The sequence below is a fragment of the Callorhinchus milii genome, unplaced genomic scaffold (genome assembly GCF_018977255.1).
Source record: "Callorhinchus milii isolate IMCB2004 unplaced genomic scaffold, IMCB_Cmil_1.0 Scaffold14, whole genome shotgun sequence".
Lineage (NCBI taxonomy): Eukaryota > Metazoa > Chordata > Chondrichthyes > Chimaeriformes > Callorhinchidae > Callorhinchus > Callorhinchus milii.
Genome location: NW_024704755.1, coordinates 17304127 through 17372637, shown reverse-complemented (window position 1 = coordinate 17372637; position 68511 = coordinate 17304127). Strand labels below are relative to the sequence as shown.

At 47.0% G+C, this 68511-nt stretch overlaps 1 protein-coding gene across 1 annotated transcript; it reads right to left on the bottom strand.

Moving 5' to 3' along the window:
• Positions 1–33893: 33893 nt before the first annotated feature.
• LOC103186678 (transmembrane protein 64-like) lies at positions 33894–58187 on the bottom strand. The gene is made up of 3 exons (XM_042340430.1): positions 57660–58187; positions 37738–37893; positions 33894–35356 (listed from the first exon to the last, which is right to left on the bottom strand). Exons 1-3 carry the CDS (start codon positions 58185–58187, stop codon positions 35186–35188), a joined length of 855 nt encoding a protein of 284 aa, XP_042196364.1. The 3' UTR covers positions 33894–35185.
• Positions 58188–68511: the final 10324 nt, after the last annotated feature.

The window sequence follows — 68511 nt, the reverse complement described above, 5'->3', positions numbered from 1 at the left end:
ACAGAGAGAGACACAGAAGAGACACAGAGAGACACAGAGAGAGACACAGAGAGAGACACAGAGAGAGACACAGAGAGAGACACAGAGAGAGACACAGAGAGAGACACAGAGAGAGACACAGAGAGAGACACAGAGAGAGACACAGAGAGAGACACAGAGAGAGACACAGAGAGAGACACAGAGAGAGACACAGAGAGAGACACAGAGAGAGACACAGAGAGAGACACAGAGAGAGACACAGAGAGAGACACAGAGAGAGACACAGAGAGAGACACAGAGAGAGACACAGAGACACAGAGAGAGACACAGAGAGAGACACAGAGAGACACAGAGAGACACACAGAGAGAGACACAGAGAGAGAGAGACAGAGAGACACAGAGACACAGAGGAGACACGAGAGAGACACAGAGAGACACGGAGAGACACAGAGAGACACGAGAGAGACACAGAGAGAGACACAGAACACACAGAGACACAGAGAGACACGGAGAGTCACAGAGAGAGACACAGAGAGACACGAGAGAGACACAGAGAGAGACACAGAGACACAGAGAGACACAGAGAGAGACACAGAGAGAGACACAGAGACACAGAGACACAGAGACACAGAGACACAGAGAGAGACACAGAGAGACACAGAGTCAGTACAGAGACACGAGAGAGACACAGAGAGAGACACAGAGAGAGACACAGAGAGACACGAGAGACACAGAGAGAGACACAGAGACACAGAGAGACAGAGAGACACAGAGAGAGACACAGAGAGAGACACAGAGAGAGACACAGAGAGAGACACAGAGAGACACAGGAGAGAGACACAGAGAGAGACACAGAGAGAGACACAGAGAGAGAGACACGGAGAGAGACACAGAGACAGAGAGACACAGAGAGAGACACAGAGAGAGACACAGAGAGGACACAGAGAGACAGGAGAACACAGAGAGACACGAGAGAGACACAGAGACACAGAGAGAGACACAGAGAGAGACACAGAGAGACACAGAGACACAGAGAGACACAGAGAGACACAGAGAGAGACACAGAGAGACAGGAGACACAGAGAGAGACACAGAGACAGAGAGAGACACAGAGAGACACAGAGAGAGACACAGAGACACAGAGAGAGACAGAGAGAGAGACACAGAGAGAGACACAGAGAGAGACACAGAGAGAGAGACACAGAGACACAGAGAGACACAGAGAGAGACACAGAGAGAGACACAGAGAGAGAGACAGAGAGACACAGAGAGACACAGAGAGAGACACAGAGAGACACAGAGAGAGACACAGAGTCAGTACAGAGACACAGAGAGACACAGAGAGAGACACAGAGAGAGACACAGAGAGACAGACAGTACAGAGACACAGAGAGACACAGAGAGAGAGACGCAGAGAGAGACAGAGAGAGACAGAGAGAGACACAGAGAGACACAGAGAGAGACAGAGAGAGACACAGAGACAGAGAGACACAGAGAGAGACACAGAGAGACACGGAGAGACACAATGAGAGAGACCAGAGAGAGACACAGAAGAGACACAGAGACACAGAGAGACACAGAGAGAGAGACCAGAGAGAGATCACAGAGAGAGACAGAGAGAGAGACCAGAGACAGGAGGAGGAATAAGTTTCCCTCAAATAAATGGGATTGTTGGCCAGGACATCAGGAGAAACTCACTTCTCTTGGAAGTAAATAAATGTAGAATTCACTGAATGGCTGTGTGTATGGGACGTCACTGGGTCTAAATTGGCCGCAGCATTCACCCTCAAAACACACAGTCACTACACGTGAAATAATGTGACGTGCTCTGAGACGTTTGATGTGCTCGGCCCTGTGTCAAATGCACGGATTAGGATTATAATAAAGAGTGATTGGAAATTGAGTGGGGGCTTCAGTGGGGGCGTGAGCACCATTTCAGGCTTGATGGACACTCCTTTGCTGCAATACGGGAGTGACCCAACAAACAGGCATCTCATGGAGGACATGCAATGGTATCTCTCTGCCAGAAGGGGCAGCACAGCCTTACCCCCGGCTCTGGCCAACAGGAGGCTGGCACCAACACAGATCTCATGGGCAAGCTCTGCTCTTCACTGTTTGAGGGTCTGAGCATGCATTGAGTCATCACCTCCAACTAAGGAGATCATTGAAAGGATTCCAGGCGGGGGGGAGGGGGGGTAACAATCCCGCACACAGGGCGCTGGGAAACCGGGGAGAGTTGGGTTAGACTGGGGGAGAGATGGGAGAGTGGGTAGACTGGGGGGAAGGGCTAAACTGGGGGGAGAGAGGGGAGAGGGTTTAGAATGGGGGAGAGAAGGGAAAGTGGGGTTAGATTGGGGAGAGAAATGGGTTAGATGGGAAGAGAGGGGAGAAGTGTTAGACTGGGGGAGACAGGGGAGATTGGGGTTAGACTTGGAGGGAGAAAGGGAAGGTGGGGTTAGACTGGGGGGAATGAGGGGAGTTTGTGGTTAGATTGGGGCAGTGAGAGGAGAGAGGAGTTAGACTGTGGGAGAGCAGGGAGAGTGGGATTAGCGTGGGAGTAGAGAGGAGAGAGTGAGTTTAGACTGGGAGGAGAGAGAGTTGGGTATGGTTAGACTGGGGGAGAAAGAGGAGAGTAGGGCTAGACTGGGAGAGAGAGGAGAATGGGGTTAGACTGGGGGAGAGAGGGGAAGGTGGGGTTACACTGGGAGAGGGGGGAAAGTGGGGTTAGACTTGGGAGAGAGGGGAGAGTGGAGTTAGACTGGGGGAGAGAGTGGTTACACTGGGGCAGTGAGGAGGGAGAGAGGGAATAGACTGGGGCAGTGAGGAGGGAGAGAGGGATTAGACTGGGGCAGTGAGGAGGGAGAATGGGGTGAAACTGGGGGAGAGTGGAACTAATTTGGACAGCTATTTCAAAGAGCCGGCACGGACACAATGGGCCGAATGGCCTCCTTCGATGCTGTATAATTCTAGGATTCGATGATTGTAGTGGCCACAAGGAGATCCTGCTTACCTTGGGGGAAGGTAATCTTGTAGCTGAACTGGCTCCCAGGTGACATGTTTGGCAATGGAATGTCAGAATCGCCCCCCCCCTCTGTGACGGTCTCTAGTCCGGTTCCTGAGCCAGGAGGGGCCGCAGTATTTCAGGGCATTCACTGCTGATGACAGCACAGCCCGGCCCGGCTCATCAGCAGGACCTGGAAGGATAGACCAGGTCACTCGGGGCAGAGAGTCATCCCTCTCAGCTCCAGTTAACTCTTCAGCCAAAGCCCTAATGGTGATTTTAGCTGTGAGGCTTGCCAGACAGCACTCTCAATGGCAAGCTATGTGGTTTTAGCTGGTTAGACTCTTGCCAACCTGCGCCTAATATTCTCAGGAATTACGTAAGCAAGGTACGTCGCTCCAGGGAGAGAGCGACGTACCTTGTTCCATTCCAACAATCTATCGCTGGGATTTCTGTGTGTCGGTGGGATACAGTTTGGTTTGGATACTCTTGAGCACAGTGATAGCTTTCCGCACGTGTCAGACACCCGGCTGGGCAAAAAAACAAGAGAGAAACCTCCATGAGAAATGCTCGAGTATATGAAACAATCACTCGGTGGGATCAACATTTCCAAATGTGGCAGTTGCTCTTCACATGACAGAAACCGTCTGTGAGGGTGACGCTTGTTCTCATGGATAAAGCTCATCAAACGCTCACACAGATCTATAATAATCCAAGACAGAGTGAATGAACTCGCAATCCTGTCTATTGAGCACGATTTGACACCTACACTAAGGTTTGATCATGCAGTTGATATATTTGCAACTGGAAAGTCACGGAAGAAAGTATTTTAAAAAGGCATTTTGCGTGAATAGTTCAAAGGGACCCTCAAAATGTGATCTGCCTTATGACCCCATGATCCCTTCATCTAGTCCTGGCGAGGGCAGAGGGAAAGGGACAGTGAACATGAATTGTAAGTGGATGGAGGATGGAGCCGTTCAGAAGCAGTATCTCTGCCTCTTGATGCTGCCATACCGGCCTGTCCGCTCTTTCCGCATTCAGCCTTTCTGCACGTCCCCTCCCCCCCACCCTTTCGAACTCCATCCCACGGTCCCTTTGCCTTGCCCTTCCTTACCTCCTTCAAGGCCTGTCTCAAGACCCTCTTCTTCAACCAAGCCCTCCTAAGCCCCCCCCCCGTCCTCCTCCCCACTCCTGATCCCAAACCCCAAATCGGGTGCAAATCCTTGACTGTTCAGTGCCTTGGGAAGTCCTCCCGAAGTAAAAGATGCCATGTAGGTATAAGTTGTTTTTAATGTGGACAGTCAGTCCTGAGTGCATATCAGGCCCACAGCTAGAATCTCACAATTACGCCACACTGTAAAGCACTCTCCCCCTCGCTCTGCAACTGATCTGTGTGTCTGTGATTGTTCCAGCAACCGGTCCATGTGAGGAGGGCTCAGTGCCTCTCCCTGTGTCACACATTTCTCTGATTGTACTGATGTGGCCAGCAGGCACTCTGCAGAGCAGCGCCTGATACACAGGGAAACCCATCACCGTGATCAGCCGGGTGTCTGACACACACGGAAATGCATCACTGTGATTAGCCGGGTGTTTGACACACATAGAAACCCATCAACGTGATCAGCCGTGTGTTTGACACACATAGAAACCCATCAACGTGATCAGCCGTGTGTCTGACACACATGGAAACCCATCACCGTGACCAGCCGGGTGTCTGACACACACGGAAACCCATCACCATTGCTTAAGAGTCTCCAAACTAGACTGAGAATTCCATACATCCCACCTACAAATGAAAATTCCTTTGTCAGGAATAGAATGCCCACGCTCTCATCCTGCTCACCTAATTCCCAAGAGTATTAGGCGCAGGTTGGCAGGAGCTAAGGCTTGGGGGACCCCAGAGTGTGCGTTGGGGTAACTGCTGGCATCCTATCCAGCTAAAACTGCATAGCTTGCACTTATAGCTGTGTCTGGCAAGCTTTTCTGCTGCTTATCCAGCTAGGAACACCCTACCCATTAGTGCTTTGGCTTGCAGGGTTAATGGGAGCTGAGTGGGAAGATTGCCTACTCTTAATGACTGGTCGCAAATTTCATAGTCACTAAACATCATAGTGAACCCTGTGAAGCGCTTTGAGACATTCTCAATGCAAGATCATGATTATGATATCAGCACAGCGAGCCAGCCTGGCTGTGAGTCAGAATGGATCTACATACAATGGCACTTTGCTGGCTCAGTGACAGAGAGAAATGATTAAAATCTACAAGAGCCGAAATCCCAACACTTGAGGAGCTGTGGTCACACAGACAATCACCCCAACTGAACGAGACACCAGACTCAGCTCAGGGTCTCTTCAGCTGGAAGATTTATGGAAAGCTTTCTCAGCTTCGCTGACCTAAGGTTTCTGTGCTCAGTGGATTGTTTCCGCTGAGTTAAGTCTTTATTTAATTGCTCTACCCACGCATTACCTTACTTTAGCTTAATTGGAAAATGTCTGAGTCGGCCCATGAGATCTGAGTTCTTGGGATCTGGAATGCATTGCCTGGAAGGCTGGTGGAAGCTGATTTGATAACAACTTTCAAGAGAGAAGATAATTATTTGGGGAGGACAAGTTTACAGGGCTATGGGGGGAGAGCGGTGGGGAGAGAGTGGGGGAGTGGGGTTGATCGGGGCTATGGGGAGAGCGCGGGGGAGTGGGATTAATTTGGAAGCTCTTTCAGAGAGAGCCGGAGACGACACCATGGACCCAATGGCCTCCTTCTATGCTGTATAATTCTATGATTCTAATTACATCCTCCAAAAGGGCTAAACATCAGAGATCCTGAAGCCTTGGTGGCACCAACTTGCTCCTAATACATTCCAGGTTGAGCTGCTGCTCCTGACAGTGAACAGTGAACAGGTGAGTGTGTGGTCAGGGTCCCCTCCATGTGGAGTCCTGTAGCTCAGTGGTTAGAGCACTCGCTTTGCAAGCGAGAGACCTGAGTTCAATTCCAGTCAGGGTGAAACCTTGGGCAAGTTTCCTTACTCCACACAGAGCCTAATAATAATCCCTCCAAAACCAAAAACAATAATAAATTGGTCATTTTCAATCTACGACTGTTTGTGGGACATTGCTGTGCGCAATTGGCTGCCGCGTTCGCCCACAAATATACAGTCAATTCACTTTACAGTGTGTTCTGTGAAGCGCTTTGGGACGTCCTCCCGACGTGAAAAGCACTATATCAAATGCAAGGATTATTATTATTATTATTATTATCTAACAGATTTCCAATTGGCACCCCCACACACCCACTCACTCCTTGGTACCATGCCTGCTGATGTCTGTCTGTGAACTTCAGCACTCTGTTAGCCTTGCCCAGGCCTGTGCTCCAGCCTATCTCATCCTGAGGAAACCCTCAGGGGAGAAGCCAGGAAGTGGTGGGGCTGGGTGGAGAGATGCGGCTCTGTAGTGATCAGAGGCAGCGCTGGGTTTAAAGCAATGGTCTGGGGGTATTAGACAGATGGAATAGACAAAGACAATCCAACACTGAGTATGTGAGCAGAGGAATAGAACAAAGAGACAACTAAGATGTAATCATAATACAATAATTCATACAGTTGATACAGCACCTATAATAATGAAATGTCTCAAAACGCTCCTCAGGAAATCGCTGTCAAGTGTAGTGACTATATTTGTGAGTGAACGCAGCAGCTATTTTGTGGAAACAAAACAGCCCACAAGCAGCCATGGAGGGAGTGACCAATTTGACCTGGTGGATTGTTGACCAGGACACCAGGAGAGAGAAACTCCCTTCTCTTTGGAATAGTGCCATGAGACTGTTAACATTCACCTGAACAGGTTCTACTGTCTCTCTGTATAGAGCTGTGTGTGTGTGTGTGTGTGTGTGTGTACAGAGCTCTGTGTGTGGATGTCTGTATGTGTTTGCGTGTGCACGTGTATGTGTGTATCTCACCCTACGTTTAATCACATTAAACAGCATCTGCCACTTGTGTTTTGCTGCAGGAGCCAGTTTCTGATGACAGCAGCCGTTCCCCCCGCGCCCCCTATAGCATGAACCTTGATCTTGTGGCTGGCTCTCCGGTGTGGTGTCAAAGCTTTGCTCTCATCTAAATCTGTTACCCAGATACTCACCCGCACAAAACTCTGTACCTCCATCGTACCAGTTGTTGCCAGGCTCCCCTAGCTCCCAATTACGCTCTGGGACCTTACCCTGCGTGAGGGGCGCTATATAAATGCGAGTTGTTGTTGTTGTCCCAAACAGATCAATTTCAAGATCCTCTCACTTGCTTTCAAATCCCGTCATGCCTTCGCACCTCCCTACTTATCCTCCCCATTCCTACACTCACTGCCTCCTCTTGGCCGGCTCCGGTCTCCTGTTTGTCCCTCGTCCCCTCCGCTCTACCATCGGTGTCTGTGCCTTCAGGCACTACACCCCAAAACTCTGGAACTCTTTCTCTCAATCCCTCCGCCTTGACTCTGTCCATGGGGAGGGGGAAGGAGAAGGTTATTGTGGGGGGAGTGGGGGGGGTGTTTAAGCTCACGCTCCAATGCAAGGGCAGGGCGGAGTGTCACATTGATGGAGGGGTCCATAATCCTTGCATTTGATACAGCCCCTCATCACGTCTTCGAGACGTCTCAAAGCGCTTCACAGGATATACCGTAAAGTGAATTGACTGTATATTCTGTGGTCGAATTATTCTATTGCCATCTTTTAGATAAGACATTACACCTGTTCAGCAAATGAATGTTAAAGATCTCACAATACTATGGGAAAAGAGAAGGGAGTTTTCGCCCGGTGTCCTGGCCGACAGTCCTCAAATCAATTAGCAGGGCACCAAAATGTCTGCCTCATTTCTCTGTAAAAACTGTCTCGACATTGAACAGGAACAACTGTAAAGTGCTTTGGGCTTTTCAAGTGACCATGTGCTAAGAAACTACTTTCTCTTTCCTTAGGGGATCAGGGAATGTTTACTCAGTGTTTCGTGGGGAGGTGGAGGAAGTGGGCGGACACAGGTTGTGGGTTCAGCCTTTTCTTATTCTTCCCTCACATCTCAGACCCTAAACGTGGATCTTATTCTCAAGGTTTAATATTTGTTGTTTGTTTTCACAAAAGCTTTTGTAGCGACGTTAAATTTGGAGAGGTTTGGTATGGATAAATAATCTGTACATCTGATACAGAACCTTTCACATTGGGAGGGCGTCTCAAAATGCTTCATTGGTGATATTGTAAAGTGTTAGTGACTGTGTCACTTTTTCTCTTCAACCGTGCCTAACCCTCCCTTCCCTCCCCTCACCCTGACCATTTCCCCCCCTCCTCTCTCCCTCCCTCCCCTCACCCTGACCATTTCCCCCCTGCTTGGGTCCCGACCCAACTGTCCAGCGCCTTGGGACGTCCTTCCGACGTGAAAGGCGCTCTATAAATGCAATGTTGTTGTTGTGTGTTTATAGGTGAACGTGGCAGCCATTTTGTCTCCACAACAATGTATTTTCTGAGAGAACGAAGAAAGACTGAGTCTCTGTAGTTCAGAGTTCAGATCCCCAGACGTGACCCTCAAGCTGTACAGTGTCTGGTCAACACCTTCAATACTGCAGACAGCTCTGGTCACTGGGACATCAGGGGCCGCTCAAGCCATAGAGACAGTGCAGAGGAGAGCAACCAGGCTGATCCCGGTGTTGGAGGAATGAGCTGTGAGCAACGATCAGACAAACTCAGGCTCTTCAGTGTTGACAAGAGACCTTCAGAGGGGATGTCTCAGACAGGTACAGTGTCAAATTTTAAATAGGATTGAAAATGCAAAGAACATCAACTTGCATTTATATAATGCCTTTGTGAAGGATAATGTCTCAGAGCATTTTACAGTCACAGGATTGGATGTGGGGCAGTGGAGAGAGGGAGGTGACTATAGAGGTAGAGGTAGCGGTAGATTCTGGTGGAATTTAAAGACAAATAGACACAGGCAAGGAATCAACAACAACAAAAAATTACATTTGTAAATCGCCTTTCACGTCGGGAGGACGTCCCCAGTCAGAAATGTGGTACCGAGCTGGGGGTTAGAATCAGGAGGGGTGGAGGGCAGGGAGGGCATGGGTAGTAGGGTGGACGAAGGTTCGGTCACAGAGGAGGGTCTTGAGACATGCCTTGAAGGAGGCGAGGCGAATGAACTATGGGATGGAGTTCCAAAGAGTGGGGGCAGAGAGAGGCTGAAGTCCCGACCGCCCATGGTGGGGCGTGCTGGGTGGGGGACATGGAGGGAGCAGTCAGGTCAACGTGGAGTTATCTATCTATCCAATCTATCTCCTCAACAAAGAGATTCTCCATCTCCCTCTCTATATCTCACCTTGACCTCTTTCCCCTCCCTGAACTCTCTCACTGCTTCAAAAATCAAAATCATTGTCAGGAATAGCAGCAGGTGAGCAAAACCTCAACCGACACAGAAACTGAGGGCAGGGTCAAGGCTCAAAGTGTATGACAGCACCAAAGTTGAACAGACAGAGAGAGAAAATGAGGTGAGTGTGGGTGGGTGTGGGGGCTGCAGAACTGCAGAAGGAAGGGAAGACTGAGGAAAGTGAGGAATCTATGCTTTAGACTAGACTAGTGTTTACATCAAATTGGAGGAGCAAGAGACAGCGTTAGAGGTGAGCAATGAGTTCGAGAGTCTTGTGTTTACCAGTTTCCTCAGCGTTAAGTAAGCACCTTTGGCTGCTCGCTGTGTAATTAACAAGACTGCTCTTTCTGAACCGTGACCTGCCACATCACACTGGCCATTCAAGCTAAGTCAAGTCTAACAGCGGACAGAACACCACGGTAGGGATAACAGCTATCACAGTCACTTCATTCTTCAGTGTGTGATTAAAGGAGAAACACTCAGCTGTGTTCCTGAAGCTGTCTGGTCTGTAGCTCCGATCTCATCACTGGAGGCTCAGTGTGTGTTTTAACTTTAAAGAAAGCTCTTCTGTCCATTCTGGGTAATTAGTAAATCCCAACAGCGTTTTAAAGGTTGGAAATGCAGATTAAAGCCCTTGCTTTGCTCACCACCTGTCTCCTTTTCTGTCTCATCGTTGGCTAATAAGCTTATTAAAAAAAAGCTCTCAATTAAACCTCCATTTGTCATGCACATTTACAGAGGATTCATTGCCAATTAGACGTGGGCCAAGATGCACTTGCTTCCACAGAAGACTGTGAGCAATAATTGGACAAGGCACAAAGCGAGCTGGCAATAAGGTTTGGCAGAGCTGAGCAGGACAAGCAAAGCTTTACTTGTCTGATTTAGGAACTAGCCATCAAATGTGAGGTAGAGCCGAGATGGAGCAAGTCTCTCATCACCATTTTATGGAAAATGCCCAACTCAGTCCATCCGCTTCACACTCCTTCTGTCAAACTGATCGCAGTAAACACAGCAACAGGGAAAATACATTGCAATCCATCTGGCTGGACCCAAAGTGCAATTAAAACATAAGAAGATAGGACAGAAGTGGACCATTTAGTCCTCTCTGTCTGCTACACATTTTATTAGATCACGGCTGATCTACAACATAATCCTATTGATGTCAGTCAGCACTGTAACACTCTTTCCTCTGAGGCAGAAGGTTGTCAGTTCAAGCACGTCAGGACTATGAAAGCATATACTCCAGGTACATATTCCAATCTAATACACTCAGTCCATCCATGGTTGCACACTGCACCTTGCTAAGCCAGTACGGAACATTTGGGTCTTGTTTGACCCTCAACTACCCTTTCTACATCTGCGCCATGATCTGCTCTGCCTTCCCCCCATCACACAGAGGATACAGTTCAAGATCCTGGTCCTCACCTTCAAAGCCCTCCATGCCTTGCTCCTCCCTACCTCTCCGACCTTTTAATCCCCTACCACCCTGTTCGCTCCCTCCACTCAGCGGGCTCCGACCTGCTTCACGTCCCCTACCTTGCTCACCCCACTATTGGCAGACGGACTTTCAGCCACTCTGCACTCACCCTCTGGAACTCCATCCTGCAGTCCCTCCGTCTCGCCCCCTCCCTCATCATCTTCAAGACGCACCTCAAGACCCTCCTCTTCGACCATACTTTCGATTTTCCTGCTTTCCCCCTGCCCACCATCCTCCCTCACCCCAGCCCTCAGCTTGGGTCTGTAACTCTGTCCAGCATCTTCCCAACGTGAAAGGTGCTATACAAATGTAATTTTGTTGTTGTTGTGGTACACTGCTGGATTGTGTGTGTGTGTGTGTGCATTGCCATCCTTTGGATAAGAAGTTAAACTGAGGCCCTGTCTGAGTGTTTAGTTGGATGTCAAAGATCCCATCACACTATTCAAAAAGAGAACAAAGCTTCTTTCACTGTCCTGGCCAACAATCCAGCAAATAAAATTGGTCTCTCACTCCATGGCTGTTTATGAAACATTGCTCTATGTGCAAATTGGCTGCCAAGTTTGCCTACAAAATACACAGTCACTACACTTTACAGTAAATCCTGTGAAGCACTTTCAGATGTACTCCTGACATGAAAGACTCTGTATCATATACAAGGATCTTTATTTATTTGCTCCCCTGTCACCATACCCACCTTTTACTCCATATTTCCCGCTCCCCTTGTTACTGTCACTCTACTAGTATCTTTGAGAACTAAAATGTGGTGTCACCTAAGCTGAACCATTTTAGCTCCTTCTTTGTGCTGCTCTTTGAACTCTCACCCTTGCTATCTCTTGATTCAACTATATAGAGCCTTGGTCAGATCCCATATAGATATATTGGCTCTGCAGGGGGTATAACGCAGATTCACCAGAATGATACCCGGGCTAAAAGGATTAGATTACGAGGACAAGTTGCACAAACTTGAGTTTAGAAGGTTGAAGGGTCATCTAATTGAGGTTTTTTGAAATAATAAAGGAATTCATTTGGGTAGATACAGAGAAACTCTGTTGGGGGAATCCAGAACAATGGGGCATCATCTTAAAATTAGAGCCAGGCCATTTAGGAGTGAAATCAGGAAGCGTTTCCGGCATCTCCAGCGTGATCCAACTACTAAGCATATCTTTCCCTCCCCTCCCCTCCCTCTCAGCATTCAGAAGGGACCGTTTCCTCCGTGAGTCCCTGGTTCATTCTTCCATCACCACCAACAACTGCTCTCCTCCCCCCAGCGCCTTCCCATGCCAGCACAGGAGATGCAATACCTGCCCTCTGACCTCTTTCCACACCACTGTCCAGGGCCCCAAACACAACTTTCAAGTGAGACAGTGATTTACGTGCACTACCACCAGTGTGGTTTACTGCATTCACTGCTCACGATGTGGTCTCCTCTACATTGGGGAGACCAAATGTAGATTGTGCGACAAATTTGCCGAACACCTCAGTTCTGTCCGCAAGGTCAACCCTGAGCTTCCGGTTTCTTGCCATTTCAACTCTCCCTCCACTCACACTCCGACCTCTCCATCCACAGTCTCCTACGCTGTTCCAATGACCCACAGCACAAGCTCGAGGAACAGCACCTGATCTATCTGCTCGGGACCTTACAGCTCTCTGGCCTCAATATTGATGTCAACAATTTCAGACCATAACAGCTCACCTTCCCCCTCCCCCTCTTCTGTGACCACTACCACATCATCTGGTTCCCAGGCACACCTTTTCTCTCTCTGGTCGGCATATTTTGTTGCAATTTCCCTCCCCAACCCCTCCTTTGTTTTGCATCTTTAACACCTCTTTAACCCATCATCCCCTGTCCTCTACCCCATTTTCTTCTTTGTTTTCCTTGCCCTGTCTCCTCCCTCTCTGTTAGCCCTTAAAAGGACCCGAAACATTGACTCACTTTCCTTTTTCCATAGATGCTGCCTGACCTGCTCAGTGTTCCCAGCGACTTCTGTTTTTGTTTCAGGAGGCAGATTTTCACCCAAAGCGGAGTGGAAATCTGGAACTCTCTCCCCCAAAATGCTGTGGATGCGGGATCCATTCACATCTTTAAGACTGAGGTGGGTAGCTGACCAAGCGGTCAGGGTATTAAGGATTATAGGGCGAGGGCGCGTAATTGAACTTGAGGTACAAATGGTATATAGAATGGTGGAACAGACTCGAGGGGCTGAATGGCCTCCTCCTGTTTCTATGGACAAAGCCTGGTTTGAGGTCAGCACTTTCCACATGGTGGTTGACCTTGCAATGGACAGCTCAGGGTTGTGTTGAGCAGTGTCTCCCCCAGCCCCAGTGGGGAGTGTTGGTTTGCCACCAGACAGCCTGGCGCTGGTCTCCGTGCCCTGACATTGTTTGAGGTCAGGAGCAAAGCTTGATTGTAGACATTGGCTGTCTGACAGACCGTGCGCTGGGGAGGGCAGTGGCTACACTCACGTGACACACAGCAGCTGACAGCCGCCCAAGGTCAGGAGAAGCTCAGTCATCAAAAGGATCAACTCAGCAACAAAGTAATCTTTCTCGCCACAGAAAATAATGGTCTGGGAAGAACGATTAATAAACTGAGGCTTTTCAGCCTTGAAATCGACGTTAGAGAAGGACCTTGTCGACATATAGAAGATCCTAAACAGCATTGAGAAAGTAAAACCCAATCAATACTCTCAGCTACACTGAGACAGCGGAACAAGAGGAAAACAACTTCCTGGCATCTGTCTTGCAATTGCCCTTCACACTCCTATACAGGGCCAGGGGACTGAAGGGCAACTGCAAGACCAGATGCCAGGAAGTTTTCCTTTACCCAGAAGTAATTAGTGACTGGAACAGGGTTACCAGCAAAGGTGTTTAAGGCCAGGACACTGGGCTCATTTGAACCATAGCCCAATGTTGTGATGGGGGGACGGTGACAAGGCTGCACTCTACACTGATCATCGTTCACATACCTCGGGAGGAATCGGTGGCAGCTTTGCCAGCCTCGCTCGGTCACTCACACTCTCGCCTGCAGGTCAGAAGGTTGTGCGTTCCCAGGTCAGGACTTTGAGCTGATAGTCTAGGTTGATGCTCCAATACAGTGTTGGGCAAGGTGTCATTTTATTAATCCCATTAATGCTTGTGCAGGTGGACATTAAAGTTCACCGGACATGTATTGGAAAAGAAAAAAAGAGTTTCTCCCAATGTTCTGGCCAACAATCTAGGTATTAGACATAGACATAATAAATAGGTAACATTGATACGTACTGTTCATAGCCAATCAGTGAAAAAACAGCTCATGTTCATCCACTGATCCCAACTTGTTGTAGGTGACCTGGAGTGTGGATGGACAGTATAGAGGGAGATTCACAGTGCCTCTAACCCATGCTGTCGCTGACCAGTCACTGATATCACAGACAATGGTGAGCTCAAATTCACACGAGAAATTTGAAATTCAAGCTGGTGGGAAAGACAAGAAAGACAAATGTGTTAATCAGACGATTGGCAGATCATAGAATCATAGAATTATACAGCACAGAAGGAGGCCATTCGGCCCATCCTGTGTGACGAAGACAAGAGCTTCAAAATCAATCCCATTCCCCCGCTCTCTCCCCATAGCCCTGCAAACTTGTCCTCCCCAAATAATTATCTAACCCTGACCTGGGAGTGTGGACGCACAGTGTAGAGAGAGCTTCACTGTGTCTCTGTGTGATGGGACAATGTGTCAGCTTAGCCCTTTCTCAGACACAGGCACAGAGTGAGGGGTGGAGTTGTTGCCATGTGCTTCCCTGTCTTTGGGATGTCCTATTCAACCTGCTGTACAGACGTAAGTCTCTTCCTTTTCATTGAGGGCTGGGCCGTGCTTTGTGTCGCTGTGTGGAGCATCTCTTTAAGCCAGCCCTCATGTAGCAACAGGAGGGAGTCAGTTCTTGGCAGCACCTCATTACCAGAGCATCAAAGGTATGATTGCTGGGACGTAAGCACTCGTTATCCATCTCTGCTGACCTTTCCTCCTGGGTTCTCTTTACTGTGTGTTGCTGTGTGACAACTGGTGACAACTTTCAGGGCAGGAGGCAGAGTCATTGGACTGGGTCACCCTATGCTTACCGGGCTGGAGTCAATAGCAACAAAGCTAATGCAAAGATGAACAGGATAGCTTACAGGAGGACTTGAATATTCTTGGGAATTGGGCAGATCGATGGCAGATGAAATTCAATGTAGAGAAATGCAAAGTGTTTCACATGGGGACAAAAAATCCAGGAAGGGACTTTTATTTAAATGGAAAGAAAATAATCTGTACAGATAATGAAAAGGACCTGGGAATCCTGATTGACAATAAATTGAAGCTATCACAATAGTGCTCGGTAGCATTGACTAAGGCAAACTGGATGCTGGGCTGTATTAAAAGGGGTAATTCTGCCACATTATAAATCACTTGTGCGACGGCACTTGGAATACTGTGTGCAGTTCTGATCACTGCAATATAAAAAGGATATTGCAGTGATTGAGAGGATGCAGAGGAGGGCAACCAAAATGATTGAGGGGTTGTAGGGACTGGACTACGTGGAGCGATTAGGTAAATTGGGTATGTTCATGCAGGAGAAGAGAAGATTGAGGGGCAATATGATGACGGTCTTTAAAATTCCGAAGGGAATAGATAATGTAGACCGTGATAAGCTGTTTTTATCTTGTACTGAACAGAAGAATCAGAGGACACGGCCTGCGATTGAAGGGGATAAGTTCAGAACAAATCTGCGGAGACTTTACTACAGTGAGCGAGGAGTAAACATATGGCCTACCTAGGGAGACAGTGGAAGCAAAAAATCTTGTTTGTTTTAAGAACAAATTACAATACAATACAAAATTACATTTGTAAAGCACCTTTCACGTTGGGAGGACATCCCAAGGCTTTGAACAGTCAATGATTTGCATCCGAGCTGCAGGTTGGGATCATGGAGGGTGGAGATCAGAGAGGGTAAGGGTGGTGGAAGGCTCGCTCGAAGAGGAGGGTTTCGCAATGCGCCTTGAAGGAGGCAAGGGAGGGGTGAGGCGAAGGGCTTGTGGGATGGAGTTCCAGAGGGTGAGGAGAGAAAGGCTGAAGGCCCAACCGCCAATGGGAGGTGAGCTGGGCCGGGGTCATGGAGCAGGCCAGAGCCTGCTGAGCAGAGGGAGCGGACAGGTTGATATTGGGTCAGCAGGTAGCAGAGGTAAGGAAGGGCGAGGCCTGTGGAGGGCCTTGAAGGCGAGGACGAGGATTTTGAACTTGATCCTCTGGGGGATGGGGAGCCAGTGGAGCCGGGTGACGTGGGGGAGATGGGGTCACAGAGCATGTTGCGAAAGAGGACAGGAGTTGCAGAGTTCTGCGATCTGCAGCCTGTGGAGGGAAGCATTGGGGTGGCTGACACGCAGGGAGTTGGCTTAGTTGAGACAAGGTGTGATGAATGCGTGTATGAGGGTGTCGGTGGCCTGCGGTGTGAGACAGTGGTGGAGTCGGGAGATGTTGCGGATGGGAGAAGGCAGAGCAGGTCATGGCGCAGATGTGGGGTAGAAAGGATAGTTGAGGGTCAAACAAGACCCCAAGGTTGCGGACTGGCTCAGTGAGGGGGAGTGAGCCCCATGGATAGTGATGCTGTCAGCGCCTGAGGTGAGGAGGCGCTGACGAGAGCCAATCAGGAGCCTCGGTCTTGTTGACGTTTAACTGAAGAAAGTTATCTCTCATCCAGGACTTGATGTCTGACAGACATTCTGTCAGGACAGCAGTGGGTCCTGTAGTCAAGGGGGGAGGCAGAGAGAGAGTTGGGTGTCATCCGCATACATGTTATAGATTTCTGCTAGAAAAAATATCTTGTGATACAGTATATAATTTAGGACTTGACATGTTAAGCGACTGCCAGAATAGTGCCAGTTGGACCTTGGTCTTCTTTCGATAGCAAGTTCTTATGTTCTTATATCCCTTAATACCTTGCCGTACTCCTTACTGCTTGGTGCAGTTGAGCTGAATTGGAATTGGTTACTTTTGGACATAGTCCCAGGTCCAGATGACATGTTACTGTTTGAGCTTCTGACTCTGGAACCACTGGTTTTGTGTTGGGATCCCAGGGGCAGATCTTTACCTGTCCATTGACTGTGGGCATCATTGTAAATTAGAGCCAGGCAATTTAGGAGTGAAATCAGGAAGCATTTCTTCATGCAAAGGGTAGTGGAAATCTAGAACTCTCTCCCCCAAAAGACTGTGGCTGATGGATCATTTGAAATTGTCAAGACTGAGGTCAATAGAGTTTTGTTCATTCAGCGCAAGGCATATAATAATAATAATAATAATCCTTGCATTTGATATAGCGCTTTTTATCTCTTCTCGATGTCTCAAAGTGCTTCACAAAATAGACTGCAAAGTGAATTGACCGTATATTTGTGGGCGAAACCCGGCAGCCAATTGTGCACAGCAGCGTCCCACAAACAGTCATGGATTGAAAATGACCAATTTATTATTGTTTTGTTTTGGAGGGATTATTATTAGGTGTGTGGAGTAAGGAAACTTGCCCAAGGTTTCATCCTAACCCTAACTCTAACCACTGAGCTATAGGACTCCTCATGGAATATTGACTGAATAAGCATCTCCTGCCATGCACCCTGGGAGAGTGGAGGAATGTGTTAGAGACCATGGAAGTCAGATTCCATCTGTCTTTGATGTGGATGCAAAGATAGGTAAATGGACAAGTAAAGTATAGATCATCCATCACCTTATAGAATGGCAGAACAGGCTCATGGGGCTGAATGTCCTACTCCTGTTCCTATCTTCCTATGATTAAATATATTTCAAACTATCACAGTGAGAGGGACGGGGTGAAGTGAGGTCTCCGTGGGGCTGGGAGACAGCTGGCAAAGCTCAACAACAACAACTTGCATTTATATAGCACCCTTCACACAGGTTAGCGTCCCAGAGCTCTACAGTAACTCAAGGTGAAGGGTGAGCAGCCTGGCTGCCTCTGCATTGACTCTGGGAGTTGTGACATGTCCCCAGCTCCTGGTCAGTGCGGCCCCAGCTGGCCGGGTGAAGCTAACAGAGCGATGTGCTGTGCTGGACAACGACTTTCCATCCCCAGGTTCATATCCACCTCAGGGCGGTGGGGTCAAAGGGCACTGCAGTCAATGACTAAAGATCACAAATCAGTTTTCACCATAAATACCCTTGTTTTGGTGAAAGACAATCGGTAAAACACGTTCTCCTGAATTTCAGTAAAAAAAAGTTCTGATTTTCCTGGTTTTCTGTGACTGTGTGTGCACTGTACCATGTTCATCACAAATACCTTCCCTGTTAGGACCTGACTTGATTTCTTAAATTCTTTCCCCCAAATTATTGGTTTGCATCATTTTTTTCCGCCTGTTTTTTAACGCCATGTGTCTGCTGTCCATGTGTGAGCCTAGGTAGTGAGTGTCTGCAGGTCACTTGCCTGTAGAGGACATCACAGCCAAGCCTGACCTCTCCCCACCTGGCTGCCACACACACACATGCGCACAGCCAGCAGAGGGACCAGGAACAGGAAAGCTGGCTGGTTGTCCCTCCTGAATCTTCCTTCTCTTTTCGAATAGTGATCTATACCATTTTCATCAAAACAGGCAACCGGAACCTCGGTTTAACATCTCATCCTCTGTTGACGCAGTGCACCCCAACATTGCACTGGAGTGTCAAAGTCCTGAGATGGGGCTTGAAACCACAACCTTCTAACTCTGAGGCGAGAGTGCTACCGACTGTGCCAGCTGATGTCTCCAGCACTGGCTTAGTGTATAGAACCTTTGACACACATATGCAATGGGTAGGGTGGGGGGGGCTGCTCTTCCCTCCTTTGTGGAGGGCCATCATCTCTGTGCAGAGCTCCATGTGGACAGTATAGTGAATGATGGTGAGCTTACGCACCGGTCAGGGAGACAAGAGCCTCACCAGACCTGACGCTGGTCACAGGAGCTACAACATGTCCACATCTGCTTACAGTTTCCACACACAAAGCGCCAGAGTTTCTCCTACTGAAATCTCTCCATGTCCACTGAGCATTCGAAAATAAACCTGATATATTTTCCTAAATTAGTGTAACGTATTTCTAATACTAGCCCAACGGTGCTTATTATACTGGGGCAGGTTACTACAGTAATGGGTAATCATCTCCGTGGGGAGCAGATGGAGGGGAGATGGAATCTGACGTCCATGGTTTCTAACACATTCCTCCACTCTCCCAGGGGGCATGGCAGGAGATGCTTATTTAGTCAATAATTTAACAAGAAGGATGAAATATTTAACAGGAAGCTGGTGTAAACAGACTGGTATGTTTGCCTCTGGCACAACACTCTGCAAGGTAATCTGTACGCCCAGCCATCGCCAGAGCTCGCTGCACACTGCGGCACTGCAACCACCCAAAGAGGATATAATAATAATAATAATCCTTGCATTTGATATAACGCTTTTCACGTCTTCTAGAGGTCCCAAAGCGCTTCACAAAATATACTGTAAAGTGAATTGACTGTATATTTGTGGGCGAACGCGGCAGCCAATTGCGCACAGCAGCGTCCCACAAACAGTCGTGGATTGAAAATGACCAATTTTTTTGTTTGTTTGTTTTTTTGGACATGCCGGGAGTGTGGACGTACAGTATAGAGGGAGCTTTACTGTGTCTCTAATCCTGACCTGGGAGTGTGGACGCACAGTGTAGAAGAAGTGTCACTCTACCTCTAACCTGCTCTTTCCCCACATCCCTGTGTCTGACTCTTTTTCAGGTATTATCTGGCTCCCTCATGAAGCCAATATAGATTCTGCTTTAACCACAGGACATTCCATATCTTAACTGCTCTCCGTGTGAAAACATTTCTTCTCACCTCCCCATTAGCTGATTTACTAACTATCTAAAACTGATGCAATCCAGTCACTAAGTCACCGATCAGTTGACTCTATCAAAACCAATCATAATATTAAAAGCCTCAATCAGGTCACCCCTCAATCCTCTTTATTCCAGCAGAAAAAGTCCCAGTTCCTCCAGTCTCCACTCATAAGCCCATCTTTTATATTCTATTTATTCTAAGATCCCATTAGCTTTTTTGATAGCTTTCTCCACCAGCGCTTTGGGACGTCTTCCCGATGGGAAAGGCGCTCTATAAATGTAATTTTGTTGTTGTTGTTGTTGTCCACCTGCTCTCCGACCTTTAAGATTGATGTACATGAAGTCCCTTTGCTTTTCCACTCCTTTTAATACCTTATCACTCGACATATACTTGTTGCGTGGTAAAACTCACATTTGTCCACATTAAATTTAATTTGCCATTTCTCTGCCCAATCAACTAATTTGTCTATTTCCCTCTGAAGTTGTTAGGTTATCAAGGGATATGGGGCAAGGGCAGGTAATCAGAATTGAGCTACAGATCAGCCATGATCTTATAGGATGTCGGAACAGGTTTGAGGGGCTGAATGACCTACTCTTGTTTCTATGTCTCTTTGTTTACAATCGTCACTACATTCCCGATCACGGTGTCACCTGCAAACTTAGAGATTCCCCTTATAAGAGAACCAGATCATTTATAGAAATGGAGAAAAGTGGTGCTAGCACTGCCCCTGGGGGTCACTACTATTTATCTCTCAATTGGGAATAACAGTCATGTCTTCCTATTTTTATTTCCTATTCTTTAACCATCTCTGTGCGGGGACTCGCTCCGCCATTGGATTTCCCTGCTCTTCTCTCATACCCATTCATATAATTTTGACTCAGATGTTTATCCAATTTTATTTTTGAAGGCTGTTATGAGTATCACTGGTGAACAGCATTCATAGTAAAGTATTCCATATTGTAGCAGTCCTCTGTATTAAAATAAAATCTCTTTCCATCTTGGTTGATTTGCAAAGGTAAGCAGCAGCGGTTTACATCCACATTTCCATTGCTCATAGTAAGGGCTGTGTGTCTGAGCTGGGGCGGGCAGATGGTGGCAATGCTGTCGCACATTTCATGCTGAGCTGTGTTGCTCACCAGGAAGCTCACAGGGAGTTTTTGGTACCTATCATCCACCTGGTGAGGGCTCAAACCCATGTTTGGCAGGTGCCAAATGTTCAACTAATGGCTACATCTAGGTAAGTTTTCTTACTCCACACGCCTTTGTTTATCTCGCGGTGAGTAGGAACCCGGTTATTAATCGATTTGGGGATTGTTTTCCGGGGGTAATAATCCTTCCAAAAAAATAATAATTTGGTCACTCAATCCACGAGTGTTTGTGGGACACTGCTGATGCAATTGGTTGACACACTTTAATATACCGTAATTCACTTTACAGTATATTCTGTGAAGAGCTTTGAAGCATCTCAATGACATAATAAGGTGCTATATCAAATGTAAAGCTTATTATTATCCCTCGTGGGGGTGGGGGGAGGGGTGGGCATGGGAGTAAGTGGGGATTCCTCGGAGCTGAACTGACTTCCAGGTGACATCTTTGACAGTTGCGGTAGTCCAGTTTTAGAGCCAGGTGGGTCCGCAGTACTCCAGGGTACTGCTGATGACAGCAAAGCCTGGCTCATGGAAGGGCAGACCAGCCACTGGGTGCAAGGGATCACTCAGCTCCTGAAAGCCAAAGCCCAAACGGGTACAGGGGTCCTGCTGGACAAGCAGCAGGAAAGCTTGTCAGACAACGTTCTCAATTGCAAACAGTTTTCGCTGGTTAGACTCCAGCTGTTACCCCAACATACACTCTGGACCCCCAAGCCTTGGCTCTGCCAACCTGCGCATAATACTCTCTGGAATTAGGTAAGCAGGATGTGTCCCTCCACGGAGAGAGAGAGAGCGCATTCCATTCCAACAATCTGTCTCTGGGGTTTCCAGGTGTGGCTGGGATGCATGGAATTCTCAGTTTGATAGTAACAATACAGGGAGATGTGGAGATACAGACATACCCTCAGGGCTGAGAACCAAAGCCCTAGTGAGTGAGGTGATCCTCGCTGGGCACGTCTGTGCGATGCAGGGAGCCAGGCACAGAGACTCTGCATATCATTGAAAGACAAGACCAAGGAGATGATCTGTGTATCACGAAGATCTCACAAAACAAAGTGAAAGTGAGCAGGTGTAATTTACAGTGTAATAAAGCTTCTCATTCTCAGCAGTACGGAGAATTTAATTTGAGAAATGAAATTTTCTGCAATGAATTATGAAACTGTCACTCTCCTTCATTTGTGAAAATTGACAGTGATAAATGAATGTTGGATGGTATTGTTTGAACGGCCTTTATTCACAGCATCAGGAAAACTGACAATGAATTCACCTGCATTCAGCATTCAGCTAAATCCCAAACCACACACGATTTTCCCCACATATTCGTTGTGGGGGGGATAATTAGATTTCCTTTTATAATAAGAATAATGATAAACACGCCTCCGTTGACCCATCAGTAAGTAGGAACCTGATTGTCAGTTAATTGGAGGATCGCTTGTGTTTCCGGGGGTAATAATCCCTTCAAATAAATGAATCAATTTTAAAAATAATAATTTAGTCACTTAATCCATGACTGTTTGTGGGATGCTGTTAGTGTGCAATTGGCTGCCATGATTCACCCACAAAATAGAGTCAATTCACTTTACTTTATTCTGTTGAAGCGTTTGAGACGTCTCAACGACATTATAAAGGCGCTATATCAAATGCAAGGTATTATATTATTATAACTCTTACGTTTGATTATTGTATCACGTCAACAAATTAAAACACTTCACACAGAGATGTTGTAAAGGGTGTATTTTATAGCTGACACCAGCAGCCAGTGTGCCACAGCAATGTGCCACAAACAGCCATTCAGTGAGTGACCAGTTTTATCTGGGGGATTGTTGGCTGGGACATCAGGAGAGAGAAACTCCCTTCTCTTTTCCAATAGCATCGCAGGATCTTTTACATCCACCTGAACAGGCAGACGGGACGGGGCCTTGGTTTAATGTCTCATCTGAAGGACGGCAACTCTGACAAAGCATCACTGCCCCCAGCACTGGACTGGGGCGTCAGCCACAAATACACAGTCACTGCAGGTGACAGCAATTTCATGTGAAGTGCTGGTCAGCAATACTCCTGAATGACTGGCTTTAACAGGAACTTATTCTGTGCAAAGTGGCTTCTCATGTGACAATCAGTCACTACACTTGGCATCAACTAAATGTAAAACTCTTCTATACATCGGAGGAGGCTATAAAAATCTTTGTTAACACATTGTTGGAGTCCTGTAGCTCAGTAGTTAGAGCACTCGCCTCGCAAGCGAGAAGACCTGGGTTTGATTCCCAGACTGGGCAAAACGTTGGTAAGTTTCCTTATTTCACACGTCTCTGTTTACCCAGCAGTAAGTAGATACCCGGTAGTTAGTCGATTGGCAGATCGCTTTTTCGTGAGTAATAATCCCTTCCAATAAATAATAATAATCATTTCCACGACTGTTTGTGGGACGCTGCTGTGCGCAGTTGGCTGCCAAGTTTTGCCCAGAAAACATAGTCAATTCTCTTTACAGCGAATACAAATATTCTATGAAGTGCTTTGAGATGTTTCGAAGACATGATGAGGCGCTGTATCAAATACAATGATTATTATTATTGTTATTATTCCTGACCCCCGACTTGGCCATGTTTTCTGTACGTCGGGGTGACATTTCCCTGGGTGTGGGTTCTCTGAGCGAGGCTCACATTGCTGTGCCTATTAGTGTGAGGCTCTGGACAGCTCTATGTGGACTCTGGCTCTGCAGGATATAGGCTGAGATTGCCGTGAGGAGTTTCATCTAATACTGTGATAGACAGCACAGAGAAGACATTTACAGTCTATCAGTATAGACCACATTGAAGTCCAGACCACAAAGAACTGCAGGCTGTTTGCGGATCAACCAGGGAGAACAAGCACAATGAAATCCCCTTGTGCCGTCTTCATACTTCACACTAGTCAGAGGAGACTCCTCAGTCTTTAGGAAGCATTGCCTCGGAGATTCTGTGTGAATTTGACTGACTGACCGATCGACTGACTGACGATGATAATGAGGGGCACAAAGGCTCGAAATACCTTACGGATTTAGCCTCAGATCGTGAGATCCATTTTGCAATCTCTGCTTTTCGGAAAATTCTTCAATTCAGTCAATTAATCAAAAAAAGCATCCGGTTTCTGATAAACCCATGAGAAATTTCAAGCTTCCAGTTCCTTTCGGAGCCTCAGACCTGGGATACACAAACACACAGATACACTGAGAAATAACCTCAATCAGCACAATTTTATTATTAAGTGTATGGAGTCCTGTAGCTCAGGGGTTAGAGCACTTGCCTTGCAAGCGAGAGACCTGGGTATTGATTCCTGGCAGGGCGAAACTTTGGGCAAGTTTCCTTACTCCACACACCTGATAATAAAAAATAAAAACATAATGAATTGGTCACTTCAATCTACGACTGTTTGTGGGACGCTGCTGTGCGCAATTGGCTGCCGTATTTCGCCCACAAATATACAGTCAATTCACTTTACCGTATATTCTGTGAAGCGCTTTGAGACATCTCGAAGACGTGATAAGGTGCTGTATCAAATGCGAGGATTATTAAGGGAGGGAGCTGCAGTCAGCAATCTAAGTATTACGTTGTGGGCAGACAGCCCCTGGAAGTGTAAAATCACTTGAGATGTAAACCCAAACTGTCATTTCAAAGTAAGCCACAAAACCAAAGCACGATGAACCACAGACAGTGAACAGCTCGGGGCCATTCCACTCACTGTGTGTGTGCGTGTTCGCTCCTCTACTGGAGCTGCCCACTCAAATTCCATTACCCCACTCTTCCCAAACCCCAACTAATATTAATTTTCCCTCTGCTTTCAAAACAATTCTCTAAACCCACCTCTTTCATTGCGCCTTTAGTCACCCCCGTTTCCTACTCACCTGCTCGGGCTCCCATTCCGTCTCTATAAATAATAATAATAATAATCCTTGCATTTGATACAGAGCCTTATCATGTCTTCGAGCCATCTCAAACACTTCACAGAATATACTGTAAAGTGAATTGACTGTATATACATGAAAATGTTAATTGTTTATAAATATATATTTTATTACATATAAATTATATATAAATTAACTGTATATAAATATATATATAGGACCTGGGTTCGATTCCTGGTCAGGGTGAAACATTGGAGTAAGTTTCCTTACTCCACACGCCACATTTACCCGGCAGGAAGTAGGAACCCAGTTGTTAGTCGAATGGTGAATCACTTTTCTGGGGGCAATAATTCCCTCAAAAAAATATGATCGCTTAATTTACGATTGTTTGTGGGACATTGCTGTACGCAATTGGCTGCCGCATTTCGCCCATAAAATATACAGTCAATTCACTTTACAGTATATTCTGTGAAGCGCTTTGAGACGTCTGAAAGACCTGATAAGGCGCTATAATAAATGAAAGGATTATTATTATTATATTTTGTGGGTGAGACACAGCAGCCAATTGCGCACAGTCGTAGATTGAAGAAACCAATTTATTATTATTTTTTTGAAGGAATTATTACACCCGGAAAAGAGATCTGCCAATCGAATAACAAGCGGGTTCCTACTTATTTCTAGCTAACCAGAGGCGTGTGGAGTAAGCAAACCCACTGTTGCCCAATGTTTCACCCTGCCTGGGAATTGAACCCGGGTCCTCTTGCATTGGAAGCGAGTGCTCTAACTACTAAGCTACAGGACACCACAATGAAACACTCGCCCCAGCCCTGCAGTGGAGTCTCAGCCTGGATGATGAGCTCAAATTAGTTGGGTAATGAAGGAGTTAATAGCGCTAAAGCAATGCACCAAATGGCTCTTCTTATCACCAACTTTTCTTCTGTTTTTATGTTAATTTTCTTACTCAAGTTTCCTTACTCCACACAGAGCCTAATAATAATCCCTCCAAAAAACCAAAAACAATAATAAATTGGTCATTTTCAATCTACGACTGTTTGTGGGACATTGCTGTGCGCAATTGGCTGCCCGCGTTCGCCCACAAATATACAGTCAATTCACTTTACAGTATATTCTGTGAAGCGCTTTTGGGCCGTCCTCCCGACGTGATTGGTCATTTTCAATCTACGACTGTTTGTGGGACATTGCTGTGCGCAATTGGCTGCCGCGTTCGCCCACAAATATACAGTCAATTCACTTTACAGTATATTCTGTGAAGCGCTTTTGGGCCGTCCTCCCGACGTGAAAAGCGCTATATCAAATGCAAGGATTATTATTATTATTATTAATTCCAAGCCAAGTATTATAAAAGCGTTCAGGATGCCTGTGCCCAGCTCTCCAGCCGCTGCGCAAGGCGCTGGAAGCTAATTGGAAATTCTCTCAGATTTCAGAATGATTAAAAGGAAAAGTTGCTATGGGAACGCACCACTGTACATGTTTAGAGCTCAGTGAGATGATCAGCCTCGAATCAAAACTGTCTGCTCTTTGCGAATGTAAGCGCGATCTCGGTGTGTGGGCCGGTGGGGGGGGGGGGGGGGAGAGCAATCCAGCCGGAGTGAGAAACATTGTCACTTGGTCTGAAACTTCAATGAGCCGGTCTGGACGGTTTCTCTGTCACTGGGAACTTTGCGCAGCTCCATCCACATTGCTGTGATTCAAGACATTTAGCACAGGTGAAGGTCCCATTTTCGAGGCCAAAAGTCTTGTGAATGAGAAACATGACTCGAGGGATCGTGGGAGACCCAGACTCATGACAACTAATGGCGAAGATACGCTTTAGCATCTCAAGTGGGGGCAACAACATTAGAAACTCTTAGTAACAATGGGCAGATAGTATCAGTGGGAGATAGTAACAGTGCAGATAGTAACAATGGAAGATAATAACAATGAGAGATAGTAACAATTAGAGACAGTAACAATGGGAGATAGTAATAATGGGATATAGTAACAATGGGAGATAGTAACAATAGGATATAGTAACAATGGGAGATAGTAACAATGAATGCTAGTAACAATGCTACAATGAGTGATAGTAACAACGTAACAATGAGAGACAGTAACAATGAGTGATAGTAACAATGAGAGATAGTAACGATGGGAGACAGTAACATTACTGTGTGGTGCAGGGCTCTGGCTCAGGGGTTGGTGCTGCATTTATATAATAATAATAATAATAATAATCCTTGCGTTTGATGTAGTGTTTTTCACGTCTTCTCGAAGTCTCAAAGCGCTTCACAGAATAGACTTTAAAGTGAATTGACCGTTTATTTGTGGGCGAAATTGCATTTGGATGAAGAATAAGGGCTGAAGCCAAACTAAACAGGAGCGGTGACTGTCCGTGCGATGGATTCCCATCTACACAAGGTGCTCTCATTGAGACCGGGAGCTGTTATCCAATGGCACCGGGGTAGCCGTGTGAGGGACTTGCACTGTCCATAGAAACAACAACAAACAACAACAACTTGCACCTATATAGCACCCTCCACACAGGGCAGCGTCTCAGAGCCAGTGACAGAGCCTGACTCCGAGCCGGGGCGAGTGGGGGGATATGGCTGCTTTCAGGCGGGACTTGAGAAAGGGGATCGAGGGGGCAAAGTGGAGGGAGTGAGGGAGGGTGTTCCTGAGTTTTGGGGCATAGTGGCTGAAAGCGCCACCTGCAATGGTGGGGCAGAGGGTGCGAGGGACGAGCAGGAGGCCGGTGCCAGTCGAGCGGAAGCGCTAAAACCATTCAATTCAAGTCATTTCTAAACCATTTTAGAAATCTCTAAAATGGTTACACTCTGCTTACAGTTTAGCTGTGCATCTCCGTCATCATCGTACTTTGGGATGACGGATCCAGGCTGGGGTGAGTCAGAGGCACCGCACTTACAGATGCAATGTCTCTCTCTCTCTCCCGGTGTCCCGGCCACCAGTAAATCCAAGCCATAATTCCATGGCTGTTTGTGGAACACTGCTGTGCACAAATTGGCTGCTGTGTTCACTCACAAAACACAGTCACTGCATTTTATAGTGATTAGCTGCAAAGCTGTTGGAGGTGTTTTGATATTACAGGCTCTGTATCAAATATAAGGATTATTATATCATGATTATAATATTACATTGTATTATTATACAGTATGATAATTCAACCTAATTTCTAAGGAATAGCTGGAGACTAATGAGAGTCTTTGTGCGGGTCTGACAGCCTGGAGTTTGCAGTGAATGGCTGTGGTGTGAGTTTGACAGCTGAGAGGGCAGAGTTGCTGGTTCACAGTCAATGAGAGGAGGAGGATTGACAGGCCGCTTGCAGTCACATTAATCTGCTGCTATATTACCAGCGAGAGGAGAGGTGACTGCTGACATGAGCTGTTGGTGTATCTGATATCTGACGGTGCCTTTGTTTATCCTCCCAATAGTCTGTGCCACTCCAGTGGGGAAGCTCCTGTCCCACAATCAGCCATGGAGTGAACAAACAATTTTGGGGGATTGTTGGCCAGGACACTGGGAGAGAGAAACTCCCTTCACTTTTTGAAAAGCGCCACAAGATCTTTAACATCCACCTGAACAGGACCTCCCTTTAACATCTCATCCAAAGGACGGCACCTCTGACTTTGCAACACCCCCCCAGCACTGCAATGGAGTGTCATCTTAGACTATGTAGACTAAGATTGACGATATATATTCTTCTCTGCTCTAAGGAAAATAATCCCAGCCTCTCTCTATATATACACAGGAGAACGTGTTAGTGAGACACTGAGTTAAGAAGAGGAGCATGTGCAGCAATTAGAAGAGGAAAGCAAGGCTAAAGAAATTGATGGAACTCTGAGTCACCAGGGCCCGACAGAAGTGTCTGACAATATTGAGGGTGTCAGGGAGCAGATGCAGTGGTATACAGCAGTATAGCAACAGTGCTCTGACTACAATTTTTGAAGCTTTTTGCATTTAAAAGCTGTACCAGGAGACTGGAGGGCAGCTAAGGTAATGCCTTTGTTTAAAAAGGGACAACAGGATCAGCCAAGTGATTATAGAGGGTCAGGCTGACGTCCAGAGTGGGCAAAGGTTTAGATGCTATAATACAAGATAACATTAACAACCAATTGGAAAGACATGGGTTGGTTAAATATTAATAATAATAATGGGGCCCTGGACAGTGGTGTGGGAGGAGGTCAGAGGGCAGGTATTGCATCTCCTGTGCTGGCATGGGAAGGCGCTGGGGGGAGGAGAGCAGTTGTTGGAGGTGATGGAGGACCAGCCTCTCTAGCCTTTCCACATATTTGTAGTCTCTCATCCATGGTATCATTCTTGTAAATCTCCTCTCCTCTGTGATAATAATCCTTGCATTTGATATTGCACCTTATCATGTCATCAAAGCGCTTCACAGGAAGTGATGTTATACATTTTGGAAGGAATAATAAGTAGAACCAGTGTATGTTGGGGGTAAATATTAAAAGGAGGGGAAAAGCAGAGGAACCTGGGAGTTAATGTACATAAATCCTTACAAGTGAGAACCTAGTTTTTGACAAAACTGTCAAAAAAGCTAATGGCATCCTGGGTTTTATAAATTGGGGTATAGAATATAAAAGCAAAGAGGAAACGCTAAACATATATAAATTGTTAGTTAGACTTGCATTTATATAGCGCCAACATGAAGGGTATTATATAAATTCAAGTTATTGTTGTTGTTGTGAGAGTCACCTTACAGACAATGCGCTCTGGCAGCACAAGAGCCTTCCGCTCGGACCTTCAGCAGGAGGTTAAAGAGGCAATTTGCAAGTCTTTATTTCTCAGCCCATTCAGTCAATGGTATAATCTGAACCCAAACAGAACACTGCAGAAACGCAGCTCATTAGAGCTTTAAAAGGAGGGGACAAACGGCGTCTATTGCTGGGTCTAATAAACAGATCAGTAGGTAAGGTTAGGTGTTTGGAACCAGAATGCTCACAACGGCAGTGAATGGGAAAGAGGTTGGTCCTTCAGAACAGCAACAATTTACATTTATCCAGGGCCTTTCACACAGCTGAACAACGCCAGAGCTTTACGCTGAGCCAGGGTGAAAGAGGAGATGATTGTAGACATGGTAGAGGAGGAAAGTCTTCAAGTGTGAACTGAAGTTGGCAAAGAGGGGGCAAAGCATTCAAACGCTACACTGTTAGTGAATAAGAAGGGCTCGGTCCATTGGAGTTCCTCATTTTGAAAAATTAGACCTTCAGGGTGTTCACAAAGTCATATTAACTTTATTGAGACGTCCAGAGGATGGGTGTGAGTGAACGCCAATGTTTTCATGGCAGATAATGATCCATCGTCATGTTCGGTGCAACATCAGTTAGACCCTTGTACTGAATACAATTAAGTACTTCTAAGTATAATTATTAATTATCCCGACGTGAAAGGTGCTACACAATGTAATTTTGTATTGTATTGTAATTATCATCATTCTGTCACATCTTGTTGGTCAGTGCATTGTAGAAAAACAAACATGGGGATAACAGGACTTTGTGGATACATCGATGTAAAGAAACAGAAAAGGCCCAGGGGTTCATCCAGAGACTCAGCACTCCACAAACCTACAATATGCACCCACCCTCACTTCTGGTGCAGGCTAACTTCTAATGACTGCTAATTATAATAATAATAATCCTTGCATTTGATATAGCGCCTTATCACGTCTTCGAGACGTCTCAAAGCACTTCACAGGATATACTGTAAAGTGAATTGACTGTATTATGTGGGCGAAAAGCAGGCAGCAGCGTCCCACAAACAGTCGTGGGTTGAGTGACCAAATTATGATTTTTTTAAAAAAAAACTCATCGAATTGCCAGATAGCGAATCAGGAGATGGGGAAGTTTCTCTGGCCTTTTTCTACCCCAACTTTGACGGCTTTCAGAATTAGCCATTTAGCAAATATTTCCAATACAGTCCCTGCTGGTGGGGCTGTGAAGGGGGCTGGCACATTGGAGAATAAAGCTGTGTGGCAGGCAGGCCTGTGTGTGCTTGTGAGACATAGATCTCGGTTTGGCTGCGTTAATGAGGAAATCCACCTGTGTGTGACAAAAAACTCCTCTGTGTGAAAGGTGCTAAAGGAACAGTCTGCGCTGAGCTGAGCAGTGTGGCAGTAATCCAGCGCCCTCCACAGGACAGTGTGTATTCCAAACAGGGAAGCTGGCACCTCTCACCCAGTAACAAGGCTGTTTGAGAGGAACAGTTATAGCGATCCAGTAATTACACACCCACACTGCGCCTGTTAACGTTACAACAGGAACCGCATTGGAGCCTCACGGTTAATGAATCTAGAATCTACATGCCAGCAAGATGTGCAGAGCGCAATGTGCTTTTGTGTTTATTGAATGTTTGTGCCCTTCCTTATTGACATTGAATGCAATTTGAGCTTTTAATCGGACTAAATAATAAACCGGGCAGTTTAGTGGAAGCTTGTGCTATATCCCACGAGCATTGGGTGGTTGTGAGTAAGTCAAGTCAATAATAATAATTTCTATTTCGATTACAGCCCCTTTCACTGCATCAAAATATCTCAAATCATTTCACCAGAATTTACTGGTGAGTTGTCATCAATGGATATTTGTATGTGAACACGGCAGCCAATACCCCACATACAGCCATGAAGTGAATGATCAATTTTATTTGAGGGATTGTTGGCCAGGACATTGGGAGAAAGAAAAACTCCCTTCTCTTTTCGAGTAACACCACGGGATCTTTGTGCCAAGATCCACCTGAATAGGCAGACAAGGCCTCAGTTTAACGTTTTATCTAAAGGACGGCATCTCCAACAATACAGTGCTCCCTCAGCACTGCACTAAAATGTCAGTCTAGACAAAGTTGAGGGGCGCAATGTATAGGGACGCTATATAAATGCAAGTTGTTGTTGTTGCTGCAGAGATCCAGCCTAACCTCCCAAACTCTTCCATTCACTTTCCTATCAATTGTATCCACTTTGGATATTGGTCCATCAACAACAACAACAACAAGATTCCATTTATAAAGCGCCTTTCACGTCAGGAGGACGTCCCAAGGCGCTGCACAGTTGGGTCATGACCCGAGCAGGGGGGAAATGGTCAGGGTGAGGGGAGGGAAGGGAGGGAGCGAGGAGGGGGGAAATGGTCAGGGTGAGGGAAGGGAGGGAGCAAGGAGGGGGAAATGGTCAGGGTGAGGGGAGGGAAGGGAGGGAGCAAGGAGGGGGAAGAGAGTCGAGAGGGGAGCTGAAGGCACGGCACATCCATTGTCAAAAGGCAATCGGGAACCGTTAATTAGTAAGCAAGGTTCAGTTGGGTCTCCGAGTGGTAGATGAGAAACCTCACCCCAATTCCCCTTGGTGACTTGTGCCTTCAGCAGTGTCTCTGTCATGTAGAGCATCTGGACAACAAATGCACACGTATGGAGTCCTGCAGCGTAGTGGTTAGCACGATTGCCTTGATTCTCGAACGGGCTGAAACCTCGGGCAAGTTTCCTTGCTCCATATGTCTTTGTTTGCCCAGCAGTAAGTAGGAACCTAGTTGTCGGTGGTGGATCACTTTCCAGGGGTAATAATCTCTTCAAAAAAAAAATAATGATTTGGTCACTCAATGCATGACTGTTCGTGGGACATTGCTGAGCGCAATTGGCTGCTGCGTTTCGCACATATGTAAGGATCGTTATTTAATATTTAATATACAACAATAACAAATTACAGTTGTATAGCGCCTTTCACATCAGCAAGACGTCCCAAGGCACTGGAAGGCAGGGATCGATACAGTAGAAAGCACAAGGGAATAGAAGCACATGTGCTTAATTAAAAAAACAAGACTGGGCAGATTTGTGCACTTAAAATTATTTTATTGATACAGTATAAGAATATTTACAGTATTTAAGAGCATGTCTGGGCATTTCAATAGAATTATTACTGATACGCGCAGCCCTTTTCAGCATCAGCGTGAGCTGAAAAGCATTTAAGTAAAGGTGGTCAGCCCGGGAACCTCAGAGCTCCTCCGAACTGCCAGCACTTCAGGTAACACACTAGAGAGAGAGAGAGAGCAGTGACCAGCTCACTGGGCAGTCACTGCACTACAGAAATCTGTTGCACCTACAGTACTGGCAGTCAACCATTACTCAGGTCCTCCTGGCTAGTCTGCCAGGGCAATGCTATCACCTCAGGCACTTCAGCTGGGATCCGTGGCTCTAGCAGGCAAATCCCCTTCCCTTCACTCTAATGTAAGGCTTCGTTGCTGGTGGTTGCAATGATATACATGAAAGGTTATACCCTCCATTGTGGGGAGCTGGGCTGTGTTCTCTGTAAATCCTGGAATTGGGATACTCAGGTGGGCCTGGAGTCAGGGAAGGAGAGGGAAGCGTGCTGGAATTTGGATTGATGTCTTACAGGAAGGCAGGGCCGCTGAGGTCTGTGCATTACACTCTCAAGGCAGTGACTGATCGTCAGCTGAGGAGATAAAGGGTACAGGGTCACACACCAACAACAAAGCAGCACAGGTGCAGGCACAGCACTCGGCTTGGCCTACAGATACAGACACAAACATGGCTACAGGCACAGACAGGGTCCGGCTGCTTTTCCCGTCTCTCATTAAGGAAGCATTGCCTAACCCTGATTGGTTATCTTTTCTGTGAATCTCTCTTGTAACTTGTTACGTGATTTGTTTTGTCCGGCCGGGTGTCTGACAAACACGGAAACCCGTCACCGTGATTAAGAGTTTCCAAACCAAGCTGAGAATTCCGTGCATCCCACCTACACGTGGAAACCACAGAGACAAATTGTTGGAATGGAATGCGCTCTCTCTCTCTCTCCCTGGAGGGACACATCCTGTTTACCTAATTCCAGAAAGTATTAGATGCAGATTGGCAAGAGCCAAGGCTTGGGGGCCCAAAGTGTGCGTTGCGCTGGAGTCTAATCAGCTAAAACTGCATAGCTTGCCTTGAGGGCGAGGTCTGGCAAGCTTTCCCATTGCTTGTGCAGCTAGGACCACCCTCCCCGTTAAGGCATCGGCTTGCAGAGTTAACAGGAGCTGAGTGGCAAGACTCCCTGCCCCCAGTGACTGATCTGCCTTTTCATGTCCAATGAGCCAGCAGCAGTGCCCTGGAGTACTGCAGACCCACTAAAAGGCCAATTCTCTTCTCACTCCTTCCTCAAAAACATATTTTCCTCAATAAGATGAAGGATGTTGGTGTCGGAAAATTCTGGGCACCCAGTGCAGGTCACTCCCTCTACACTGTGTATCCACACTCCCAGGTAAGGGTTAGAGACAGAGTAAAGCGCCCTCTACACTAACCGTCCACATTTCTAGGTCAGCTCTAAGTTTGTCTGCCCTCAGACATATGTCATATGTCAGACACCCGTCTCACCAAAAATTAAATTCTGAGTTCAGAATAATTTTAGCATTTTTTCAAATATTACTGACAATCACCAATCCCCATTGCACTGAGCTAAATGAAGCTCCATCGGTCAGTCAAAATGGTGTTTGCAACCTCAACATCCTGAATCAAAACAAACGCTGCACAGAAGACAGGCAGCCAAGCTCCGCACTGCGCCTGTGGGAATCTCACAGTCAACGCCATCAACTGCAACTCAGTCTGTGCAGACCTTTAAATACTGTCTTAAGATTACTGGAGCATCCCTTATCCAGGGGATATCTGTGATTTGCCTGCCTGTTACACAAGACTCTGGCAAAGCCTCCAGTCTCAACCCACTAAATAAAATTTGAATGCATTACCTTGTACAGATATTTCTCTACATAAAGGGTTATGAGGCAAATCAGGGCAATAGGTTTCCTCAGAGCAACCCGTCCTCGCTGTCGAAATCTCGTCATTCATCAATGATAAATCAGTATTTCCTCAATACACACATTCTCCTCTGCACACAGCCACCTCGCCACGGCATTGGAACACTGTGCGCAGTGTCAGCTGGTGGAATGTACAGGGCTTGGGATTCAGACTGGCTCACTGCCCGATGGCAAGCTCAATTCCCTGTTGGAAGCAGGTAGGATAAGAGTGAACCTGGTGTGCGTGAGCAGAATGGAGCCTTCATAAATCACCTGCACACAAATACCAACAAGACAGTCAGGGATTATAGGAAAGTGATGTTCTGGAAAAGCGTCTGGAATCCTGAGACACCCCAGTTCGAGGATCAAGCCATTGCAACCCTCGCACTGACCAGCTGACAGTCTCACTACAACAATGATCTGTGCAGGATCCATCTGCAATCCTTTCACTTCCTGCCCTCCTGGCTTTGAGAGCAAAGAGATCCCCAGTATCAATAGTCAAGACATTCAGACATGAAACCACCTGCTATGCCACTCTGGCACAAAGAGAATACACTCCATTGGTGCCCATTCTCTGCAAACCAGGAGCAAATCTGCTACCTTACATTGGCATGCCTCCCAGGCAGCCAGCTGGTATCTGGGTTTATAGTTCAGCGTGGTCACACAAGGTCCATGTCTGAGGCAACATTAGTCCTTCCCACGTCGTCTCTGTCCTTCCCGTTCTCCAGCATGCCCTCTTGTTTGTTGGCATCATGTGCTTTGATGGTGTTGTTGAGCTCGTGCCGGGCACGTCGTACAAAGTACAGCATCATTCCAACACTGATGAGGATCTGGGGTTGGGGAAAGAAAGGCAAGAAATCTGTTATCTAACCCGCCAAAGAATCACCTTGTCACTCTCATACGAACTAACTCAGATTAATGAAGTGAAAGGGATGAGCTCTCTCTAATGGATCACTTGGTAACATTCTTGCCTCTGGGTCAGAAGCTGGTGTTAAAAATCCTATGGCACAATTGGAAAAGAGAAGGAGTTTCTCCCAGTGTCCTGAACAGTAAATGCTTTTGTAACCAATTCCCTGGGTTAAAAAAAGTCACTCACTTCTTGGCTGCTTGTGGGACATTGCTGTGTGCAAATTGGCTGCTGCGTTCCTCTACAAATACAGTAACTGCACTTGACAGTAAATCCTTTGAAGCAATTTGAGAATGTGACGCTGTATCGATTGCAGAGATTGTTACTATATTGTCAAACGACAAAGTGCTTGACAGGAAATTGTTTGGTGGTGCATTTATACTTCACTGGCTTCTCAAATTGGAGTTGTTCAGTCCTTCAACCAGAACACTGACTGACATGCTCTACAATCGAAATGTGTCTGAGCAAGGGAAAGGGGTTAGGGGGAGGCGGCCAGAGGCACGGTTGAAGAGGTAGGTTTGCAGGTGGGACTGAGGTCTCTGAGGGACACAGTATAACAATGGAAATTTTCTGCACAGATAGACATTGTGTCTGGGCTACTCTGACATGCAGGATTTTGGATAATTGAGCTGGAATTCAGGTGCTTGAGCAATCAGGATTGGTCCTCTGAATCCTGTAATTAACCTAGAACTCGCTTTCCACTCTGTCAACGATGCACGCTGTATTCTGAATATACTGACATGGTTCTGTTTTTCATAGCCATGCCACAGGGTCAGTACCACTTTGTAATCACACACAGCACTAGTTAACTCTCCTGGGCACCTTCTTATCACGGTCAACTTGAATCTCTACCATAGCTCTTCCTGCCCCATCTCTTCTGATTTCTCTGCTCTCCTCCCATGACATCACCCTCCGTATAAACTTCCACACCCACAAACTGCGGCCACCCCCTCCATCTTGTCATGACATCATCAACATCTCTGAGCTCGCCATCACTGACGAGGCTATCTCCAACCGCTTCCTCACACATCTCCTCTCTGTCCTCTCACATCCTCCTCTCCTCTGCCAAACTCTGGAAAAGCCTTCCACCTCAGTCCCTCTCAAACATCCTCTCTTGTCCTCCAACCTTCTCTCCCTCTGGTCCTCAAACTGCAGTGACCATCAATGACAACAACAACAAAAAATTTAATTTATTTAGCACCTTTCACGTCAGGAGGTCATTCCAAGGCACTAAAGGGTTTGCAAGCTGCTGAATGGCTGTGTCTCCTTCACATTTAACACACTTGCCTTCCCGAAATACAAAACTATCTCCCAACCCCAACACCCTCTCCACCGGTACTATCACCACTTCTTCTCGCTCAAATGCAGATTCCATGTGCTCAATCGCAGATGGCATAAAACCAGCCTAGCAGGCAACCACCAAATCTGGCTCAACCACCTCCAAAGCACCACCTCTTTACAACAAAAATAATAATAATAATCCTTTAATTTGATATAGACTCTTATTATGTCATTGAGATGTCTCAAAGCGCCTCATAGAATATACTGTAAAGTGAATTGACTATGCATTCCGTGGGCAAAATACACAGTCAATCCATCTCCAAAGCAATTCCAAGTTCCCTTTTCCCTTTACAAAGCACCTTCTCATTTCCCTCCCCACCCCCATCCTTACCTCTAATTCCAAATGCGAGGTGTCCCGAAGGGACAAAATCTGCCTGTCTCATGCATAAATCCCCTCTCGCTCTTCGCCTCTCTGCCTCCTGCCCAGAAACAGCAAGCCTTCAGTGAGGGACTTGACAGCACCCCACTCATCCAGGCTGCAGATTGCTGCTGACTTGGAGGAGAGTACTTGTTGTAACAATGCTGTCTAAAACCCAGCAATTTCAAACTGCATCCCTTAATGAAGGACCCACCAACTGACAGGAACTCCCTCCCATATAATCTTCTATTGAATGAAGAATTCTGTTTGGATTCTCAGTTCATTATAGAATCCACTGAGGAAAGAAAGTGATGGAGACAGGTAAATAAATTGCATTTGAGAAGCTCTGTATAAATCAAGCCCATGGACTAAGTAAGAGAGTTATTCTAAGCTTGGCAGGTGGTCACCTGGACTCTTCGGCAAAATCTTGAGCACTTTATCTTCAAAGTCAATTCACTTTACAGTAAATTCTATGAAACGTTTTGAGACGTCTCAACGACTTAATAAGGCGCTATATCAAATGCAAGGATTAGTATTATTAAAGGACACTGATAGCCTGGTAGCTGGGATTGGTTATTTGAATTGCTGTTTGTTGGCAATCTTACCTGCAATGCAAACACAAGGTAGCCTTCCACCCCCTGGTGATTGACGACATCTTCCAGTGACCTGACTGTGCTGCCCATGTAGGAGTTGAGAATCTGAGAGGGCAGCAGGCCGATAGTGGAGGTGGTTAAGTACTGGAATGTCTCCAACTTGCTGATCTGAAATAAAACAGTCACATGCATTTTGTTGTTGGTGGTGTATCTAAGAGAAATCTTGATGCATACATGAGGGAGAAGGGAAGAGAGGGGCATAGGTGAGGGGAATTGTGGGGGGCTGGGACTTGGCATGGAACAGTTAGGCCGAATTATCTGTTTCCATATTGTATCACTCTATGTAACTGTGAAAGAATTAACATTACCTGCAGAACTAATCTTAGTTCTATCCTGTTCAAATCGCTTCACCCCTGGCACCTCCCTACCTCTCTGACATCCTCACTCACCAATTCACCACCCGGTGCCTCTGCTCAAGAGGTCTCCTGGTCTCCTGCTCGTCCCTCGCACCCTCCGCCTCACCATTGGAGTTTGCTCTTTCAGCCACTACACCCCATAACTCTGGAATACTCTCCCTCAATCCCTCCGCCTTGCTCCCCCTCTCCCGCTTTTCAAGTTCTGCCTGAAAATCTTCCTCTTGGACCATGCTTACATCCACCCCACCCCTCCCCAGAGTCAGGCTCCGACACTGTTAAGTGCTCTGAGATGCTATTCTGTGGAGGGTGCTATATAAGTGCAAGTTGTTATTGTTGTTGTATCTGAGGTCCCAAGATCCTTTGTGGTTCTTAATTTGCTCCACTTCTAGTAACTGAACCTCACAAAGCACTTTACATTTGCCAGACCCAGTGTGCAATCTCTTCTCCAGGGGTGGACACAGCCTGTTTGCCAACAGCTAATCATACAGAGTGACTAAAGTCATGGTACCATTACAATGTCTAATAAGTGTTAAAGAAATCATGATTTTTTGTTTTTAAATAATAATTATCGCAACTTTTTGGTCACCCATGTGCACACCGAGCATGAAGTAGGTGGGGGCTTACTGAGCAGAGGGCATGGCAGAGTCGATGGGGTTGCAGGAAGTGGCAGAGGTAGAATGGGGCAAAGCCAGGGAAGGAGTGTGAATTACTTTTGTGATTTAAAGCATCAATTTTCCTTGGTTGACCTCACCCTTTACCTAGTCCTGATCAACCTACTGTTGAGTAGGGAAGAACACTCAATGGAGGAAGGAACATTCATGTGAGCAGCAGAAAGCTGACCAGTCTGCATCGTTTGCATCGTTACTTTCTCTCTTTCTGTGTCTGAATCGGAAACTCATTTCCCAGTCCTGTTACTCTGACATGTAGCCCACAGCATTTGGCTGTATGCTTCCAACACTTTGATCAAATATTCTTGGGAATAGAGCAAAGCAGACTGTCAGAGATGAAAGACCAATTGAGGGACAAAGAAACCAGGTCCAAGAGCTGTGTTTGCCACACAGGAAAACACACACATCACGGGCAGCCGTTCTCAGGCAAGACATCGATTTTAACACAATTATTCCTTTGAAGCAGTCATGGTCGATCTTACTGTAACTCCACATAAACTTGGCTTTAAGGCTCTCCTTTTTAAGTGCTCAGAATTGAAAAGGCATTTCACGGAAGTTAACTTTAATTTCTGCAATCTTTCTATACCCCCTTTGAAGATTGGAAGCCAACTTGATCTCATCTTCCAACCTTATCATCAAGAGGTTTCTCAATGAAGCAACGGAGAAGGGGAGAGGAAAGTGGAAGCAATATAATCAGAATGGCACCATACACTAGTTGTTTCACTGGGCTGTCATGCCAACAATTGGAGGGCAGTAGGGGAGATGGCATTGTCACACAGAGAAGTAGGCAGGGAATTAGCTGTCAGGGCAGTTAACCTGTGTCAGATTACGTGGGATTTGCCAATTTAGCCGACAATTAGAGTAGATCAGTTTCCTCTTGATTTAGCCTTCATAGTAATTCTCACATGCAGAATATAAGCCAAGTCAACACTTAGAATATTGCTTACCTACAAGTGGGGAAAATGCGTGTACTTCTTAATGTAAGGTAGCAAATCATATTGCAGTACACTGTGCAAGATTTTTCCCCCTGCAGTACAGTTACAGGTCAAGATGCCAGCATATGCTGCTGAATGCTCACATTTTTCGACATAAAGCATTACTTTGGGCAATTCAGTCAAGACAGTTGACAATTGATGGCTATGTATTCCTGCAATGGCACATTACATTAAGAAGAATATGATAAATGAGGATGACGTGCCTCTCCAGCATCTCTTTATTACTCACACCTCAGCTCTCCACCAGGCGCACTTCTTAGGAAACATGAATTTAATAAACCAGCAGCGGCAGAGAAAGTTTTTCTTTTCACAGAATACACTGTAAAGTGAATTGACTGCATATTTTGTGGGTGAAACGTGGCAGTCAATGGCACGCAGCAGTATCCCACAAATAGTCGTGGATTAAAATGTAGTGACTGTATATGTGTAGATAATCATGTTAGCCAATTTCCATGCACCAATGTCTCTATACAGCCACAAGGACCATCCTTGTTGCACTGCCTCAAGGGCCTGGCAGCCCTTATACATTAAGCGCTCCGAGACGCCATCCTGCATGAAGAGAACTATATAAATGTCAGTTGTTGTTATATAGCAGCAATCAGAATCTGTATACAGTTTTGTATACAGTACTCTAGGTGCTGCCTGACCATGCTGGCCTGGATGAAGAAGGCCCTTCAGATAATCCGATCTCATTCCCACAGTACACCCATCCTACCCCATCACTGCATCAAGATGCTTTTTAAATGAGTTCAGTGTCCTGGGCTCAACCACCCTTCCTGGCAACCTCGTTCCAGTTGTTGATTACCCTCTGTGAAGCGCTTTGAGACGTCCCAATTACGTGATAAGGCATTATATCAAATGCAAGGGATTTTATTATTATTATTATTATTATTATTATTATGCTGATGCACAGCGGTAGATGAATGAGCTTTGAGCAGCGATTAGGAAAGCTAGGGCTCTTCAATCTTGAAAAGAATTGTCTCATAGGGGACCTTATACTAATATACAAAATATTATATGGGACTGAGAAAGAACAATACAAACGCGAGGATTATTACGCATGGAGTCCTGTAGCTCAGTGGTTAGAGCACTCGCTTTGCAAGTGAGAGACCTGAGTTCAATTCTAGGCAGAGGGCGAAACCTTGGGCAAGTTTCCTTACTCCACACAGAGCCTAATAATAATCCTCCAAAACCAAAAACAATAATAAATTGGTCATTTTCAATCTACGACTGTTTGTGGGACATTGCTGTGCGCAATTGGCTGCCGCGTTCGCCCACAAATATACAGTCAATTCACTTTACAGTGTGTTCTGTAAAGCGCTTTGGGATGTCTTCCCGACGTGAAAAGCGCTATATCAAATGCAAGAATTATTATTATTATTATTACATTTGTCAAGACATAGAACAATAGGACATAGGTTTAGAATTGCAAAGGGCAATTTCAGGGCAGACACCAGGAAGTTTTTCTTTACCCAGAGGGGTATTAACTGGAACCAAGAAATAGTGGTTGCAGCTACTGTAACATTTAAAAAAAACAGTTCGATGTTGTAATGGGAGGAGGGGGGAGGTTCTGGAAAGTTGAGATCAGATGGGCTGAGTTTTTTTTAGCTACACCCAAACCTCCTCTCCTTTTAATGGTGATAATGCTCAATGAATGCCCTCCTAGAATTATAGATTACAGCACAGGAGGCCATTTGGCCCATTGTGCCTGTGCCAAATCTTTGGAAGAACTACCAAACTAGTCCCACTCCCCTCTATGCATAATCCTCTTGTTGCGTTCTGTGAAAATAATCTTTCCGTATCAAAGCCATTATTCATTCCAAAACCCTCTAATAGATTTTCCCATTTAACATACTCTATTCCAGAAAAACAGTCCAAACATTTCAGATCTCACCACCTCACCACAACAGATATGAAGGCAGACTGACTCTTCCAAAAACACATTCTCAGTGCCAGATCACAGCCCTGGAGAAATCTCAGGGAAAGCATTCTGCTGCTACAAGTCTGCCAGCGAGCTGCTAACACTGATTGTACGCCATATCAACAACACTATGATCATTAACACAGGGCAAAATTCTGAGAATAACAATTGAAACCAAAAGGGAACTTTGGCTCAAGTTCTTCTACGTTTCACCCACAAAATATACAGTCAATTCACTTTACAGTATATTCTGTGAAGCGCTTTGAAACGTCTCGAAGACGTGATAAGGCACTATATCAAATGCAAGGATTATTATTATTATCTGGTAGCCTGTCTCAGTCGCTCATGCTCTCGCTTCAGAGTTAGAGGGTTGTACGCTCGGGACACTACCCCGCATGAAGGGCGCTATATAAATCAAGTTGATGCTGTTGTGAGTTCAAACTGGGAATTTTGGAGTTCATAGCATGGGCTGATAATCTAATGGATTGCTGGGGAGCACTGTATTGTACTTCAACAACAACTATAAAATTACATTTGTAAAGCGTCTTTCACGTTGGGAGGACAACCCAAGGCACTGGTGAGATATTAAACTGAGGTCCTGTCTACCTCGTCAGTTTGACTTTAAATCCTGTAACACAATTCCAAAAGAGAAAGTGAGTTTCTTCCAGTGTCCCAATTATCCCCAATATTAAAAAAGTGATTGTTCGCTTTGTGGCTCTTTGACGATCATTGCTATGTTGAAATTGGCTAACACGATCACCTACAAATATACAATCGCTACACTTTACAGACAACTCTTCAAGGTACTTTGAGATGTTTTGAAGTGATAAGGAGCTGTATTAAATGTAAGAATTATCAGAGTGGTCAATTGTGCGAGTTGTATAAACCATATGCCCAAATGGAATTAAAGGAGCCTAATCATTTTAGCTTGTTGTTCAATATCTCAGGAGGAATACGAAGGTTGGAGATATAAAAGCACTAATGTGCATTGAACAAATTGCCTGCAAGCTCCTCTGATAATTAAATGCTTAATTCCAACTGTGACTCCACAGAGACAACTCTCTCACACCCTGTCTCAAGAATACCCCAGCTTCATGCCCATTGATCTAATTCCAATGTCTTCGTGATTAATGAGTATCTCAAACTGTTATTTCAAACTATTGTGCAGTCCTGTAGCTTAGTGGTTAGAGCACTCTCATTGCAAGGAGAGGACTGGGTTTGATTCCCGGGCAGGGCGAAATGTTGGATAATTTTCCTTAACTATACGCCTCTGTTTACCTAGCAGTAAGTAGGAACCCAGCTGTCAGTCGACTGACTGATTGGTTTCCAGGGGTAATAATTCCTTCAAAAAATATATATATGGTCACTCAATCCACTCAATACACTGCTGTGCGCAATTCGCTGCCGCATTTCACCTACAAAATATAGTCAATTCACTTTACAGTGTATCCTGCAAAGCGCTTTGAGATGTCTCGAATATGTGATAACACACTATATCAAATGCAAGGATTATTATTATTATTATAAACTATTATACCAATCCACAGGAGACCTGACCGGAAGCCTATATTGTCTTAAAATTTAAGAACATTTTAAATCCAGTCTTAATTTGAAAGCTGAAAGCCCAGTTGTTAGAGAAACAGTTTCCAGTGGGCAGTACTCTCCAATTCCTGTGGGCTCTCCAGACTAGGCTGACACTACTGTACAGTTCAGTACACTGTATTGTTGGAGTTGTCATCCATCGGATGAGAAGTTAGTGACATCCCTACACTTTACTGTAAATCCAGATGTGAAAGCAGCTGTATCAAAAGCAATGATTATTACCTGTATTCTGTCAATCCAGTCTAGTCTTTATGGGTGTTAATGTCCTAATGACCCCACTCTCTTGCTCACTCACATGTTTTAATATCCCTTCTCTTCCAAACCTCTATCCAATTTCCTTTAAAATAATTGATGGTTTCCATGTCGACTACAACCTATGGCAGAGAATCCCACATTCTCATCATCCTGTCTAAAGAATTTGGGTTTTGACATCTAAATGAACATTTTTACTATAAAAATGAATGGTTTGATTTTTTTTGGTCACCCACTGCCTTGATTAACAGTATCCATACCATAGTTCCAGAGATATTTGTTGGAATGGAATGTGCACTCTCTCCCTGGAGGAACCATCCTGCTTACCCATCTCCAACAACAACTTGCACTTATATAGCGCCGTTCACGCATGGTAGCATCTCAGATCTTCTAGGGAGTAATAGGCGCAGGTTGGCAAGAGCCAAGTGTCAGTTGGAGTAACTGCTGGAGTATAAAACTACATGGCATGTCATTGAGAGCACTGCCTTGCAAGTTTTTTCGCTCCTTGTCCAGCTAGGACCACCGACCTATACTGTGGATCCACCCGGCTCAGGAACTGGACTACCAAGATCACCACGGGGTGGGGGGGGATGTTGATTCCGATATTCTGTTAACGAATACTACACCTTGGAGCCAGTTCAATTCAAGGAGACCCTGCTTACCTTTCTCCCACCCACCCAGGAGAAGACACTAGTTGATCAATCGTGAAAGACTCCCAGTGGCTCTTATTGCGAGCTTTCCTCACTACCAGACAGACGACTGTGGGGCTCTTTTGGGCTGAGTTGGCTCCAAGGTAATGTTCTTGGCAATGCAAGATCAGAATCGAGTCAATCCTCTGTAGCGGTCTCAATACTCCAGGGCATTGATGACAGAAGAGCGAATCTTAGTTCATCAGTAAGACTGGAAGCAGGGAATCTGGCTTTCAACATGTCAAACACCTAGCTGACCAAAAACTTATTAAAGGACATGGGGCATCACATCCTCACACTCAGGTTATACAGCAGCCCTGAGTTTGGCAAGTAGTTCAATTAAAGAAAATTAATCAGTGCAGCTATGGAATATCTCTACACATGAATTGATTGTGTGGTTCCCCTGTTGCTGTTAAATTCCTGATTTTCAAGCTCTCATGAATGATTTCCTGCAGCTTTTTTTCTCACTCTGTGGTAAACACTCAAGAACAACTGATTGCATTGAATCTTGAAATGCTTCCTGAATAAGAGGGTTAATCATTTCTAAATTTAGATCATTAATGGGAGTCGCTCCCAGCTCTCCTTGCACAGAGCGAGAGGAAACACACGCACACACAAACAGACACACAGAGACACACACAAACAGACACACACAGAGAGACACACACAAACAAACAATAGAGACAGACCCACACACAAACAGACAGACACAGAGACACACAAACAGACACACAGACAAACACACAACAGAGACAGATGCACACACAAACAGACACACACACACAGAGACACACACAAACACACAACAGAGACAGATGCACACACAAACAGACACACACACACAGAGACACACACAAACACACAACAGAGACAGATGCACACACAAACAGACAGATACAGACATACACCTCTACCCAACATCTGCCCATCTCCTGCTCAAGGTGAAGTAGGGGAACCTTAGTGTTGGGAATTGAATACTTCCCATTTGTTTCCATTCAGCTCAGTTGCAATATGGAGCAGATACAGAGTGAACTCCCTTTACTCTGCTCCAATAACACAACTCACTCCCAACCTGAAAAGAACACCTGTACAGCATCAGACTGACATGTGGTGTCCTGTAGCTCAGTGGCCAGAGCACTCACCTTGCAAGCAAGAGGACCTGAGTTCAATTCCCAGACAGGGCAAAATATTGGTTAAGTTTCCTTACTCCACACGCCTCTGTTTACCAGCAGTAAGTAGGAACCAGGTTGTTAGTCGATTGGCAGATCGCTTTGCAGGGGGTAATAATCACTTTAAAAAAATGTGCTCACTCAATCCAAGACTGTTTGTGGGACACTGCTATTGTCTTCCACGTTTCACCCACAAAATATACAGTCAATTCACTTTACAGTATATTCTGTGAAGCACTTTGAGATGTTTCAAAGACGTGATAAGGTGCTATATCAAATGCAAGGATTATTATTATTTCCACTTCACACTCCAGACACATAAGCCTGTTTTTAGTCAGTGCAATATTGCGGAAAATTCTCAAATTCATTCTTAAATTGGAAGCTGGTTTCTTTTTAAGAACTGTGAAAACTATCTTCCAAACCATGACTGAATTGAATAATTTTCCACAATTCTGGGCTAGCTTCCAATTTATATCAGATAGAAGATTCAAAAGGGAATTGAATTAGTAGTTGAAAAGAATAATGGGGTATATGGGGTACGAACAGGGACGTGGTATTGATTGGATGGCTCTTTCAAAGAGCCGGTACAGCACGATGGGCCGAATGGCCTCCTTCTGTGCTGTAAGATGCTATGTCAGCCTGGCTCAGTCCCCTCTGGGCAGAAGGTTGTGTGCTCTGGGATGCTACCCCACGTGAAGGGCACTATATAAATAACAAGTTGTTGTTCTTATTGTTGTGGGTTCAAGCCATACATTAAGACTTTGAGCTCACAATCTGAGTTAACACTCTGCTGCAGTGTAATCCTGGATGAGATGTTAAACTGTGGTCCCTTCTGCCTGTTCAGGCTGCCGATAAAAGATCCCATGGCACTATTTCAAAAGAGAAGGGGTTTCTTCTGGTGTCCTGGCCAGTAAGTCGCAGATAAATTAAACTATCATTTCACGGTTGTTTCTGGGACATTGCTATGCACAAACTGGCTGCATTATTATAATAATAATCCTTACATTTGGTACAGCGGCTTTCACATCAGGAGGATGTGCAAAGCGCTTCACATGATTTACTGTAAAGTGCAGTGACTGTGTGTTTTGTGGGCAATCGCCTACAAATACACACTTACTATACTTGACAGCAATTGCCTGTGAAGCGCTTTCAGATGTTTTGACATTATAGGCCAAATATCAAATGCAAGGATAATTATTATTATGAGATAAAAAGGATGCACAGACTTCACTGAGGTGGAAGTTCAGGCCTGTGTCATCTGTTTTTATCTTTCAATTAGTGCAGATTTAAGACTTCGCTTCCCACTTACAAAGCTAGGTTTGCACTCCCCAAACACACTGGGCTATGGAAAATAACCAATTGATACACAGTCAACATATTCCTGTGTGGGTTGTGCGGTTAAATTATTTAGAATGTTACAAGAGAAGGCAAGAGTGATAAACAGAATCATCTTCAGCTCTCAGAGTAACATTATCACAGATTAAAAATGAAAGGCCAGGTCATGCAAGCAATCGCGCAGAGTCCTAAATATCCCTGACATATTTATATCATATATATATATTTATGATATATATGAGGAATGTTCTCAGGCTCTTATCTCAGTAACACAGTATTTAAATGTCAGATTTCTGATAATAATAATAAAATAATAAAATAACGTTTTAGCCTGTGTGATTGTTAATGTTTAATGTAGAGGTATTCCTCTCTGGTACCAGCCTCACCTGACTTCAGATAACAAGTTCAGAGGAGCAGAGCTGTGATAAGGGTGTAAAGATGAAACACACCAAACTGTGAGTTATGGTCTTTCTCAGGCTTTGTCTCTAAGAGGGCTGAGGGAGCCACGAGGCAGCTGTTAAGAGGGAGATACTCCCTGTGAGACAAAATCAAGGTGCGCTCAGCAATCTGACATTTAAATCCTGCATTACTGAGTAAGTGTTTACCATGAATTTCTGAGATGGAAACGTACAAATATTCATAGAATAACAAAAGGATTGGATTATGTCTTTGCACAACTGCTCTGTTCAGCTTAGTTTTCGAGATTTCCATTCATCATGGGGTTGTAAAGGCTGTGAGACCTGTTTGGTAGGAAAGAGAGAAGGCAGATTTTGAAGGACCCCCCCCACCACAGTTTGTTTTGTCCAGTCAAGTGTCTGACACATGAGCAAACTCATCACCATGTGCAAGAGTATCCAAACTAAGCTCCATGTTTGCAATGGAATTTGCACTCAGAGATTCTGGAAGTTATTAGGTGTAAGTTGGTGATCCCAAAGTGTGCCTTGGGGTAACAATTTTAAGCACGATAATGGATTGCCACATGTATCAGATATCTATCTGACCAAAAAAACAGAGAAGTCTAGTGGGAGGGTTTTGATGGCTTTTGATGTGAGATAGCAGCGTGGGTGAGCTATGAGACCAAGATGTAAGACATTTTCGCTTCAGCTAAGCCATGGTACTGCACTGCAGACTGGGGATAATGCCAAAGGCATGAGAATAAAGCACAGTATTTTACATGAAAGCCGACAAATTCCTCTATAATTCACATCGAAAAATGTGTGTTCTGTGTACTTTTACTTTATCTTGGAGATCCTACGCCTTGATTAGGACGACCATTATATTAATGGCAAATCCGGGTTCACACTCACTTAAAATAAGCCAGTAAATTTAAAACCAGCTTCAGAAACGTCCTTTTTCACACCCTGAAGGTATGTTTCTATTCAAACATTCAAATACAGTTAAGGTTAATGATTATAACAAGGTTAATGTCTGCGTGGCGCAATAAACAGAAACATGTTCTACTCCACCCTAAATGTCAATAGGCACTAAACAGTCAAATATTAAACCTATTACTAAATGGGCTCAGAGAAAAAAGTCACTTTTACCATTAACCTCTCTGGCTCATTCCTCAGTTTCAACATTGTTTTTAGGATCTCATTGGGACCCATTAGAGTTAGCGAGTAGCTAATCACTTGCGACCATTAATGGGTCAGGACAACGACCTAAAGTGTGATATTGTAAACAGGTCACATTCCTATTCCATCAGCAAGGTGATATCCTTCACAAATTGGAAGTCCCAAAACACCACCTAGTCTTAGCTCGTGAGATCGATTTTATGGGGAATTGCGGAAAAATCTGCAATTTGCAAACTGGTTTTTTGTAGTTCTTCAAAAGAAACTGGTTTCAAAATAAACCCAAATTGAAGAATCCTAATTAATTGACTGAACTCGTAGCCAGGATCACCATCCAAGTGAATGGGGTTATGTATCAAGTCTCTGTGCTCCTGTATCTTATCCAAGATTATGAGAGGACTAGAGGGACCTGTCCGGATAATGGAGCAATATTCAAACCTAGAATGGACTTGGATTTGATACACAGAATACAGTATGATTAGTTTTTAAATTTATAACCAGTCAGATAGTCCTTTCTGGTTCTCTATATTCCCATTTGTGTCAAACACCCAGCTGACCTACATGAAGGGCACTATATAAATACGAGTTGTTGTTGTGAAGGCTACTGAATAAGTGGTGGATATGTACACTGCAAAGCCAACAAGAACGTTAACATACATGTCATGGGTGAGCAATAATAATAACCAAATAATCCTTGCATTTGAATTTATCACATTGTCATGCCATTTCAAAGCGTTTCACAGGTTACATGGTGAAGTTGGTTTTGGCTGTATGTTGCAGGCAAAACGCGGCAGCCAGTTTGCACAGAGCAATGTCCTACAAACAGCCATGGAGTGAGCGAGTGCGTGAGGAGAGTAGGATTGACCATCGAGTAGAAAAGTGTCCATCTGACCGGTTACAAATTAAAAAATAATCCTACTCTACTCCGTCTATAATAATAATACTTGTATTTGACCTCATCATGTGGCCAAGGCATCTCAAAGTGCTTCACAGCTATACAGTAAAGTGGTTTTGACTGAATTTTTATAAATGTAATTTGTATTGTATATTGTATTTGTGGGCAAAACATGGCAGCCAGTTGTGCACACAGCAATGGCCCACAATTTTTTTTGTTCAGCCGGGTGTCTGACACATGCGGACACCCATCACCGTGCTTAAGAGTATCCAAACCAAACTGAGATTTCAATGCATCCCACGTCCACATGGAAATCCCAGAGACAGATTGCTGGAATGGAATGCTCTCTCTCTCTCTCTCTCCTTTGAGGGGATGCATCCTGCTTACCTGATTCTGGAAAGTATTACACCAGGTTGACAAGACCCAAGGCTTGGGGACCCCAGAGTGTGCGTTGGGGTAACTGCTGGAACCAGCTAAAACCACTGAGAGCGCTGTCTGGCAAACTTTCCCGCTGCTTGTCCAGCTAGGACCACCCACAGTTAGGGCTTTGGCTGTAGGGTTAACAGGAGCTGAGGGGAGAATTCCCTGTCCCCAGTGACTGGTCGGCCCTTCCAGGTCCTGCTGATGAGCCGGGCTGTGCTGTCATCAGCAGTGAGTGCCCTGGAATATTGCAGCCTCTCCTGGCTCAGGAAGCGGACTAGAGACCGTCACAGAGAGGAGGGCTCAATTCCAACATTCCATTGCCAGGCACGTCACCTTGGAGCCAGTTCAGCTACAAGGAAACCCCTCTTACATGTCCCACACACAGCTATGGAGTTAGTGACCAATTTTACTTCCTTCTCTTTTCGAATAGTGCCATGGGATCTCTAACATCTACCTGAACAGGCAGATGGAATCGGTTTAACATATCATCCAAAGGCTGGTACCTTTGACAACGCAACACTCCTCCAGGAATGTATTGGAGCATCAACTTAGACTGTGTGCTTCAAGTCCCGACGTGGGGCTTGAGCTCACAAACTTCTGGCTCAGTGGTTGCAGTCTCGGAGGCGAGCCAGGCTGACATAGCACACAAAAAACAAGTTAACTGCTTTTCAATTGTGTTCTAATTTGATGGTATAGTGGAATGTCATAAGTCTTCCTTCTCCCTGTCCGTGCTCATCCACATGCTCATCGCAATCCTAAAATAAGGAAATACCATGCTCAGCTTTTTACTGCAGACTGTAACAGCATCAAATGTCCTGCAGCTCAGTGGTTAGAGCACTACACTCACGAGCGAGAGGTTCTGGGTTCAATCCTCAGGCAGGGCGAAACATTGGGCAAGTTTCCTTCCTCCACACGCCTCTGTTTACCTAGTAGTGTGGTAAGTTGTTAGTTGAATGGCGGATCGCTTTTCCGGGGTTAATAATCCTTTCAAAAAAAAAACAATTTTCATCTACCTGATCCTTCTGGTCACTCAATCCACGACTGTTTGTGGGACACTGCTGTGCGCAATTGGCTGCCGCATTTCGTCCACAAAATATACACTTCCCGGTATATCCTGTGAGGTGCTTTTAGATGTCTCGAAGATGTGATAAGGCGCTATATCAAATGCAAGGATTATTTTAATATTATTTATTTATTTTTGAAGGGATTATTATTATCCCCGGAAAAGTGATCTGCCGATCGACTAACAACTGGGTTCTTACTTACTGCTAGGTTTCCTTCAGTATAATTCTATGATTCTATAAACAGGGTAGAGTAAGGAAACTTGCACGCTGATATTGATATCCCAGAGATGGGGCAGGTGTCAGACTGGCTCCGTCAGTACCATTCTTGCCTCGAAGTCAGAGGTCTGTTGGACACCAGCTGCTTCGGGGCCTGACATGCTTAAACCACATCCACACATCAAAGACAGTCAGTCACTGTGAGACCACATCAGCCCCAGAGTGCAGAGTAACAGACGAAGCCTTCCCTCCCTGGAGTCATTTCCCCCTTTTGACTGCAATAATTTGTTTTTAAATGTATTTAAATGGTAGTGAATATTACCCAGACAAACGTGGCAGCTCATCTACCTGATCCTTCTGGTCCCGAATCCCATATAGCAGCCACAGGAAAGCTTTCTGAATAAAAGCAACGTTACCAGCTTCTTCCCCTGCCGTTACAACCTTCTTCAATCTCATGCGAACCACAGCCTATCAAACCCAAACCACAACCCTACCAAACCCATTCCTCACGTGAAGCCAGCCTATTCCTTCCCTACCACACCACAGACCTCGTGGATACACGCCCTTCAGCAGCCCAAGAACCATCCTCAATATAAAAATAATCCTTGTACAATACAAATTGACATTTATACAGCACGTTTCGCATCAGGAGGGTGTCCCAAGGCAATGGATAGCCCATGGGGCAGAGGGGATAGGGGTTGAGGTGGACTTTGAAGGAGGCAAAGGAAGGTGATCATGGTGTTCCAGAGAGAGATGACAGATACGCTGAAAGCTTGACCACCAGCAGTGGGACAGGGGGAGTGAAGCAGGCCAGAGCCCCCTCAGCAGAGGGCTGGGTAGGGTTTGTATTCGATATGTCACCTTTCACATCAGGAGGATGTCCCAAAGCACTTCACAGGATACACTGAAAAGTAGAGTCAAACACACCAGCCAATTTGTGCACAGAAATGCCCCACAGACAGCCACAAAGTATAACTGTTTTTAAAATAATAGGCATTCGATAGAGCAGCTACAGAGAAACTATTTCCTCTGGTGGGGGAATCCAGAACAAGGGGGCATCATCTCAAAATTAAAGCTAGGCCATTTAAGAGTGAAATTTGGAACTAATTTTTCACCCAAATGCAAGTAGAAATCTGGAACTCCCTTCCCCAAAAGGCTGTGGATGTTGGATCCATTCACAACTTCAAGACTGAAGAGGATAGATATATGTTAGGTCAGGGTATCAAGGGATATGGAGCAAGGGCAGGTAATTGGAGTTGATTTACAGATCAGTCATGATCTTATAGAATGTCGGAACAGGCTTGAGGGGCTGAATGGCCTACTCCTGCTCCTAAAGTAGAATTAGACAGCACAGAAGGAGTCTATCCGGCTCTTTGAAAAATGCTATCCAATTCAATCCCACTCTCTTCCCATAGCCCTGCAAACTTTTCCTCCCAACATTTCCATCTTGTTTCTATAACTGAGACGGGAGGCTCCAGCAGTATTCTGTGGAGGTTTTACTTGACTGCCCTTTGGAGTTCAGGGAGTATCAAGACAGAACTTCTCCCAAGAGAGTAGATTAGAGACCTCAATAAGGTATGTTTTCAGTGATCCGTGGGTGGAAAATGTGGGCGACAAAGGACCAATGTTTTTCCTCATCTTTATCAGATTCCCAGCTCAGTGTCAGCCAGCACCCCACTTGATAGCTCCATACCCCACTTGATGAGCATGCAGACGGGGCCCACCCACATATGGGCCCCAAGTCACAAGGAGAACAGAGATAAACTTGCTCCTGAGCTCCTCAGCCTCTGCCCCCACCCTCTGGAACTCCATTCCACAGTCTCTTCGATACTTGCAGGGTATCAAGACCATGGAGGGCTTTGAAGGTGAGGACCAGGATCTTCAACTGCGCTGCGCTTTCCTGTCATCAGCAATGAGTGCCCTGGAATACTGTCTCAGGAACCAGACTACCAGACAATTAACTACAATTAACTGTAAATGTATCTTATCAGTATGTTTATTAAGGATTTTGCTTTCTAACAGAATAGATGAAGTGGTCGCTGAGAGTTGCTTCGGTGTACAGGAGCTGAATAAGCATTGAATTAAATGACAATTTCAGAAGCACCCCAGAGATAATCAATGTATTGCCAGTGTCAGTCCCCTTCCAAACAGCATTCCTTCAGCATCATGAGCACCCACATGTTATCTTATGGATAGCGAAAGAAAGTAAGAGGTTAAAAATGTGATACCACATTACAAGTTCATCTGTCCGCGCTCATTCAGGAAAACAGTCTTGCAAGACATGCACTGTGCAGTTTGGCAGCAATAACTTACACTTATACAGACATTTCACATGAAAGAAGCAATTTGCAGAATGAAGTTATTTAGAAATTATGTGCTGTATAGGCAAATGTGGCAGCCAATTTGTGCCAATTAATTAAAGAGCAGCCAATTAAATTTAATTTGTGGGGCAATTTAGATTGAGGAGACAGGAGAAAAAATGAACTGTTCTTTGAAATAGCAGTAGGGAGATAGAATCTCTACTTTACAGTAAATTCAGTAAAGCACTTTGAGACATTTTGACAACATAATAAGGCACTGTACTAAATCCACTGGTTATATTATAATAATACTTGCATTTGATATAGTGCTTTTTATGTCTTCGAGAGCCTCAAAGCGCTTCACAGAATACAACAACTGTATATACTCTAAAGTGAATATACTGTAACATGAATTGACTATATATTTGTGGGCAAAACACAGCAGCCAATTGTGCACAGCAGCATCCCATAAATAGTCGTGGATTGAGCGACCAAATTTTTTTTTACGTTGGCAAAAGTGGGAGTCAACCTGCTTCACAAAATCCCACAAACAACAAAGAGAAGTAAAACCGGTTAACAAGAGATTCAATAATAAATGAGTCATAGTAACACTGAAAATGTGTTGCACACAGTATGGCGTCTCCCTGCTCTGTTCTCTCCTCTCTCAGCAGGTGGGAACACGGCTGTGGGAGCAATGGGCTCCACACCCTCCCCAAGGCCTTTGTGTTTTCCACAACAACCACCACACGTTAACTGTGAGTGAGAAGCAGCGATAAAACAGATAGTGATTTATACTTCACAAAATAACATTAACATCACTTTCCCCACACTCATTGCCTGGCATTATGTTGTTATTTTGGCCAGACACAGAAAGTTGCTGCCACTCCAGGTGAGACACTGTGAGGTGAGAGCCTTGCAGCATAACCGTGTTTAAATCACTGCACCTCATGCTCAAACATACCAAACAACAAAGCTCAGCTGCCGCTTTAATGGTGTCTGAAGCAGTTAAAAGCATTTTCCCTGTATGCCTACCATTAGTTTGGTCAGACAGGTGTCTGACACATGTGCAAACCCATCGCGACGTCTAAGAGTATCCAAACCAAACTGAGAATTCCATGCATCCCACCTACACATGGAAATCCCAGAGATATTTGCACTTGACATCAAATTGATAGCTGCTTCAAACAAGGGTTGAGATCTTCACAAAGCACCTGCACATGTGGGCTTCAGGATAACACCAGGCAATTCAGTAACAGGTATTTGACATTTGGTAATAAACAAAAGGCAAAATACTGCAGATGCTGGAAATCTGAAATGACAACAGAAGTCACTGGAACACTCAGCAGGTCAGTCAGCATCTATGGAAAGAAGTCTGTAAATCTTACGAAAGGTCATCCAAGATGCTGTCTGACCTGCTGAGTGTTCCCAGAGACTTGTTTTTATTTGACATTTGGTGCTTGGCTAGCTTATATGGACTATAGGATTATATTGAGTGTTCACCAGCAGAAACACACTGACTGTACCAAGTAGCTTCCCTCTGAAATACAAACTCACTTCAATCACGTGATCACACACGTGATCACAGTTAAGCAGAAGAACAACAAGAACAAAATTACATTTGTATAGCGACTGTCACATCGGGGGGACGTCCCAAGGTATTTGACAATCAGAGTTTCGGACCCGAGATGGGGGTTGGGATCGGGTAAGGTGGAGGGCGGAGAGGGGGGAAGGAGGGTGGAGCGCATTGGGGGGAAGGAGTGATCGAAGGCACAGTCGAAGAGACGGGTCTTGAAGGAGGCAAGTGAGGGGGTGAGGGAGTGGGCGAGGTGGAGGGACTGTGGGATGGAGTTCCAGAGGGTGGGGGCAGAGTGGCTGAAGGCCCATGCATCAATGGTGGGGCGAGCGAGGCAGGGGATGTGAAGCAGGCTGGAGCTCACTGAGCAGACGGAGCGAGAAGGATGGTAGAGTCCTGTAGCTCAGTGGTTAGAGCACTCGCTTTGCAAGTGAGAGACCTGAGTTCAATTCCAGGCAGAGGGAGAAACCTTGGGCAAGTTTCCTTACTCCACACAGAGCCTAATAATAATCCCTCCAAAAAAACAAAAAACAATAATAAAATTGGTCATTTTCAATCTACGACTGTTTGTGGGACATTGCTGTGCGCAATTGGCTGCCGCGTTCGCCCACAAATATACAGTCAATTCACTTTACAGTGTGTTCTGTGAAGCGCTTTGGGACGTCCTCCCGACGTGAAAAGCGCTATATCAAATGCAAGGATTATTATTATATTATTATTATTATTATAGAGGATTAGGAGGTGGCAGAGGTAGGGGGAGCAAGACCACGGGGAGCTTTGAAGGCGAGGACCAGTATCCTGAACTGTGTCCTCTGTGTGATGGGAAGCCAGTGGAGTTGGGCGACGATGGGGCTGATAGGGTCACAGAGTTTGGTATGGGAGAGGACACGGGCTGCAGAGTTCTGGATCATCTACACTATGGAGGGAGGAGTTGGGGAGGCCGACAAGCAGTGAGTGCATAGTCAAGCCTCGATGTTATGAAGGTGTGTATGAGGGTGTCGGTGGCCTGCGGTGTGAGACAGTGGTGGAGCCGGGAGATGTTGCGGAGGTGGGGAAGGCAGAGCGGGTCATGGCGCGGATGTGGGGTAGAAAGGATAGTTGAGGGTCAAACAAGACCCCAAGGTTGCGGACTGGCTCAGTGAGGGGGAGTGAGCCCCATGGATGGTGATGCTGTCAGCGCCTGAGGTGAGGAGGCGCTGACGAGAGCCAATCAGGAGCCTCGGTCTTGTTAACGTTTAACTGAAGAAAGTTCGCTCTCATCCAGGACTTGATGTCTGATAGACATTCTGTCAGGACAGCAGTGGGTTCTGGAGTCAAGGGGGGAGGCAGAGAGATAGAGTTGGGTGTCAACTGCATACATGTGGAAGTTGACCCCATGTCTGCGGATTATGTCACCAAGAGGGAGCATATAGATGTTGAAAAGGAGGGGACCAAGGACAGAGTTCTGAGGAATACCGCATGAGACGGTGCGGGGGCTGGAGGAGAAGCCGTTTGTGGAGATGAAGTGGAAGCAGTGTTAGACGTGTGATCTGAACAATTCAAGGACAGAACCACAAAGGTTGAGGTGAGAGGAGAGGCGGTGGAGGAGAATAGAGTGGACAACAGTATTGAAGAAGGCAGCAAGTTCAAGGAGGAGTTCCATTTTGGGGCTGTTTGCCTACAAATATACAGTTACTACACTTCTACTGAAATCTCTGAAGGGCTTTGAGACCTTTTCACTTTATAGCTGCTGTATCAAGTACACAGATTATTATCTCAGTTGGATTCTGCTGTAACTCTTCAAGGAATCTGTGATACTTGAAAAGTGGTGCCGCTTCCTGAACTGACTGCTGTGATGTAGTCTTGGTGTAAACGTAGCCTCGTTACCCCAGCAGAATGAACACATTGTAGGGAATTCTTCAGCTCAGCCGTAGTTTGGGAGCTATTAAAGTAACTACAGAAAAGCACTTCAAACTTAATACTGAATTCACAAAGTGTCCAAAACTCACACTCTCTAAAATGCTACGAAGAAAGTCTATCTCCAGACCCAGGTGGAAATTCTCCCCTCTTCACAATAATAAGCTTGCAGCCTTCTCAGATCGTCAAAACAGCAACAACAACGTGCACTTACACAGCGCCCTCCACGCAGGGCAGCGTCTCAGGGCTCTTAACAGTGGCGGAGCCTAACTCTGAGCCGAGGAGAGGAGGTGACCGTGAGCACGGTCGAAGAGGAAAGTTTTCAGGCGGGACTTAAGAGGGCAGAAAGGAGGCAAGATGGAGGGACTGAGGGAGAGTGTTCCAGAGCTTGGGGTGCAGTGGCTGAACCCACGACATTCGATGGTGGGGCAGAGGGTGTGAGGGATGAGCAGGAGGCCGGTGCCAGTCGAGTGGAGGTGCCGGGTGGTGGATTGGGGAGTGAGGAGGTCGGAGAGGGAGGGAGGTCCCAGGGAGTGAATGGATCTGGACAGGAGTGTGAGGACCTTGAAGTTGAGCACAGCTGTTTGGACAGACCAGGAGCTCGCTGGCTTGAACCCCGCTCAGTACTGGGGTTCGCTGGTCTCAGCCAGGGCTGCGAGGGGAGGTTAAACTGGTCCTGACCTTCCCAGGGTTAGGGAGGGGGAAATCAGCCAGGTCACTGCTCCCGGTCCCTCTGCTGGCTGTACCAGCCGGGTGAGCAGAGCCCAGTCCATGCCATGCTCTACAGTTGAACGCCAAAGCTCAGTGCCCGGGCTCACACAGCCAGGGGCCACCCAGCGGGCGGAGGGGGGGGGGGGCAGAGAGGCGTGTGCCACCAGGGAGCAAAGACAGACAGTCACCAATAATGGACGGCCAACAAACCGTACGGAAAGAGAAAGCTGATACTCACGGCGAACACGGCGTTCTGGAGCCCGAACGGGATGGGGGTCAGCCTGGCCAGGAAGACCACCTTGAGGCCGCTGGTGCCGTCCAGCACGCGGACGATGGCGCTCAGCTTGGCGCTGTCCCTCACCAGGGTGGCCATGTGGCGGCTCAGGCAGCGCTGGATGGCGTGGTGGGCCAGCAGCGTGCCCGCCAGCACCCCCAGCGCCAGCACCGCCAGCCCCCGCTGGAACCCGTACAGGTACCCGGGGGCCAGGCTGAGCGGCGTGTACCCCCAGCTCCAGGGGAAGGACAGGAAGGTGAAGGCCAGGGCGAACAGCAGGAAGCCCACCCCCGCCTCCTGCCTCTCCAGCCACCCCAGCAGCCCCCTGACCGGCCCGCGGGACCCCCGGCCCAGCAGCCAGCCCGCCATCACTGCCGTCACCAGGGCAACGGCCAGCGCCGCCCGCGGGGCCCACCCCCGCCACCCCGGCCCCGCCCCCGGGCCCGGGCCCGGGCCCGCCGCCGCCTCACCCGCGCCCGTCTCCCGGCCCATCGCGGCCGCCGCCGGGCTCCCGCGCTCCCTCCAGCCCCAGCCGTTAGAAATCCGTTAGTAGCCCAAAGACCGCCCCAAACACTCTCAAACTAGCCCAAGAAGTAGCGCCACGCCACGCGTGGCCTCCCGTGTTGGAGGGTCTCCGGGGGGTTGGGGGAAAGCGCTTCAGGAGCGGCGCACGACCTCCCCCCGCGCCGCCCCCCCCTCCCCGCGGGGCTTCATTCACACAAACTTTTCCTTTCAACAAAAAAACACACGAGGCTCCCGCCCGAAGCCGCCGCCCCGCGCGCAGCGCCGCCCAATCCCCGCGCGCGCTGGCTCGGGGGCCCGCCTCCGCCGTCTCCCCTGATTGGACAGCGTCTCCGTGACGCGATGCGCCGCCGCTGCTGATTGGGTAGCTCTCCAATCTGGGGGGCGGGGGCGCGGGTAAGGGCGGGGACGGAGAAGGCGAAGCGTCCAATCAGCAGCGTTAGTCCATGTGATAGCGTGCTCCCCCTCCCTCCCCCTCTCTCTGGATTGGCCACTCGCCGCGTCCATCACACACACCACGATTTGATCCAATCATTGACCCGCCTCGCGTATGGTCCCGCCGTCCCGCCACGCCCCCTCGCCCCCCCACCCCAGCATTGCTAGGGTTGGGCGGGTTCACGCCCAATCGGGCGGGTTTTTGCATTGCTTGTGGGACACGTCTGTGCTCAATTGGCTGCTGCGTTTCGCCAACACAGTCACTACATTTTACAGTGGTTCCTCTGAAGCGCTTTGAGACGTCTCGACGACGCGACAAGATCAAATAATAATAATAATTATAATAATAATGTCAAAAGCATTGTTATTGTTGTGGATGGTAAACGGCTCTGGGGAACAGGCGCCTCATTTAGTTGAAACCTACAAAACGTGTTTTTTTCTCATTTGAAGACATTTTCATAATAAGAGACATATCATAATATGTGTAGTTTCACTTTCACAGCAGAGCGTTTACATGTGAAGTCTGGTCAAACTGATTTGCAGCTTATTTTTGAAGAGTATGTGTTCATCACATGTCCCCGAAAGCGAACTAACCCCACACCTGTACATTATTTTTTATGAAGTCCTGTCTGTAATATTTCTTGATGAAATATGGCCAGTAATGGAATTTGACCAAACGTGAGTGATAATCGCTCACAGGGATGTTTACCGAAAACATTTTGCATTTCTGATTGTTAGGTATAAATATAGTAGTTAAATTATTTACTGTATATTACACAAAAACAACTTTAAATACTCGAGTTATGCAGATATATTTGCTATCATACAGGTACTGCATCTTTACTTTTCAGTTTCTCACGTTTGAGAAAATGAAATTGTCACTGGTGCACAAAGCACATCCTCAGGAAGGAGCTGATGACCTCCAGTTTATAGTGTATGATAATTTGTCAATGAAGGTTGTGTCTCGCTTTTGCTTTTGTTTAAAAAAAAGAACTTCTCGACAGCCACTTTCGTGCAGAAAAAGGATTTTTCAATCGTTATAAGCCCGGCAGAGTGAAACCTTAGGGAAGGTTTCCTTACTCCACACGCCTGATAATAATCCCTTAAGGCAAAAAATAATACAGTATATTCTGTGAAGCGCTTTGAGACAACTCGAAGACGTGAAAAGCGCTATATCAAATGCAAGGATTATTATTATTATTTTCTTACACATCTTCAAAATATTGGTCTAAATCAGTCACTCTGTTCCCCAGAGGGGACAACACATAATACTGGGCTACCTTCAGGTTACTGTTTAGTGACCTTTGGGCTACTTGTTGGACTAGTTTGGGAGGGGGGCTTTGGGCTGGTTTTTGGGCTCGTACTTGAGGTTCTTCGAGCTATTATGGTGGGGGGTGGGGGCTGCGGGCAAGTGTTTTGGTGGCCTTTTGGGCTAGTATTTGGTGGGCTTTAGGCTATAAACTGTATCTTAAGCCCTGGATGATGGCTGTGACTCTGCGCAACACTCTGTACCTATCATTGCTGTCTGTTGTTGTTTGGTGCTTCCTGCTGGTAACTTTCCCCAGACCAGTTAACAGCTGGATTTGACACAGATTCCCGGTTAACATCTGTACACAAGGCCAGATTAACGGAGGGACTTTAGAGTCTGAGGCTCCCAAAAAAGAGTGAGCGGGACACTGCCAGTAACTAACCCTGGAGGCCAATGCTCATTTTCAAAACTCGGACTAATCAGGTCAACTATGGATTAGCCAAGATTGAATAATTTGACATTAATGTCAATCGAGTGTGATGACTTGCTTCACCGCTGGATTTTAATGACTTCATTGAAGACGTCAGCCATGAAGAGTTGGAAGAAACCGATTTAACAGTTGTAAAGCCCTTGTTTGATTTTACCTTTACCATCATTAAGTGTATTAGTATTAATAATTCCTTAAAAAATAATAAATTGGTTACTCAATCCACGGCTGTTTGTGGGACGCTGCTGTGCGCAACTGGCTGCCGAGTTTTGCGCACAAAATATACAGTAAATTCACTTTACAGTATATATTCTGTGAAGCGCTTTGAGATGCCTCGAAGATGTGATATGGCGCTATTTCAAATGCAAGGATTATTATTAATCCACCCCTAGCTGTATGTGACACAGATTGAGCTGTCCCATTTGCCTGTAAAGAGTTCACTGTCATGACAAATCAACTTTTGAGAGATTTATTTTTATGTGAACGTGCTAAATAAAGAACATTATAATTGCTTTCACCCACTGGGTGGCTGAGAGGAAATGATCCCATGATAGAGTCATAAACTGTCAAACAAATGTGTGGTAGTTGCTGTCAAGTCAGGCGTGCAGCTAAATTGCTCTAAAGAATGAGTAAAAGGTGCTAATAGGAAAATAAGACATTCCTGTCACATTAAAACTGCACACGCTGCTTCTTAAGTATTCTCAAGCATCGTGACTTTATTAGGCAAACGTAACAGTCAAGTCCCACAAATAGTGAACGACTAATTAATCTGATGTGTTCTTCTAAACACTGAGAGCAACACTCTTACTCTTTTTTAAACAGCATTGAGGATTCTTTAACGTCTGCCTGACAAACAGACAGACAGGACCTCGATTCAACAGCCCTCAAATGGGTAACACCAGCCCTGGATTCTCACTGTGTCTCATCTTACTCCCCCAAAGTCCCAAATGAAGGGCCCATTCTCTATGTTGATAACTGTGCTGACCTGGCGGAGACCAGGTGCCCATGTGTTAGTAAATGACTGACCTTTTCCCGAGTGTGCCTCGCGTGTCTAACAGCTTTCCCCTTTCATGTAACTCTGCTCAGGAGCCAGCAATTGACTGAGGACAACAATGGTCAGCGTGGCAGAGGCTGAATGAATGTGGCAGGCGGTGTGCGTCGGCACTCTTTCGATCTGAGATGGCTTCCACTGATTATTAACTGGAACAACGACTGGCTGTTATACAGCACAAAACAGCACATGGGCTCATGGGCAGGATTTGGAAGGGCAGATCGGTCACTGGGATAGGCACTCGTCCCACTCAGCTCCTGGATGAGAGCTAACTTTCTCCAGTTGAATAATGCCCTCCTATTGGGCTACTAACAGCACCTCTCATTTCTGACGCTGACAGCATCAGTGTTCATGGATGCACTCTCCATCTCAGAGCCAGTACAGAAGGGGTGTCCTGTTCGACCTTTGATTCTCTTTTAAACCATTCATCCCTTAACCATCTAGCACTTTAATAATAATAATAATAATAATCCTTGCATTTGATATAGCGCTTTTCACGTCGGGAGGACGTCCCAAAGCGCTTCACAGAACACACTGTAAAGTGAATTGACTGTATATTTGTGGGCGAACGCAGCAGCCAATTGCGCACAGCAATGTCCCACAAACAGTCATAGATCGAAAATGACTAATTTATTATTGTTTTTGTTTTTTTTGGAGGGATTATTATTAGGCTCTGTGTGGAGTAAGTAAACTTGCCCGAGGTTTCGCCCTCTGCCTAGAATTGAACTCAGGTCTCTCACTGAGCTACAGGACTCCAAAGGACTCACATCGGAAGGACTTTGGGACGTCCTTCCAATGTGAAAGGCGCTATATAAATGTAATTTCTTTTTAACTCTGCAAGCTAAAGCCCTAACGGGGTACCATGTTCCCAACTGGACAAGCAGCGGGAGGCTTTCCAGACATTAATGGCAAGCTCTCAATGGCAAGCTCTGCTGTTTTAGCTGGTTAGATTCCAACAGTTACCCCAATACATACTCTGAGATCCCCAAGCCTTGGCTCTTTAGAAATCTCGCCTAATACTTTCCACAATTATGTAAGCAGGATGCATCTCTCCAAGGAGAGAGTGTGTATTCCATTCTAATAAGCATTTCTGGAAACTTCCACGTGCGTGTGGGCTGCAAGGAAATCTCAATTTGGTTTGGATACTTAAAGCACAGTGATGGGTTTCCGCGAGTTGGAGATACCCAATTGACCAAAACAAATTTTATCACAAGATGACAAGATTGATTTGGATGAAGAAGGCCTTTTGGCTTACGTCTTGAAGCTCTTCCCTGTAACGGTGTGGAGACCTGAGCAAGGTGATAGGAAGGGGGAGTGTATGGAGAAGCTGTACAAAAGCGCTTCTGATGAGGGAGACGTTCATCCACACCCCGCTCCTTAAATCCCAGCTCCACCTCCTTGCCCCATTACTCGCTGACATTATTAGCCTCTCCCTGTCATCTGGCACTGTTCCTTCCCCCCTCAAAACAGCCATTATCTCCCCCACCTTCAAGAAACCTTCCCTCGACCTATCACAACTATCCAGCTACCGGCCCATCTCAAACCTCCACTTCCTATCCAAGGTCCTTGAGAGAGCTGTTGACAGTGTGTTCCCATTCCCCTTAAAACTGCCATCATCACTTCCATATTGAAAACACCCTCCTTTGATGCGTCGCAGCTATCAAGCTACCGGCCCATCTCCAACCTCCCCTTCCTGTCCAATGTCCTGGAAAGAGTTGTGGCCTCCGAGCTGCGCTCTTTCCTCTCCACCCATTCATTATTCGAACCCCTCCAGTCGGGTTTCCGTGCTGCCCATAGCACAGAAACCGCCCTGGTCAAGGTCACCAATGACATCCTGACCATCTGCGACCAGGGCTCCCTCTGCCTCCTCGTCCTCCTCGACCTATCGGCCGCATTCGATATAGTCGACCACTCTATCCTCCTCCACCGCTTGTCCTCCCACCTCAACCTTCAAGGCCCTGTCCTTGAGTGGTTTAGGTCGTACCTCTCCCACCGTCTTCATTTCGTCTCTGCAAACGGCTTTTCCTCCACCCCCCGCACTGTCTCGTGCGGTGTCCCTCAGGGCTCTGTCCTCGGTCCCCTCCTCTTCACCCTCTATACAGACATGTATGCGGATGACACCCAACTCTACCTTTCCTCCTCTACCCTCAACTCCACGGCCCCCGATGTCCTGACAGCTGTCTGTCCGACATCGAGTCCTGGACGAGAGACAACTTTCTTCAGCTCAACATGCGCAAAAGTGAGGCCCTCCTGATTGGCTCACGTCAGCGCCTCCGCACCTCAGGCGCCGACACCATCAGCTCCGCACTCTCCACCTCTCAAAGCCATCAGGAACCTCGGGGTTCTGTTCGACCCTGAGCTGTCCTTTCTCCCTCATATCCGCACCACAACTGGCACCGCCTTCCATCACCTCCGGAACATCGCCAGACTACGGCATTACCTCACCCCTCACACGGCTGAAACTCTGGTCCACACCTTTATCACCTCAAGGCTGGACTATGGGAACTCTCTCCTCGCCGGCCTTCCCGGCCCTCCCTCCACACTGCAGGTCATTCAGAACTCTGCAGCTCGTGTACTGTCCCGCACCAGGCTTCGGGACCACATCACTCCCACCCTCGCCCTCGCCCTCACCCTCACCCTCGCTCGCCTCCACTGCTCCCCATCCCCCAGAGGATCGAATTCAAGATCCTCATCCTCACCTACAAGGCCATTCACGGCCTCGCTCCCTCCTACCTCTCCGACCTACTATCCCCCTACCTACCTGCCCGTACCCTCCGTTCCTCTGGCTCTGGTCTGCTCCATATCCCCCGCCCCAACCGCCCTACCATCGGTGGCCGGGCCTTCAGCTTCTCCACCCCGAAGCTCTGGAACTCCATTCCCCAGTGCCTTCGCTGCTTCCTCCCTTTTTTCCTTCAAGGCCGGTCTCAAGATCTTTCTCTTTGACCGTGCCTTCAGCTCCCCTCTCGACTCTCTACCCCCTCCTTGCTCCCTCCCTTCCCTCCCCTCACCCTGACCATTTCCCCCTCCTCGCTCCCTCCCTTCCCTCCCTCACCCTGACCATTTCCCCCTCCTCGCTCCCTCCCTTCCCTCCCCTCACCCTGACCATTTCCCCCCTCCTCGCTCCCTCCCTTCCCTCCCTCACCCTGACCATTTCCCCCCTCCTCGCTCCCTCCCTTCCCTCCCCTCACCCTGACCATTTCCCCCCTCCTCGCTCCCTCCCTTCCTCCCCTCACCCTGACCATTTGCCCCCTCCTTGCTCCCTCCCTTCCCTCCCCTCACCCTGACCATTTGCCCCCTGCTCGGGTCCCGACCCAACTGTCCAGCGCCTTGGGACGTCCTCCGGATGTGAAAGGTGCTCTGTATATGCAATTTTGTTGTTGTCATTGCTTCCCAGCTTTGCTATTTCCTCTCACTCCCTCCATCAGTCCCTCCAATCGGGTTTCCGTCCCCACAGCACGGAAGCTGTTCTGGTCAAGGTCACAAACGACATCCTGACCATGTGTAACCCGGGCTCCCTCTGTCTCCTCGTCCTCCTCGACCTCTCCGACGCCTTTGACACCGTGGACCACTCAATCCTCCTCCACCGCCTCTCCTCCCACCTCAACCTTCAAGGTTCTGTCTTGACTGGTTCAGGTTCTACCTTTCACACCGCCTCCAGTTTGTCGCAGCAAACGGCTTCTCCTCCAGCCCCCGCACCTTGTCGTGCGGTGTTCCTCAGGGCTCTGTCCTCGGTCCCCTCCTCTTCACCCTTTACATGCTCCCTCTTAGTGACATCATCCACAGACATGGGTAAATTTCCACCCAACTCTACCTCTCTGCCTCCACCCTGAACTCCAGGGCTACTGGAGTCCTGAATGACTGCCTCTCCGACATCAAGTCCTGGACGAGGGACAACTTTCTCTAACTCAACGTCAGCAAGACCGAGGCCCTCTTGATTGGCTCGCGCCAGCGCCTCCGCACCTCAGGCGCTGGATGCATCAGCCTCACTAAGCCGGTCAGGAACCTGGGGGTCTTGTTTGACCCTGAACTCCTTTCTCCCCCACATCCGCACCATGACTGGCACTGCCTACCACCACCTCCGCCACATTGCCAGACTCCGCCACTGCCTCACCCCTCAGCCCCCAAACCCCCACCCACACCTTCGTCACCTCAAGGCTCGATTACAGGAACTCCCTCCTCATTGGCTTCACAACTCTTCCCTTCACAAACTGCAGATCATCCAAACCTCTGCAGCTCATGTACTCTCACGCACCAGTGACCCCATCACTCCCACCCTCGCCCGACCCCATCACTCCCACCCTCGCCCGACCCCATCACTCCCACCCTCGCCCGACCCTATCACTCCCACCCTCGCCCGACTCCACTGGCTTCCCACAGTTCAAGATCCTCGTCCTCACCTTTAAGGCCATCCATGGCATTGCCCCCTCCCACCTCTCTGACCTCCTGACTCCCTACCAACCTGCCCACTCCCTCCGTTCAGCTCCGGCTGCTCCATGTCTCCCGCCCGACCCCACCCTACCATCGGTGGCCGGACTTTCAGCCTCTCTGCCCCCACACTCCAGAACTCCATCCCATGGTCCCTTGGCCTCGCTTCCTCCCTCACCTCCTTCAAGGCCGGTCTCAAGACCCTTCTCTTCGACCGTGTCTTTGGTCTCCCTCCCACCTCTCTGCCTTCCCTCCCCCCTACCCCACCCCTCCCGCCTACCCCACCCCTCCCCAATGCTCGGGCCCTGACACCTCACTGTTCAGCACTTTGGGACGTCCTCCTGACATGAAAGGGCTCTATAAATGTCATTTTATTGTTGTTTGCACAGGTTTTGAAAGCCTTGAGAGTGGAAAGTATCAGGTGCAGGTTGGCAAGAGTCAAGGTTTGGGAGACCCAGAGTGTATGTTGGTGTAACTGCTGGAGGTGACCCGTTAAAACACTAACATGTCTGGCAAATTTTCCGCTGCTCACCTGGTGTGTGAAAGGGAAATTAATGCAATTTGTGAAGTGAAGCAAACCATTCCCTGATGAACCAACAACAACAACAACCATCCAAACCCTGACACGCTTCAAATATTGAAAGTAATCTTTATTTAAACAAATTGAATTTTTAAATATTAAAAGTGGAAGGAATCACTGAGGTTGGTTGGGGGTCAAAGGCTGTAGCCTAAATAACCTGAAGGGTATGTGCTCCCTGGGGGAAGATGAGCACCAGTAAACACAGAGAGGGGGAGAACACATTGAAATGTCATGACGGGGCAGGAGGGAGGGGGAGGTGGGGGCTGTGGTGTGTTTGAAGGCCCAAAACCCAAGAGGACAGGAAAAGTGGGAAAAGAGTATTGAAGACGGACAGGCCGCACGCTGAGGTTGACAACATTCCACATGTGCAGTTCTAAAGGATTTGAGCGATCGAGACTGTGAGATGCAGTGGGTGGTCACACAGCGGAGGCCACTTTTTCACCCCTGTTCTGGAGACGAACCCACATTGACTGGTGGCACTGTGACAGAGGAGGTGTTAAGCACAAGCTCATCCTCACAGGGCACGTCACTGGCTACGGGCTCAGTGTAGGTGCAAAACCAGGCTCTTTAATCAGCAGATTGAAGTTAAAGTGCGCCTTTGTGGTGGAGCGGAGTCACGGTGTGAGCACACAGGCCCTGGACTGGCGCGGATGGAGCCCAGCGACGGGTGGGGAGCTCTGAGACAGCAGTGAAACAAGGAAGATATCTGACAGATGCCACCATGTGGTCAACGTGTCGTGAGATGTGTCGGTAAGTTTAAGTGCCTTCAATCAACAGTCTATTTAACATGGGGGGGGGTGGGGGGGGGGAGAGATAATAAGGCTTGTGAGGGGGAGAGTGAGGGGGATTGCGAGGTGGATATGCATGTGGGGGGAAATGTGAGGGCGGAGTGCGCGTACGGGGGGGAAGGTGAGAGGGGAGTTCGTGTACGGGGGGAATGTGAGAGGGGAGTGCGCGTACGGGGGGGGGGATTAGTGAGAGGAGAGTGCGCGTATGGGGGGGGGATTAGTGAGAGGGGAGTGCGCATACGTGGGGCGATTGTGAGAGGGGAGTGCGCGTATGGGGGGGGGGATTGTAAGAGGGGAGTGCGCGTACGGGGGGGGAATGTGAGGGGGGAGAGCGCGTACGGGGGGGAATGTGAGAGGGGAGTGCGCGTACGGGGGGGAATGTGAGAGGGGGAGTGCGCGTACGGGGGGGGATTAGTGAGAGGGGAGTGCGCGTACGGGGGGGGGTTTAGTGAGAGGGGAGTGCGCGTACGGGGGGAGGGATTAGTGAGAGGGGAGTACGCATACGGGGGGAGGATTGTGAAAGGGGAGTGCGCGTACGTGGGGAGATTGTGAGAGGGGAGTGCGCGTATGGGGGGATTGTGAGAGGGGAATGCGCGTATGGGGGGGGATTGTGAGAGGGGAGTGTGCGTACAGGGGTGGGATTGTGAGAGGGGAGTGCGCGTATGGGGGGTGGGGGATTGTGAGAGGGGAGTGCGCATATAGGGGGGGGATTGTGAGAGGGGAGTGCGCGTATGGGGGGGGGGATTGTGAGAGGGGAGTGCGCGTATGGGGGGGGGATTGTGAGAGGGGAGTGCGCGTAAGGGGGGGGGATTGTGAGAGGGGAGTGCGCGTAAGGGGGGGGGGATTGTGAGAGGGGAGTGCGCGTATGTGGGGGGGGAATGTGAGAGGGGAGTGCGCATATAGGGGAGGATTGTGAGGGGAGTGCGCGTAAGGGGGGGAGGGATTGTGAGAGGGGAGTGCGCGTATGGGGGGGGGATTGTGAGAGGGGAGTGCGCGTATGGGGGGGGAATGTGAGAGGGAGTGCGCATATAGGGGAGGAATTGTGAGGGGAGTGCGCGTATGGGGGGGGATTGTGAGGGGAGTGCGTGTATGGGGGGGGATTGTGAGAGGAAAGTGCGCATATAGGGGAGGGATTGTGAGGGGAGTGCGCGTATGGGGGGGGATTGTGAGGGGAGTGCGCGTATGGGGGGGGGATTGTGAGAGGGGAATGCGCGTTTGGGGGGGATTGTGAGGGGAGTGCACATATGGGGGGGATTGTGAGAGGGGAGTGCGCGTATGG

Bases quoted from the DNA above. Each gene is read 5' to 3' on its own strand.
- LOC103186678 (XM_042340430.1), bottom strand. From the start codon at position 58,187: ATGGGCCGGGAGACGGGCGCGGGTGAGGCGGCGGCGGGCCCGGGCCCG. The intron at 37,894-57,659 runs GTGAGTATCAGC...GTTTTATTTCAG, and splicing joins TCCAGAACGCCGTGTTCGCC to ATCAGCAAGTTGGAGACATT. The intron at 35,357-37,737 runs GTAAGATTGCCA...CCCCAACCCCAG, and splicing joins ACCTTGTGTTTGCATTGCAG to ATCCTCATCAGTGTTGGAAT.